This window comes from Rhinolophus ferrumequinum, chromosome 2 (assembly GCF_004115265.2).
Source record: "Rhinolophus ferrumequinum isolate MPI-CBG mRhiFer1 chromosome 2, mRhiFer1_v1.p, whole genome shotgun sequence".
NCBI classification, from domain to species: domain Eukaryota; kingdom Metazoa; phylum Chordata; class Mammalia; order Chiroptera; family Rhinolophidae; genus Rhinolophus; species Rhinolophus ferrumequinum.
In genome coordinates, this window is record NC_046285.1 from 40,179,983 (window position 1) to 40,240,844 (window position 60,862).

Below are 60,862 nucleotides of genomic sequence, written 5' to 3' on the forward strand. Positions count from 1 at the left end.
TTTGGGGTGCAATGATAATGGTGATAAATGTTTCTAAGTTTATCCAGAAGTAAGACAAAAAAAGCAGTGACTTGGTTTGAAACACTGACATTCTAACCAATTTTCTCCTATACTAAGCTGTCTCTTAGGCTTTAAAAAAAAAAAAAAAGTTTAATGTGAATTTGCACATTTGCCACTCAGCAGCATTTTAAAAAATGGGTTTTAACCTAATTGAATCATGAATTCCCAGAAAACTTCCCTGAGGCAGTAAATGCTTCACCGCAACAATTTGGTTTCAGCCTCTTCCCAAACCACAGATCTGAATGTGATTAAATCATGTAAGAAAACACCCAAACCCCACCTGCACAGCACAAACATAGTTAAAAGCTGGATTTTCCTATCTTCCCCAAAATTTGTAGCTTATTTGGTTCTGTGAAAAATTAAGTAGCACATTGACACAAGTTAACCAACCTACCTGACTTCTGAACTTATGTAGGCAGCAACTTAGCATTTATCCCCTTCATTTCTCACAGGAAGAAGAATGAGACAAGGGAGCCTGTTGGCCAACAAACTATATTCTAGCAGAGCATTTTAGTCTCATGTGTAGGGGAGATAGAAATGAGGAAGGTCATGGAAAAGAATTGTCACTTGACATTTAAATACTCCTTTGCAACGGTGTGAAAACACTTTCAAATATAAACCCCATTGGTCTTTCACAACAACCTTGTGAGGGAGACAGGAAAGATAATGTACCAACAAATAAACTAAGATGAAAGAAGTTATGCTACTTGCCCAAAGTCACACCGCCAGGTAATGGCAGCCTGATACAAAACAGCACCTTGGCTCTTTCTGTTTCCAAAGAACGACAGTAAAATAACTTTCAGTTTGGGCTGACTCAAAAATTTATCAAGAGAAAACCAACATCAGTTCAGACTTCCGTAGATAGTTTTTTCTTAACCTTTTTATTTAGGTATATTCAGTAATGTACAAAACATGCACTAATCTTAAGTTTCTATAATTGGTCAATTTTTATACATATACGTGTATGTGTGTCTACACAAACAGCCATATACTAACGTAACCACCAGCCACATTAAGATGCAACACGTTTCCAGCACCCTCAGGCCTGTTCCAAGGTAATCCTTGCCTCAGAGATAGCCACTATTCTGACTGTTCTCCTCATAGATGAAGTTTGCCTATTCTTGAACTTCATGTTAATGGACTTATGAAGTATGTACTCATTTTGTCTGGCATCTTTCACTCAATATAATGTCTGTGAGATTCATCTGTGTGTATCAGTAGCTTCATTCTGTGAATATATGGAGGTGTGACAATTAAGTTAGAGAACTTGTTGCAAAGATGTGGCTAACCTTTTTTTGACATGGGAGGGATTGTTCATTATGAATTTGTACCAACTGGACGAACAGTTAACCAAGTTTATTATTTGAAAGTGCTGAAAAGGCTGTGTGAAAAAGTGAGATGACCTGAATTTTTCGCCAACGATTCATGGCTCTTGCATCACGGCAATGCACCAGCTCACACGGCACTGTCTGTGAGGGAGTTTTTAGCCAGTAAACAAAAAACTGTATTGGAACACCCTCCCTACTCACCTGATCTGGCCCCCAATGACTTCTTTCTTTGCCCGAAGATAAAGGAAATGTTGAAAGGAAGACATTTTGATGGCATTCAGGACATCAAGGGAAATATGATGACAGCTCTGATGGCCATTCCAGAAAAAGAGTTCCAAAATTGCTTTGAAGGGTGGACTAGGTACTGGTGTCAGTGCATAGCTTCCCAAGGGGAGTACTTCGAAGGTGATCATAGTGATATTCAGCAATGACGTATGTAACACTTTTTCTAGGATGAGTTTGCGAACTTAATTGTCCGACCTCGTATGACATTTAATTTATCCATTCTCCTATTGATGGGTGTAAGGGTTGTTTCTAGTTTGGGGTTACGGTAAAGAAAGTGTCTATGAACATTCTTGTACATGTACTTTGGTGAACTTACACAAACATTTTTTCCAGGTACATACACAGTGCACTATGGAATTGCTCAGTTACAGGGCAGATAAGTCTTTAATTTTAAAGGAAACTGCCAACAATCTTCCAAAGTGGTTGAACCAATTTGTGCTCCCATATCACCAGTGAGAGTTCCTGTTATTCCACATCTTTGCCAACACTTGGCATTTATCAGTTCTTTCAGTTTTAGCCTTTTTGGGTGAGAGTGTAATGACTCTGATTGCATTTTATTCTGCATTTCTCTGACCACTACTGATGCTGAGCACCTTTGCATAGACTTCTTGGCCATTTATGTGAATAATTTATTCAAGTTTTTAAAACCAGCTTATGAGTATTTTTTAATTTTTGAGATGTATAATCTTTGCCAGTCTGTGACTTGGTGAAGAGAAATTCTTAATTTTAATAAAGTCTAATATAACAATTTTTTCTTTTCTGGTTGTGGTCAGATGACATTTCTTATGTGTTTTTTTTTTTTTTCCTAGAACACTAGTTCAATTTTTTTTGGTCTCAGGAACCATTTACACTCCTAAAAATTATTGAGACTCCCAAAGATTTTTTTGTCTATGTAAATTTTATCTATCAATATTTACCATGTTAGCAATAAAAATGGACAATTTAAATATATTTAATAATTCATTTAAAGATAGCAATAAGCTCATTACATAACACAAATAACATATTTTATAAAATTTAAATGAATTTTATTTTCCAAAACAAACAAAAATTGAGAGGAGTGGCAGTGTTTTACATTTTTGTAAATCTATGCAACATCGGGCTTAATAAGAAGATAGCCGGATTCTGATGTCGGTTTCTGCCTTCACTCTGCTGCCGTATGTATTTTACTTGAAGTACATGAAGAAAAATCTAGCCTTACAGAAATATATAGTTGGAAAGGGAGTAGCCTTTCCAAATAATGGTAACTATTCCTCTTTGATACTATACCAAAACTCAACACATGGTATTTTCCAAGCCAAGTTGCAATGTGAAATTTGAAACCCTATCAGTGAACATTTTATATTTTGTAAATTTAAAATCCACTGGTCTAGCTTATATTCGATGGATTTTAGTATCTTTTAAAATGATTATTCCAATTCAGCATTTTGTTCTCGTTGTTGCAGTGGGATTGATGACATGCCACTAGCTATTAATATATCCTACCTAAAAGTGAAAATTGCTTGGATAGCTTTTTAAAAAGAGATATAAGTTATTAAACTCAATTTCCCTGAAACATCTGATTAAACTGGAAACCCAACAAAACTTTAAAGTACATAGCTGTAATAATTTCCACATTCATTGTAGGGAAATCAAATTTATGCATAATGGTTATATTTTTTACAGGTTGTATACCCTTTATGGCACGTTAAGGCTCTCTGTGTCATCAAAATACATGTACAGCTATGACTTCTGTATGAGGAGCAGTGTACAATTGTGGAAAGAACACTCCACACTTGATAGAATATTGAGTTTTAACCTAACGCCCAAGAAGCTGAGACAAGGAAAATATTGTGAGCATTAATTTCCTACAGCACATGTGGGAGTAAATGATCCCTAAGGCCTTCATTTTACCAGTTTTAATATTAGGATATATTTTATACATTCGTAAGACAAAAACTTCAGGTGTAAATGAGGTAAACACTCGAGTCTCTGTCTGCTATCCAATTTGATAGAACATACCAGTGTTTTTGAAGAACACTCCTTGATACCATCACCCTCCTTCTTAAGAAGTGTCCATTTCTAGAGAACATTATGTTAAGTGAAATAAGTCAGAGAGACAAACACCATATGATCTCACTTACACGTGGAATCTAAAGAATAGAATAAATGAACAGGTTAATCAGAAACAGTCTCAGAGACATAAAGGAAAAACTGAGAGGTACTAGATGGGGGGGTGGGGATGAGGGAGAAGGTGAGGGGATTAGAAAGCACAAATTGATAACCACAAGACTGTCACGGGGATATGAAAGAGTCTGGGGAATGTAATCAATAATGTTAAGATTTGGTAGGGTATCCAACCGACATTTGTACTTACTAGGGAGACCACTTCATGGACGGTGTAGATGCCTGACCACCGCGGTGTGCACCTGAAGCTGAAGCTGAGTGATACTGAATGTCAGCTATAATTATATATATGGTCACGAGAAGTGGAGCACAGCATAAGGAATAGAGACAGTGGAAATGTTAATGGCTGTATGTGATGTCAGAGGGGTAGGAGATTGGGGGCGGGGGGTTATCACCGGGTGAGGGATATAAATGTCTATTACATTGTTTTGTACACTTAAAACTAATAATTTTTAAAAAAGTGTCCATTATCCTGAACTTCAGGGTAGGCTTTACCTTAATTTATAATTTTCACCACATCTGTAGGCTATCCCTAAACAATGAATTGTTTGATTTATAGGCATTTAAGCTTTATGTAGCTTTATCCTGTACAAGTTCTTCTGCAACATGTTTTCACCCCTCAAACTTCATGCTTGTGCGACGTGACCAACTTGATGCGGCTGTAATGAAAGATCTAACTCTTGTCCCAAAGTTCTGTGCTTCAGTTTATGCAAGGAGAGTGTAAACTAAATCATTTCTCAATATTCTTCCAGATCTGAAATTCTAATTTTACTTCTTACAATAAGCATAGAGGTGTAGAGTTTGTTCTAACAATATAGCACTGATCATAACTATGATTTGAGGTTGACACTTTGACAAAGAACACAATCGTCAGAGGAAATGTGTCATGGTATCATTTTCAGACACTTTGGCAAAATTTAAAGATAACTTGAATGTAAGACTTTAGTGTGCAAGAGAAGTTGTTTTAATACCAGGCTGCAAGTGGCACATGCAATGATCAGAAGACAGAATTCACAATGCAAAAATGCAAAGTTTATTTTCTTAAATAAAATACTATATTCATATCTATACAAATAATTATTACAACCATTAAAATGTTACATTTACCAATAAAAATTTTAAAACTTTAAACAAGAGCATGGTTCAGAATATTCACACCCTAATACAATGCATTTGTAAAAAGATGTCAAAATAAACAGGACCTATTCTTATTTACAACTGTCGGACAATCCTGATCATATTATACATATCTGCTCTGGATTCCATTACAAAACAAATTAGTTCCCATTAGAATTATAAACCAGGTGATTTACAGTAATAGGACACTGTGCACAGCAGACATCGCTGGCATACAAATAGATACAAATATTACACTGTTGAAAGCACTACAGTTAGGTTTTTTCTGGTGACTGCCCTACAGTAAGCTTCTCACCCAGTGTATCTATAAATAATTTGTGAAGGTAATTATGTTCTCAGATTTTTCCACCTATTTTTACCAAAATGAATATATATATGGCCTGCTGAAAGTGGAAGCAAATCGTTTTCTTCACAGTAACACAACTGCAGCATTTTAAGCAACACTGTCTGGTCCCTTTCTTCTTGGAAGATCAACAGTTCAACTCCCCTTGAAGGTTACCAATATAGTCAAGTCCAGTGCCTCAGTGACCTCACAGATGAAAAATGGTTTTAAGACTTAGGGCATGGGGGACAGAGATCCAGAAAAGTGAAGAGGGAATCTACATGGAGTAAACATTACGTTCCTATGACATAGCATGATGTATAACTACACACATAAGTGAGAAGGAAAAAAACATGATCGTCTTTTTATAAAAGGTTAGATTACAAATAGTTACCTTCTATGTCTCATTTCTATTGAAGATTACATAGCCATCCAAAATAATACCAATTTGGATATTATCCCCAACATTTTCAACCCAAGTTGGCTCATGTTTAGGTAGCATCTGAACACATACATGTACCAGAAGATTATGGTTGCTAGGGCTTGTGCAAATCTAGAAATAAGGATGTTGGATGGCTACCACATACAAGCTCTGAGTTTAAAAGTTTTGCTTCTACCTAGAAAGTTTTTTACAAGATCGGCACCAAAGATGGCTCAGAGAATAAGGCAACAGTGAGAAACATGAGCTGTACTTGTCTTCTAGGTGTTTGGTTACTTGACTTGTACCATCCCGGCTGGTCCTTTGCTATAACAGAGGAGTGGGTGAGTCTTATGTTCCAATGACTGGTCTTAGGACCAGAGGCACAGTTTCAGGTAAAGTGCAGTACCAGGGCAGAGGCCTGTGGACAGGACTAGAACTCTGTGTCCAAGAAGGTCCTCAACACTTCACGGCATGTCTAGACTGCCTGAATCGAAATTTGATGTCTCCCACAGACTCTAGTAGAAACACCCTCAGGCTCATACAGGAAGTATAAAATGTGGGCGAGTATGGTAGGTCCAAATAAGGACCCTTCTCTGTTGAACTCTGGGGAAGGAGAAATGGTAGCATTCAGCCAAAAGGGTATCATGAGAAGAAACTATTTTCTGGCCTTTAATTTGCATACAAGTATCATAAAATCATCACTCACAGATGAACTTCATACGAGTTTATCTGCCTATTACTATTGCCCTCTGGATGGACATAGCCATAGGCAATCTCCAGGCTAAGGGAGGATTTATATAGACAACAGAATTACAACAATGACTTCCAGGTTCCTAAGGATATCAACCCAAAGCCATCTTTTGGTACCACCTTTGCCCTTCCTTCACTCTTCCATGATGAAAAAAAAAAAGCTTATGAAAACAAGAAAGAGCTATATGGCACAGTAAATATTTTAAATCAATTTTTAACTACTTGGTTTCAAGAAATTCTCATTGCCCCTTAACAGAGTGGGAGACAGTGGTTCCCAAAGCCAGGAAATGGGAAACACTGATTTGGGGATATGACTTCCTGTCATACAATAGATGGCGTGCCCAATAAATGTTTCAAGGCAAAGGAGAAACCATCATGCTAAAGAAATGACCAGGTTTTCTGCCACCTGTTGGACATGGAGCACATGGAAGAAAGTACGAGCCTAGGTACCTATGTATCAAAGAAAGGATAAAGCTAAGAAGATGCATATCTGTAAGTCTTTACCCTTTCTCAAACGTTTAGAACTTTACTCCCATTAATGTGTTTCCACTTTTTTTTTTCTTTTTTTGGAGTATAAATTTTAGCCTCTCTATGAAATGGCTAATGCTAGAAGAGCAAGGCAAATCAATTATCTTGAAAATGTTTAAATAATTTTGTATTTAAAAAGGCTGATTTTAAAAATTGATCCTCATTGCAGTTCACCCTGCAAAAGAACATTCCCTCCTCATTCTTCTCTCACAGTTCTGATATGTAAAATTTTATAAAGCATGATCACTCTGGAATTCTTAGTCCTTACTTAGAAAAAGGGTGCCACCTCTGGTACCCCCAAAAGGTCTTAAAGTAAAAACAAAACTAAATTTCCTGCAGGGGTACAAAACATCCCAAAACAATCTGTATGCAACAACAACGAAAGAATATCAAACTTCACTTCTTTTATCCATGATTGACACATTACAAGTTTATACATGATGAGAAATCGGAAATTTTTCACTTCATTAGAAGCTACTGTGATGAATGTTCAGAGGAATCAACCACTTCAGTAACTGACTCCATATGATCAACACTAAGAGAGAAATGATTTAATCAGTGACTCTCACTTATAACTCAGACATAAGTTTGTACATTTCCAGAAATTACAAAATTATTTGTGGAAATGTTTTTCCATTCTATAGTCATGTATTAGCAAGCCAACATTAAATATACTATAAGCAAAACTGACTACATTCTCTGCCATTCCTGTCAAAAAATTATATCCAGAGATTGCTAGAGATTAAATAACAAATTTGCTCACCAAAATCATGCAGCTCTAATTACCAAATACTTAATACTGCTGGTAAATCAAATATGATTTCTATGCTCTGAACACTTTCAGAATTGAGTTCATGTATAAAATATATATACGCTCATTTCTGTAAGACAATTAGAGCTACATGTAAGCAGGAGCCAAATTATTTGCAGATGGTCACAGCTTTCCTTGGATGGTCAAATAAGCTTACTTAGGGGTAAAGACTTGTTTGGAATCAAACTGTTACAGGCTTGGAATGAAAGCTCTGAAAAATGTAAATGCTATCTCTGAACAGAGCTGAGCAGAAAAATAAAATCAATGCAACAGAGAAGCATCTGAAAGTTGCAGGCTTTGAGGCCTTTCCATTGCAATGTTCAAATTGGGCTTCTCCTTAGCCTGTTCACTTAGTTCAAACTATACCTAACAGTCCCCAGCTCTTCAGAACTCACTAGCCACTGTGCCGCGTGTGTGTGTGTGTGTGTGTGTGTGTGTGAGAGAGAGAGAGAGAGAGAGAGAGAGAGAGAGAGAGAGAGAGAACAGAGCAAGCAAGGGAGAATAAATAGTCCAAACATTGAAAACTCTTCTTCTTGAAATTGGCATATAGGACCTTTCAAGTACAAAGGAATATTTGAATGTTAAAGCTTAAAACTCAGTTAAGACAATTAAAAAACAAGTCATAAAACTCACATTTTTCTCAATTAAATTTTAACTTAATTTATGTGTTTATCTGTGGTCTTGTTGATAACTTATTCATGAAGCTCTCCTATTCCTCCCCATGACCATTTTGAAGGAAGAAAATACAGTTCTTCTTGTTGTGCGTGTGTGTGTGTGTATGTATGTATATATATATGTATATATATACATGTGTGTGTATATATATGTGTGTGTGTGTGTGTGTGTGTGTATATATATATATATATATATATATATATATATATATATAATTTTACCCTCCAGGAAGCTGCTTCAGTTGGCAGTAGGAGTAGATAGGAAAGTTTGGTAAGAACAGTTGAAGAGGCACAGATGACTCTTTTGCTGAGTCTTTAGAAGAGGTATTTGGTGGAGTTCACTGCTCTAACCAAGCCTTAGGAGGCTTTTTTAAGGAGGGGGAAGAAATGCTGGTCCTTAGGTTCACTTTGTTAACAGAGCAGACAGAATAATTTATATGCATCTCTCCCATCTCATTTTTGGCAGAATATAACAACAAAAAGTAGAGGGTTTGAGAATATGAGAATATACAGTTGTCTCGTTTTTTAAGTTTTCAAAATTCAGTATATGATCACATATATATGTTTATTATTAACTTCAGTGGGGATTTTTAAAACCCCTACATCAAGCTTTTCTATACTTCAGCAGGTCTCAGGTCTCAATTTCCCATTTTCAGAGGGCAGGCCTACTTTTAAATGACCAGTTTATACTTTAAAATCGATGTCTGTGTACATACACACACACATACACACAGACATACACAAAAACAATTTTTTTGAAGCACCATTTCACATCTACCATCAGGAAAAATAATGAACAAATTCATCTTCTCATTATAATTCTACTATGAAGGATAATAATGCAATATACAATGCCATATTTTAAATATAAATATCAGTAAATGAAAATAATGAGAGTTTAAGACTCTGCTCAGAAATATTTAAAAAGTAAGGCTCAAGTAATTGTGTAGATTCCAAACACACTACTAACTGATTAGTCCCTACTGATTAAACAAATGTAAGAGGATTTATTTCCAGATCAATAAATAGAAGGAAGAGAGAATACAAAAACAAAACTCAATTGATGAAACAACAATCTTTAACAGAACACATGCAAAACTCCACAATACAACTGCTCTTATCCTCATGGCCTGATGCAAAATGGAGAACAACTATGTACTTTTCTTTGAAGCTTTCTACTTTTAAGGCTGTTTAAGGAAGACCTTTGCTTTAAAGGATCTTGGCACATGAAAGGATAGCATGGCTCCCTAATCTGAAGAACAGGACATGAAATTCAGGTAATTTTGAATTGTTATAATTAAGACAGCAGCCTCTACCTAAGCCAAATCTTGGGGATGAAGGCTGATTAAACAACTCATTTATTTACTAACTGCTTGACTTTAACTATGGACATTCATTCGACATTAATTCAACACTCTCCATGGGTAAGAAACTGTTCTAGATGCTGACGTCAACCAGCATTTGGTTACAAGCCATCGTGTTATGTTAAACCATCTGTATTTTTGGAGAGCAACTCAACTATTTCAACTATTTTACAAATTATCGACAATCAAGTTTAAAATCTAGGTTCCTTCTTACTACCCAGCCCACAACAAAATGATCTCCCCCAACTGAATAATATTCAGGGAATATAAGATTACAAATCAAACTTGAAAATGTAAATCTCCTTGGAAAATTTAAAAAGCACACCATGCAGCTTAAAATGAATGATAATTTGTTTTTGACAATCCAGTATTCGTGTCATCTCTGACATGGCCTTCTTACATTCAGAAGATAACTGGAAATTGATTATACAGACACATACACACACACACACACACACACACACACACACACACACACACACACACACACCATCTCTCTCTTCATGTGCGCGTATGTGTGAATGCACACACAGATCACCCATTACATTTATGTTATATTAGGTCACCCTTTACATTTATGTTTAGTCCGGCGGTATTTAAACAGCTGAGCTGCAGTCATGACCTAAAATATGGCTTATGTTGTGGGCAGGTCTGTTTGAGGACTGCTTGGAAGAGTCAGAGGCAGAGGAGTTTGCTATTGTAAGCAAAGGTGACATTGCTGAGCCATCAGGAAGAGCTGTAGCTATTTCTGGAAACAAAGATGTCATATTAAAGTTGGATAAGTGAGAGTTGGTCATGTGCATTGGTGGCATATCAGGGAGAAGAGGAAAACTTGGTTGAGCAAAACCAACAGGTCTTGGAGGAGATAGAATTGATCCAAATCGGTTATTTAAACTTCCACTGTTTACCTTCTCTGTGCTAGGATTTGAGAACATTTGATTTGAAAAATAGGGGATCGAAATATCATTGGACAGTGTAGGATGAGCAGGAGAGTATGGGGGATAGAAGGAAGGTAGAGTATTTTGGGGATCTACAGGAATGAGGGCTGGAGTTCGAGTGGCGCTAGGCTGAGTGACCTGTGGAATGAAAGAAGTATTAGCATTTATTGGTGGATTCATGCCACCCTCGGGGATAAAAGGAAAACCAAAATTTTGTGACAGTGTGTGCTGGTCAGGTGCCGAATTCTCATTAGGTACTTGTGGGCTGTCAGGCATGAAGCGAACGATGCTTCCTCTCTTTTCTGTAGTGGGCTGTTGGCGTCCAAGGATCATACTGCCACTGGTAGACAGAGGGAGGTGGGGAAGACTTGGATCAAAGACATTAGTGTGCCTCTGGTTTCCAGAACGATTCCTTTCAGGCTGACGGATTTTGGAACCACTGCTGTCTTGCAAAGGATGTCTTGATCGCTGGGGAACTGAAGAATTAGTCTGACGTACAGGAGGCCCCTGATCAGCATTTCCATGAGACACGGGCGGATGTGGCAAGGCTGGCCTCGCAACCCCGTGCATGTTCGTTGTGACAGGAGGGTTCATGTGGCCCTTGGCCCCATGACTGTCAGTGATCCGCATGGGATTGGACTTCTGTACAGAAACATTGGGGCTTGTGTTCCGACCTTGAATATCTCCTGAGGAAGAAGAACTCGAGAAAGGGATATTCAAGGTACTGTTCCTGGTGTTAATTGCACCTAGGGACATGTCACAACTTTCCCTATTCTGATTCTCAGTCTCTCTTCTAATATGGACACCTTCGTGAGTTGGGGGACAATTATATTCAATTGCAGGGGATGGACCACACTGTGTATTCCTTTGATGTTCTGAAAGTGATCTCTGGCTCCCAATGACCTGATCACCAAGGTGAGGGGCAAGCAGACTCTGCATGAAACTTTGATGACATGTGTTTTCACTGTCCCTTGGTGGGACTGCATTTCCTGTTGGGATGCTCTGAACTGGTGGATAAGGTAATCTCTTTTGGCGGTCGATTGGTGGTGGACCAGGGTTTTGACTAATTCGAAAAGCCTGGGACTGCATACTCCTCAGTGAAGAGACAGGATTACCTATTTCATTATTTCTTGAAGACTGTACTTCAAAATTACTCGGGGGCTGCTGACTGGCTCCACTTGGTTTAAATGTCTGACAGTCGGAAAGGCGGATCTCTGAGGCAACAGTATGGTCCACACGACCCTGCATATTATGAATGGCCAAACTCTTATTTCTGGGAACATCAATATAACTTCTCATTTCAAGCTGATCTGAAACTCTAGAACCCTGAATCAATATACCCATTCTCTGCTCTGAATTAGAAGATGTCTTTCCAATGAGTGCCTCAGCCGAATAACTTGAAACTCTATTTCTCTCTGGCCTGTGCGGAGTACAGGTCATGTCTGAAGGTCTAGTCACAATACTTGGCTGGGACACCATTTGCTGCTCTATGCCTCTGGATGTCAAGAGCCTCTGCATTGGATTATGCCCAGATACATGTTCAGAAGATACGCCTGAACCTTGCTGCCTGTTCCCAATGTCCTGCTGCTGGTGCATAATGTCTTGACTGAGATGGTTCTGGGGATGGTTATGGTGGTTCCGGCTAGTTGAAGGGTTGTCACAGCTCTTCTCTGGCTGGGAGCTTCCAAAGTGTTGCTGCATCTGTGGCTGCATCTGCTGATGGTGGGGATGGGGCTGACCACTCTTGGGGCGGGACTGGTCAGTTCCATGGTGCTTCGATTGTAAGGAAAGCTGCGAGGCCTGAGTGGCCTGCACAAGATTCCTCTTTTTCTGCATCTGAACTTCCTGTTGCAGAGTTCTCTGTTGGTGGACATTATGGGGCTGAGAATGGACAGAGGTCTCTGCATGAGATATGTGATGCTGCAGCTGATATAAGTGATGCCTCTCTCGTAACTGCCCTGCTTGTTGCTGCTGCTGCTGCTGCTGCTGCTTTAAGTAGAGATGGTTGCTATGCAGGTGAGACACCCCCTGAGCTGGCACATGCTGTTGCAGGGCCTGTAGATGCTGACTGGCCTGGGTTTGCTGCTGCTCAGCAACTGAAGGCTGAGAACTGCACTGCACTTCAGTTTGCCTCAATGCAGGGGCCACAAAGTTGTTACCAGGTGGAAATAATCGTGTGAGGCCATCTCCGTGGGCTGGGGTGCTAATAGGCACAACAGAGTTTGAAGAGTTGGGAGGCATCTGACTTACCATCATTTGCGATTGATCAGAAATACTGTCTGGAGTTTGGCTCATCAGGGACATACCTTCAAGCCTAAGGGGGGCTGGCTGACACAGCTTTTGACGCTTAGCTGAAGACAGCAGAAGGTCATCTTGGACAGAACGCTTAGCAGAGTCTTTACGGCTTTCATGACTTGGCTTTAAGAGTGGCTCTTGAATCTGTGGATTCGGTATGGTACCACTCAGAGTGTTTAGTTGTTCTTGGGAATACTCAGTCATCAGAGATGGTCTAGGAGGCTGATTGCCATAGGAACTAGATGAAACAGTCAGATTAACCGTAGCAGGAACAGTTGTTTGCTCTGTAGTTTGGGGTAAACCAGCACAGCTGACGAGAGGATGGCTGACGCTGCTTTGATGGATCAGGTTATTCACACTTAAACTGGTGATGCTCGGTGGCTGAGAAGACGAAACCTGTAAAGAGGCATTTGATGTTTTAATTCCTACAGAACAACTTGGTTTTTCAAGGGGCCTATTCACAGTTGCTTCAACTGAATCCTGAGAATTAAATTCATTTGGTGTTGCTTCTGCCTGTCCTGGGCCACTGTCTTTAGAGATCTGTGTTTGGAAAGACTGGTCTCCTTCTAAAGATGATGCTTCAGAGGGCTTCGAAGTCACTTCCCTTACATCAGCCTGAGTGCCAGCTCTTCCCTTGTCAAGGTTCTCCTGGTCAAAAATAGCTCTTGCTGCAAGAGCGACTATGTCAGTTTGCTCTGTGAAGGTACAGTTGTCACAGGTATTAACTGTTGCATGGCTGGTGACATCCTCTCTAGCTGTTTCAGGAAGCATGGATGCAACTGAGAAACTACGACTACTGCCAGAGCTGGTTGACATGGGAGAGTCAGACTGCCTACTGGTAAGCAAAGAACCATGAATGACCTCCTGATCCGGGGTACAGGAAGGAGGCTGTCCTGAGTCTCTATCATCACTGTTCATCAGCAACAGCTCCTGTCTGGGATGTAAATCAACACTTGAATCAACCACTTTAGAATTTTCTGGAGAAAAGTCAGGATGGTCCACCTGGACTGACAGAGATTTCTGAGGGTCTTTTTCTTTAGCAAGACCAGACAGCAATGCCGTTAGACCCTGGCCCTTGAAGAGACCTGTGGTTTGCATTGTGTCTGATGAATCTTGCTCAACCCTGCAAGGTTCAGCAATGATTTCTACCTCAGAAACACAGTCAGTACTTGTAGTGCTCGTGGTAGATGATAAACCAGAAACCTGAGAAACCAAAATGTGGGGATCATTTGGAGATGGAATCAACACATTGGCTGAAGTACAGGATTTGGCAGCATCTGACAATGCCAAACTAGTTGGTGTCTTATCCTGAGATGTCTCTCGTTGCAAAATGGTGGTAGAATCTTTGGATTTTGTAGGGGCCACTGCAAAATGTTCATTTGTTACTGATTCTTGTGAGAGTGAGTTAGACTCTCCTGGTGCCTTAGATTTGGATACAGACTCAGGTATCACCGACTCAGAATGCAGAACATCCAGAGAATGGGAACCGGAACCAGAAACACTTACAGCACTCTTTGCCTGGGACATAGTGACAGATGGTAACACAACAGGAGGGTTTTCCAGCAGCCCATCATCACAGGGTGGCTCTGCTGAGCCTCCAGTGCTGGGGCCGTCTGCCTTGCCCACATCTCGGACTGGGTTCAGGGAGCAGGCCGACTTGCTAGAGGCTAAGTGTTTCTTGACCCCTGGCTTCTTAGTCAACCTTTTTGACTTCACGTTAGGCAAACAAGCTACAGTGTTTACTGAGGGGGCAGTCACAAGATTATAAATACTGGGTAATGTGGCTGAATTCTCTGTTGTCATGGGTGATGCTACACTTGCTGTTAATGAAACACAGTTAGCTGGGGTGGTTTGACTATTTGCAGCAGTTTGGGGATTGGCAGGCTGGCTAAGAGACAGTTGTACACAGCTTTGCCCAGCCATCTGTGATATGCTTTGATTGAGGCTGGCCAAAGCGCCAAATGTATTCAGGGCAACATTGGTATTTGGATCTTCGCTGGTGGTGGGTTGAATAATTTGCATAGGGGTTTGGTTTGTAGTTCCTGATGAAGACATCACAGGCTGCAAAGCAAAGAGCTGTCCATTTAAAGAAATGGTTTGAGGCTGTTGCTGGTTTGACATGGTAACAGAAAAAGTTTGTGTTGAATTAGATGTTGATAAAGATGAAGGTCTTGGTAATATGTGGACAAGATGCTTTCCTCCAAAAGTTTGTGGGGTCGAAACGTTTTGCACTGAATTCGACCCTATTATAGCATTGGCTCCATTGACAGGGAGTCGAACAGAACCAGGAGGCGGGGCTGAGAGGAGTGGCAAAGGATTCTGATTAGCTGCCTGTATGATTACTATCTGTTGACCTACGGTTTGGTTGGGAACCTCTGCCCTCATCACTGTTGGGCATGGGGTGGTGCTGGGTGGCTGAAGAATGATGACATTTTGATTAGCTGGAGCTGCATTCACAGTTGACCCGACTGGCTGAGCCATCTGAATCACTTGCATTGCTGAATTCAATGGAAGGATATTTTTTGGAGGCTGAGATTTACCTTGTGGATGGGCAATTAGTGGCTGCATAGGTAAAGATGGACAAGACGGCAAGGTTACAACTACTTGCTCAACTGGCTGCCCATCTGCTGGAAAGGAATTATTCAAGTTGATGCCTGTAGCCACGTGTCTACTGTGGTGGGTTGTGGTGGGGCTAGTACCAGACTCATTTACTACTGGAGTCACAGCAGAAGATGGTGTCTGGCTTAAGGGCTGAATAGTGTTTCCCGCCATTTGCAAAGTAGTCCACGTTGTCTGCGTGTTTCCAGCTGAGGAAATTCGGGTAAGGCTATTAATGTTTTTCAAATCTGAAGCACTAACAGCTGAAGAAGGCAAAGAACAAGAAAGAGTCCAACCATTATCCAAAGGGTTTGCAGAAAGACTGCTTACAGGAGTGGTAGTCTTCCCTCCTCCAGGGGCAGACGGGGCCACCACTGCGGTAATGCTTGTCAAGTCTGCACCCTTGCTAATGCTCACTGGACAAGAGTCACCTGCAGATCTGGGAGGCTGGGAGCAGACGGTGGTGGGAACTGAAACAACAACGGTGGTTTGAGAATCACTTCTGAAGTCCTGTGTGCTCAGGCAGGACTTGCCTCCATAAGTCACTTTAGTGGCAGGTGATGAGGAGCTGGAAGGGATGCTTGTGGCACAAGGGACCGTTTTCTTCAATAATTTCGGGCTCTCTTGCCCATTCTTCTTTTCAGAAGAATTTTGATCATTTAGACTTGTGTGCAAGGAACGATGTTGGTGAGGTTCAGGCCCAATGGGGACAGCAATCAGTGAGCCACTGGTGGCACCAAGCACACTTGATTCGCTTTCGGAGGTGGAAAGCTCGAGAATATTTTGAGCAGAAATGGTAGCAGGAAGACAAAGAGGAACAGGCTGGTTGGCAGCCAATGCAGAAACTGTGGTCTGATGCCACGGCTTGTTTTCAGCAGGGTAAACTCCAGAAATAGACACAGGAGTCACAAGATTGCAAGTCCTCTGTACTGGCACCACATTGGCAGTTTGCTTTTGTAAATTATGACCGACATTAAAGGTTATCCCCTGAACAGCTGTGCCCTGGCTGTTTCCGCCAGGCTGACTCCCATTGGAATAAACAATAATATTTTTCTGAACCTGGTCGCCGGGAATAACAACAGAGACCTTTGAGGTTTTGAGATTTCCTTTCCAGTGGATTGTGGGGTCATCATATAAGCATATGTCATTTGCTTTCAGTAATTCAATATATCGGCCATTTTCTTTTTGAATTTCTTCCAGTTGTTTACGTAGCTTTTTAATTTCTTCAGCTACAATATTAAAAATAAAAATGAAACAATTACCTATAAATGTCAGTATTAACAATAACTTAAGAAAGAACTGTGTACTAAAACTGCTAATTCTAATTCTAGCATTCTAAAAACCTCAGTTGAGAATCTTCAGCTCTTTTCTAATACAAGTTCTTTCTTCTTTTTAGAATGGCATCTCAAACCTCTATCTCATACTTTTAAAAGTATGTATCTTTGAAGATCAACAACTCAAAGGTAAAATTATTCATAATGTAGGAATCTCAAAATCCCAAATTCAAAAATTCCCAATAGGGCAGTTGCAAAAGTGAAGGTAGGGAAGACATACTGATATCATGGCAATATGCTAGGAAAATAACACTGAATATCAGTATAACAGCATTCAAATGCTACAACAGCTAGCATTACTTACAGTGCTAATAGATAGTCTCTTTTATAAATGGCTTTAAACTAGTTTCTATTTTACCCTTGGAAACAATAGAGACCAAGCAGAACATGTAAGAAGTAAAGTGGTAGAGCACGGAAAAAAGCATTAGCAAGGAATCTTGCGTTTTCCTTGGAAGAGCCAATGCTGTATGCTACTGAGTAATGAAGATGTTTTCACATCTCTACTCCTTTCTAAGGGAGACTGCCTCACCCATGGATCCTACTAATGGGGCAGCCTTGGCTGCTGGGATTTATGCTCTGTGACCCCATCCATCCCCACCTGCCCTGCCATAGTGGTAGGTCCTCTCCCCACTCCCTCTGCCAAAGGCAGCCAATCCTCAAGGCCAATGCTTTATGAGGTAGCCTGAAATGAGAAGTTCTATTCGGACAAGGAAGAGCTGAGACGAGCAGAGTATTTTTCTCAGATATTTAAACTAAGAGACACAGAAGAAAGATGCCAATGTGCCATGGACTTCAGAAATTAAAGAACAATTATTATGGACCAAATAATAATAATAATTCTCACTATTGCACACTTACTTTTATATATGCCTGGCACTTTTCTTTCATTGTGTCATATACTACTATTACTACTACTACCACTACTACTACTAATACTAATAGTAATAATAACAGTAACAACATAGCAGATAATATTTATCAAATACTTACTATGTGCCAGACTTAACTCTAAGTGCTTTACCAGCATAATCTCTCTTTCTTTTTTCCCCCCAAAATCACTGTTTTTATTTATAAAGGATTCTAACCACTTCGGTGGCAGGGGTGGGAGAGGTTTCTTATTCAATCCAGAGGCCACCATAATGTCGCTCTGCTGTTACCAAACACACAGGCAGTGACGTCATGGATTTGGTAAACCAACTGCAATGTTTGGTCTCTGCTAGAGCAACAAGCTGAGCATCAATCTCTGCTTCTGTAAGAATCCTGAATTTAGGATTTTCAGCTGTAACTTCTCCAACTTCTATTCCTGAAGGTTTGAAATCAATTGATAGAACAGTAGATAGGCATGTAATCTCAGTTTCCACTGTCTGTTGAAATGTCCAATCAAATTTCTTCTTCACTTTTTTTGCTAGAAAGCTGGTGTACTCAGTTTGTTTGACTCCTGCTGCAGTGGCTTGAAACCCACAGTAGTAACCTGCAGGATCACTTCTGTTTACCTGAGGGCCTTGTTCTGCATCTACACCAATTAAAATCATACAGCAAGCAAGAGGCCTCATTTCAGTATTCTGCGTGCAGACCTGAGAAATAGCAGCAATTCTCTGACACAGCAAGTCCACAGGAATCTCACAGCCATACTTGTATTTCCAATTTGCTGCCTCACAGCGTGCCTTCTGTACCTGGGACCTGCTGTCAGCTGTCATTCCTGTCATCACACACCAATGTTTTCCATTATCTTGAATAAGTGAGTCACTGTGCTGGAATCCAGTAATTTGTCAGGTACTTTCTTCTGTGTGACAATTACTGCACAGTCTTTCCCTCTGACAGCTACTGATGTAAGGCCACCCTGGTTAATAGCCTTAAAAGCATATTCTGCTTGGCAGAGCCGAACCTCGGGTGAGAAAATGGTAATGTGGTGGTCAAAACCAGCGCTAGGACCTTGGACATGTTGATGCACTGACTGCTTCAAACACAGTCCCAGCATTATGTCTTTCAATCCTTATAACAACCAGGAGAGGGGAAGCATCTACTGTCATAACCATTTCCCGATGTGAGATAAAGGCTCAGAGTAGTTATACAATTTGCCTAACGTCAACCAGATCGATGCTAAGATTATCCTCATTTTAAAATAGGGAAACTGAGACTTGGAAAGGTTAAGTAACTGTCAAAGGTTCTGAGTGAGTAAATGAAACTGAGACACAAACCCAGGTAGGCCTGAGTCCCAAGGCCATTGCTCTGACCATTGTTCTAGACTGTCAGGTGGATGGTGAGTATGTGGAGGAAGCTGTTAGGAGAGAGAGAGCAGACGCACAAAAAAGAATCAAAGGGGGGCGCTGAATGGCTCAGTTGGTTGGAGCGCGAGCTCCGAACAACAGGATTGCCAGTTCAATTCCCACATGGTCCAGTGAGCTGTGCCCCCCGCAACTAGATTGAAGGCAATGGGCTGCCGCTGAGCTTCTGGAGGGGCGGCTGGATGGCTCAGTTGGTTAGAGCGCGAACTCTTAACAACAAGGTTGCAGGTTCAATTCCCGCATGGGATGGTGGGTGGTGCCCCCTGCAACTAAGATTGAAAACGGTGACTGGACTTGGAGCTGAGCTACACCACAACTAGACTGAAGGACAACGATTGATGGGTCCTGGAGAAACACACTGTTCCCCAATATTTCCCAATAAAAAAACTAAAAAACAAAAAACGAAGAAAGGATGATGACAGAGGCGACACATAGCCATACTTAAGCTGCTTCACGTGCTACCCCAACCCCTGGTCTGGCTATTCAGCTTTTCCTGAGCCCCATGCCACCTGTATTTTTTCAATAGTTTCCCTTTTCCCTCAGATGACTTGATTGCCTCAGCCTCTGGACTGTGAAATCAAAGAAGTCCTCATTAGAAAAGTCTACACACCATTCTAGCCTTAACATCCCTTTGTGGGGTGCCTCAAAATGGTTACCAAACACAGATTATACACCTAACTACCTGACAGTCATAAAACAGAGTCTGGACCATAACAGACAGTTGACTTGGTGAGGATTGTCATCAAACCAAAAGGAAACAGAGAGAATTCTGAAGACTGACCTCCTGGACATGCTTCCCAATGTCCTTCCTGCTTCTTACAATAAACACAGCCCGGCATTGCCCTCACTTTCACAAATTCTGCCTTTGTTTCTCTCCTTTTAATGTGACTTTCTGAGCTGTCACAGGAAATTCTCTCTCTGCTCTTGTCAGTGCCATAAATAAAGGGCAATTCAAACTGGCCTTCCACTCTGAGCTTTATACTTGCCTGGGATCTTTTTTTTTTTCTAGCTGTCATAAGAAAACCTTTTCTCCGGTTCAAGTGGAAAAAGAAAACTCATTTGACAGCATAAAAAAAACTCACCTCTATCTAAAAATCAAATATCATTAAATGATCAGGCAGTCTGATATACACATTACATGCAATATAAACAAATACGAACTGAATGTTTTGGCCTTTTGAGTAAATTCACAGTTAAGTCTTGGCACAGGCATTTCTTTATCTTGTTTTTAAGTTACAATGAGCAGGATTCCCCTAGCTGGATGATCCAACTGGAATAAAGGAGATCCAATATTATTGGCATCATGAGTTAAACAAACAGGAAATCTACAGAAAAGCCCAACATCAAAATTATGTATGCCTCCATGATCACAGCTGCTCACAGATGGGGTAAAAGAGGTAAACTAAGATGAATTAATTTGCAACACTAGTCTTCCCTGAATGTATGGTCTTAATAATGGTTGGGGGCAAAAAAGCTTTCTGTATCCTAACTAAGTTGCACTGCAACAAAAAGGCCTGAACATGAAAAAAAATAACAAAAAGTAAGAATCTTAAAATCTTTACCTTGTTCATTGTTTCCTCCATTAAGCAGGAGTTCATCATTTTGTCTTTTCAACTCTGTTATATACTTAAAGGCTTGGTCCAAGATCATATTCTTGCTCTGCCAAAGAAAATTAACCATTTAAAAGTTTCACTGAAGGGTCAGAACTTGCCACAAGAAACTTAAAGTTTTGGTTTTATCACATATATGTGATAGGTATCTTTTACATTTTTAAAAAGGTATCATATTTAATAACTTCTACTGTTCATCTTTCATTTACTAAGTATTTATTGAACATCTACTATATGTCAGGCTCTATTCTAAGGACTAGGGATATAGTAAACAAAACAGAAAAAGTTCCTGACCTTGAGGAATTTTACATATATATTTATAATATATATATACACACACACATATATGTATGTGTGTGTGTGTATATATAACATATATAATATATATGTGTATATATATATTATATAATGTATATACATTATATAAATAATACACACACACACACACACACACACACACACACATTCATACAAGGGTGCCAAAAAATGTATATACATTTTAAGAAAGGAAAACTGTATTAAAACTGTAATATTCAATATATAACGACAACAAAAGATGAATACAAGTCACGTTTGACTTCTGTAATTACAAGAGGTGCTCAAAGTGGTTACCATCAGCATCCAGACACTTCCGATTACAGCGAACTACTGCTTGAGGAACCTTGACCAAAGTGTCCACTTGTATACATTTTTTTGGCACCCCCGGTATATATATGTGAAATGAAGTGGTGATAAGTGCTATGAAGAAAAATAAAGCAGAGTAAGGAGGGGTCAGATAGACGGCAGAGGTTACATTGTGCTATGTATGGACTGAATGTTTGTGTCCCCCTACAATTCATGTTGAAACACTGATCACTGATGTGACGGTATTTGGAGAGGGGGCCTTTGGAAGCTAATTAGGACACGAGTGTAGACCCCTCATAAATGCGATCAGTGCCTTTCGAAGACAAGACATGAGAAAGGTGATCACTCTCTCTCTGCCATGTGAGGACATAACCAGTTAGACAGTCCATACCAGGAACCGCCCCAGCTGACACCTTGCTCTTGGACTTCCCAGCCTCCGAACTGTGAGAAATACATTTCAGTTGTTTAAGTCCCCCAGTCTGTTATTTTCCTTATGACAGCCCCCAATGACTAAGACACTTTGCTATAATCTATTTTTACGGGGAGGTAGGGGAAGGCATCTCTGTAAGGTGACATTCGATCACAGACCTGAAGGAAGAAGTATCTGGAGGGTTCAGGGAGCAGAAGCAACAAGAGCAAAGGTGCTTAGGCAGGGTTGTGTGTGGCGTGTTGGAGGAACAGTGAGGAGGCGAGAGGCTGCAGCAAAGTATGTAGTGGAAGAGGAGGAGAAGAGACCAAGGAAGGCCTTCAAGGCCATGTAAACATTTTAGATTCTAATGTTATTCTTTAGTCTGTCAACCACAACTACAAGCTTTTCCAAATAATAGGATGAGAAAACAATGTCACTGGATTGTGTGTTGGTGTCATGCTCCCAGTATATTCCATTCCTAAGCTTTTCAAAAAGATTGCATTTTATGTCAGTGTCCCTTTATTCTTTATTCTTAATTAACAATTTTAAAAATTATCAACATAACCTGTGCATATGGCAAAAAAATGTAAATAATATGAAAGGATATATAATGAAAACTAACAATCCTTTTGGCTTTAACTTTCCAGATCTCCTTCCAGAGGCAACCACTGTAAAATTACTTGTGTCTCCTTCCAGAAATAGTCTGTGCCGATCTATATGTGTGTATGTTCTTTAAACCAGACAGAAGGATATTATAAACAGTATGTTATGTTATTTTTTTAATTTAAAAATATATCTTGGGCCGGCCCGGTGGCTCAGGCGGTTACAGTTCCGTGCTCCTAACTCCGAAGGCTGCCGGTTCGATTCCCACATGGGCCAGTGGGCTCTCAACCACAAGGTTGCCAGTTCAACTCCTAGAATCCTGCAAGGGATGGTGGGCTCCGCCCCCTGCAACTAAGATTGAACACGGCACCTTGAGCTGAGCTGCCGCTGAGCTCCCGGATGGCTCAGTTGGTTGGAGCGCGGGCTCTCAACCACAAGGTTGCCAGTTCAATTCCTTGACTCCCACAAGGGATGGTGGGCTGCGCCCCCTGCAACTATAAACAGCAACTGGACCTGGAGCTGAGCTGCGCCCTCCCCAACTAAGACTGAAAGAACAACAACTTGACTTGGAAAAAAGTCCTGGAAGTACACACTGTTCCCCAATAAAGTCCTGTTCCCCTTTCTCAATAAAATCTTTAAAAAAAAAAAAGTAATACATATATATACATGTATATGTATCTTGGAGACACTGCCATACAGCACTTAAGCTATCTGTATGTATGTTATACTTTCTAAAGGCTGTATTTGTTATTTCATTTCATTTATTTTATTAGCAGTGTATTACTCATAAATATTTAAGCTGTGTCAGAAGCATTTTGGTTTTTTATTCTTCAGTTATTAAAAACACTGCAGTGCATGTTTAACTTCTACTCCAGTATGTACATTATTAAATATCTCTAGTACTTTATCAAATAGCTCTTTTCCTGCAGGAATCAGTGATTTAGGACTTTGGTTTAGCAAGTTACTATTCTGGGGCCCTTAGAACGAGCCCCCAGAGAGACCCAATGTCACCCAGGAAACACTTTAGAGAGAGAAAACTGATCCTGTCCTGTTTTAAAGCAAGAGTGGAGACAAAGGCAGAACCTGACGATACCCACCTACTGCCTCCCTGCTGTAGGTGGGGGTGGGGACGTGGACCCACAGTGAAGAAAATCTACTTGGCCTCTCAGAGCCACACACTGACTTCCATTGCATACTCTAGGACACAAAGGAAGTAAAATGACTACAAGTTCCTTTCAGAAAAACTTGTAGGAATGAAAGCCAAGAGAGGAAAATCAGATTTTACTAGGCAAACACCAATATTTAGTGAGCAGCTACTTTACACTGAGATGTGGAAGAAGAAAAACAGTCAAAAGACATGGTGCCTGCCCTTAAATTTGCTATACTATTAAAGAAACAGAAAGTACATCTTTAAAAAGACTAAAACACATTTATGCAAGACTAAGTATCCCCCTGTAGGGCAGAATGAAAAGAAACTGAAGTGTAAGATGTTTCTGAGGGAGATAGTGTTGAGAAGCCAGCAAACTGATCTGGTCCTCCAAAAGCCTGACAAGTTCAGGGCTGGGAAGCTCCAGCTACCACGGAAGGTGGGCTGAGGTACAGGGTTAAAAATGAGGAGAATGGTAGAAAAGATTTTTTTTATGCAGTAATAAGAACCAACCCCCCCACACACATTCTATGCAGCTGGATGACTTCCCCTTTCTGCCCCAACCACAGGAGACAAGATTGTTTTCTGTGAAATGTGAACCATAAAATTTCAGTCTCAGGGAGACTTGGCACAGAAATGAACAAGATGAGGCTCCTGAGTGAAAACAGGGAGTAAAGTAACTCTGCCTCCTACAGCATGAGACTCTGCAGCACCCATTTCCTAGACCCAGCTCCCAGAATAATGACAACTAGCCTCAATCTCCTGTTGCCACTATTCCCACTCCTAGGTAGGGGGCTAAAGGATTCTGTTCTGGAAAATAAAAAAAAATTAATAGCTATCCCAAAACAAAAAAAGCTACAAATACTGACATTTTTGAGTTTTACAACAACAACACTAGTTCACCCACTAATCACTCAATAGTTAGGGCCACCTACAGACAAGCCTAGTCAATCAGCTGTTTAATGTCTCATTCTCAAATATGAAAAAACAACGAAGTATCACTAAACATTTAAGGAAAGTCTCCAAAAAGAAAGACAAAACATCAAGACAAAGGGGAAAAAAAGGAAATCAGAAGAAATAAAGACAACACAGAAAATAGAAGAAAACTTAAAAAAAACAAATCCTATAAAACATTCTCAGAGATGAGATGATATTGCATACATGAAACCAACACGTGGTATGTAAAGAAACAAAAAGAATAAGGAAAAAGACTCTTGGATATTAAAAATATGAAAGCTGAAATTAAAAACAGAACAGTTGGAAGAGACCAACCAATTGAGATAGAAAAAGAAGGGTAGAGGGTTCCAGAAATAAAGTCTCAAAGGAAAAAAAGGGAAAATGGAAATTATGTGGTACATTTGACCGTGTCAAAACTGTACTAAGAGACTGTTGGAAGTGTGGAAAAAATTAAAGATAGGTTTATAAAAAATTAAGCAAATGAAAAACAATGAGGTAATTATTAACTCCAAAAAAGCTAAAGTTACATATGTAATAAAATATAATTTGGTACACTCCTTGGCTTAACCATAAACAACATTTACAGTCTTAATAACAGAAAAACCGAATACCGATTTAATAAAAAGTTGTGGTACAATTATATTGGGAGGATTAGACAAAGGGAAACCAACGGAAAAGCATAACAGGAGGTCAATAGATAAAACATAAAGTAGAAAATAAGATATATTAATGTATGCATGCTATTTCAAAATCTGAAGGTAAATACCAGAAGAAACAGGTGACAATGATTGCTTCTACAGGGCTATATTAGAATTGGGAAGCAGTAAACAGGAGACTAATGTTTGTTGTTTTAAGCTTTTTAGTACTATTTGCTATGTGTATATATTAACTTAATTAAAAATTAATTTTAAAAGGCTAACACAAATTCTGATATCCCATTACAATGGAATACTATATCACCATTAAGAAGAAAGGAGGTCATATGAGGAAAGGTATGTACAACCAAAAGTCTACTATGTACCACTGAGTAAAAATGACAAAGCAGGTTATAAAACTATACAGCTATATTCGTAAAGCAATGTCTGGAGAGATGTGTAATAACATTTTTAATAGTGGTTATAACTTGGGAATGGGATGTCAATTTATTTTTTACACTTTTTTATGTCTTCCATATTGTTTCCATTTTTATTGTTTTGTTTTATTTTCAGTGAGCACACTTTATCCTCATTTATCAAAAGAAACAGAAAGCTATCTTCATTAGGGAAAACTGTCAGCTTTAAAACGCTGAGATTTAAGTACTAGTGGAGATGGATAGGGCATGGAGAGTAAAATAAAGAAGAGATCCACAGAAAATTCTAAGTAAGAATTTAAGATAGTAAAGGACATGATTGGCAGAAAATTTAAAACATGCCTGGTAAATACAGTGGCACATATGTAAACATAATCATGGGACTGAGTAATTTTTGATCTTAAAGATCTAGAAATTATACGGTCCATTTGATCATGTAGAAAACTATAGTGGAAGACTGTTGGAAGTGTGGGAAGAATTAAACATAGGTATATAGAAAATTAAGCAAATGAAAAACAAGGCAATTATTAACTCCAAAAAACTATTAATGACAGGGAAGAAATATAATCATCTGAGCGGAGAAACCACAGGGAATTATCTGTTCACAAGTTATGAATGAAAATATGAGTGGACTTCTTACCTGCTTCAGTGCAGGGGAACATGGGATCAGCTCTCCTATTCTGTTAATCCCAGCATTGATTTTTTTCTTCCTATGCCTCTCCACTAGAGGAAAAAAAAGTCCATTTATCAAACTTTATAGTACTATAGCTAAATTGCTTCATTCTCCCTGGGTAAAAAAATTTTAAGTTAAGAAAATCTAATCAAACAGTATCTACTAAAGACTAACTATAAAAAGATTTCTAAAAATGCCATATTTTAAGTCAGTGTTAGTGGAAATTAATATAAACAATACTTTTATTAGCACCTTAAAGAATGTGATCTACAATAACTAAATTCAAATTATAAACAGAAATGGTTAATATTACATTACTATTAGGCCATTATCATATTTCAAGTAATTACTAGAGATTTTAATAACTAAATTTCAAGAACCCACTAATAAGCTAAATTACTAGAAAGCTAACTCTTTTATAGCAGATAGGCAATTGAGACCTTTCCAGACAGATTAAAGAGCCTTAAAAGACCTTTTAGTGGCGGCCAGATGGCTCAGTTGGTTAGAGTGCAAGCTCTGAACAACAGGGTTGCCGGTTTGATTCCCACATGGGCCCGTGAGCTGCGCCCTCCACAACTAGATTGCAAACAATGGCTTGAGCTTGGAGCTGAGCCACGGGTGGGTGACCAGTTCACTCAGTGGTTAGAGCGCAGTGCTCATAACACCAAGGTCGCCGATTCGAGTCCCACATGGGCCAATGAGCTGCTCTCTCCACAACTAGATTGAAAAACGATGACTTGACATCCTGTTCCCCAATATTCCCCAATTAAAAAAAAAAATTTTAGTTCATATAGCCAAAAAAGATTAGATTTAACTCACAGGGCAAAAAGAGCAAAGCAATAAAGTACAGCTCACCCTTCTTCTGCATTCTCTAACAATGTTGTTATCTGAGAGTAGATTTTTTAATGTGTGAAGGTAAAAAAAAAAAAAGTCATTAAGACTCTTTACCCATAGTGATAAAGGGGAATTCAAAGGCAATATGAATTCCCTTTCTGGGGAACAGTAATATCCCACCAATGTTCAACACATCTCTCTATAGGTAAAATTTCCCCCAGGATCTTTTCCTTAAGGAAAGGATGATGTCGTTTATAGAGTAATAGAAATTAACTCCTAATTTTTATTTTTTAGATCGGATTGCAGACCCTGATGGAAAATAAAATGTTATAAAATGTACCAAATTGTAAATGTATGCATAATTAATTCTATTAATATAAATGTTTATCTGGCCTTGGACTATCATTTTGATGTTTGAGATAAAATCAGATATTTATTTTCTACATTTCTTCCTATAATTGAGGATTCCTCAACTTAATTTAAAACTGTTCCCATTTCAAGTACCTTTAAGATCTACAGCTTGTTGCTCATCTCTTCCCTATTCCTCTAGGCAGCCAGCCCCCTCCGGAATCTTGGCAAACACACATACTCTTCATTTTATTTAGGAGGAGTATATCTGGAATTCCTCAGCGGGTGAAATCACTTAAAACACTAGCTCCACAGGTACATTAATCCTTAAATTATCTAAATAGATGATGAATCAGAAGACGATAAGCAAGTCATCTTCATGAGACTCAGGGGTGTTTTGTCAATTAAAAACAATAAAAGAATACTTTGTTAAAATATGATGAATAATGGTTTGATGTTTGTAACATAAAAACTTATAATCAACTGCAGTATAATTTCATTTGAATGCAAAAAAAAATAACAAATAAAATTTAAATTGTTGTATCTACCTGCATTGTGGGTCTCCCGGTTTTTCTTTCTGAAACAAAAAGTATAGATAAAAGGAACATGAAAATAATGGGAAAACATTTTCACCACTTTATATTTTGAGAACCAAAAAAAAAAAATTTTACAAATCTGTATTTGTAGCATCAATGAGAAACCATCTGAAGAAAAATTTTCTCAATATATATTATGGGATGAAAACTTAACTGCAGATATATCAATATAAATTTAGAATCCACAATTTCTGAAAGTAACTGTAATTCTCTATTTTTCTAAACCCAGAAGTCATTAATTGGGAAGTAAACCAATCACTGAAAACTATTTGAAAAAGGTAATTAAGGAGCTAGTCAACTCTCAAAGTGATATCCCAAATAGTGCCTTCTGATGCTTGTCCTGGCACCTGGCCTATAGTGGGGGTGAGTGTGTAAAGGAGACAAGCAGCAGTAGAGAGGAAACTTGAAATCCCCAGGGAAGGAAATGTGGCAGCCACCAGCAACCATGCACTAACAACTGTCATCATTTAAACCATCTTTTGCATTTATGTACCTTACGTTGTCCAAACTCTTAAATTTTCTTAAAAGCTAGCCTACTATAAAAATATCGATATTCCCTTTCACGTACAATTAATCAATATATTAGCATTCTTTAATAGCTATTTGATAAGGAAAGAGAATAGCAATTTTAATATTAATGAAAGCACTGCCTGTGCAATTCTAATCAGAAACATTGACCAAAATGCTAGAAACCCAGAAGGGGTGTTATACATAGAACCAGAAATAATATTGTACGATGTGCATATTGGCAATAATGGTTTCTAATGGCACTAACACTGAATGTTTATTCAAATTGACTTCAGCCCAAGTGAATTTACGATCTACAAAGACCAATATTGTGTATAAGTAAAAATTTCAGGAGAAATTAAACATTTAAAATAGATTTGGTATTATACTATTTTAAATACCGATTGACGTTTTACTTGTTACGCTGCTGGTAGAATAAGAAGGACAGGTAAATTTTAACTATGTACCCCTTTCCATAAATTTATTCCTATTTATCCACACATATTTTTGAAGAGGAGTGGTTTTCTAGGCATCCAAATGAAAATTCTCTCAGGACCACCTATTTAACAAAGTAGGGACTCATTCTTCTTATTTTCTGAAACTATTTTATTTTTGGACTGTGGTTTCATACCTGTGCTGCTTTTTTGGAGGAGTCTCATTCTCTGTCATTTCTGGCATGGTTACAGTGATAGGAACCTACAAGGCATAGAAAGACATACCAGAAAGTTTAAATTCATTACAGTATCTTGGAGAAGTTGATTAATAGCAATTTGGTTTGAATACCAAAGTGCTAAAAAATAGAAGTGATATCATGAAAGCATTAGGTATTCTATTCTATTTTATTTAGGTATTCTATACCTATTCTATTAGGTATTCTATTTTTTTGCATTAGGTATTGTGGATAGAAAAAGGTGTAAAACAACAGAACAAAAAATATTTCAACTAGATGGAGAACACGGTGAATGTCAAATGTGAGGTGTAGCCAGAAAGTGCTTGAGAAAACTGGAGTAGAGAAAAATCGTTATTGGGCTTGGAAATGAATAAAAGCTTAATTAAAGAGGATATGGATTTAAGCAACACCTAAAAAGACAAGTGAAACATACTTGAGTTGGGAGAGTTTGTTCTTTGTTCATGATACTGTTTGTTCATGACACAAAATTTAAACTAGAACAATGGTCCCCCTCTGTGAACACAGAACAAACAAAAGTGACAAGCAGACAAACATGCAATATTCCAAATATGGGAGCAAGTATTCAGTCATTCACTCATTTGCTAGGCTTCTTTCATTTCAAACCGCTAGAAGTCTTACATTATCATTTGAGTCATTAAAATCTGAATATGAGTAGGAAAATTCTATTTATATTTAAAATATCATGGTACTGAAGAATATATGTACTATAAGGAAATATACACATTTGCCCAAAAATCCTGACAGCAAACACATTAAAATATTAATCATAGTTATATAAGGCCGGCAATATGAGAGGTGATGTCCTTTCTCTTCTCTGATTTTCAAATATTTTGTGATGAAAACTTTATTGCTTTTGAATCCCAGGGATGACAGCCTTTCAAAATAGGTGAAATTGGGCTACCTCTTCTGGTACACCTGAGAACATGCAAGTGTGGTTTCCCATTTTCTCTCTGAGAGAGAAAGAAGGCAGCAAGGATGGAATTGGAAGTCTGCACGACTTTAAAATCTGGTTCTGCCATTTCCTAGCTGTGAGGTCCTGAGCAAGTTATGTATCCTCTTGGAACTTCAGATGTTTCATCTACAAAATGGATCACAATTACAATGTCTAGATCATTGGGTTGTTTCTCGAAAGGAATGAAATAATGCAGGGAGAGCACATCAGCACGGTGCCTACAGTAAGAAGAATTCAATAAATGTTAGCTATGAATATTAATGAGGTATTTCAGGCTCAGGCTTTAGCCCTGGGAAGGATGGGGAGGGCCCTGGGAAATAAGTAGAAGTGAATGCAGACAAAGTGATGACAGAAAGTACTGACCACGCATCCTGAGGAGAAATGTGCTCTCAAGACTAATTTCCAGCAGCTTATTCCACCTTCTCCCTAACATTTGTGAAGGTACATACCTGCCTAAAAGCAACACGCTCACATCAGGTAAGCATATAATGATAAACAGGGGACAGGTGAGTAAATAAATCCCTGTCACCTTTCTCATCCAAAGGTTTGCAGAATTTCTTCACTTTTGATTCCTGGCTTCCAGTGCCTCCCGTTTCTGATCCAAATCTATCATCTTCTGCCAGAAGATGGTCTATAAGTTATGTTTTCTTCTTACTACACAAGAGAAAAATCAATGAATGTTTATAGCAGCATGTAAAACAAGGACTGGCAACCTAGGACGTGCAGGCAGATTTTCAGTGGCATATAGGATGATCCTGAATTCCCACCACCACTCGCAAAATAATGGATGTAGTTGCTTTCAAAAGTCACTTTCCAAAGGCTTCCCCATGCTTCACCCTCACAAAGATAGTAGTACTGCAGCCACTGGAGGGTCAGTCCCCAGGAGGTGATTCTCTCCTTTCTCTTACACATGCTCACTATCCCTCAGGTTCTCAGCTTCCACCTAGCTCTTCCACTAAGATCTGTCCTTAATTTCAAAATTATCTTTCCTTCGATCTCCTACTCCCTCTTCTCTCTTGTGTGATTGCAAACCAAAATAAATTTTAGACTGTAATAAAGAAAAGCATCTAGTATTTGAGCAAAAGGAGCTGCAGCCACAGAGACAGATTCAGGTAGCAATTTAAATTGTATTCCACTAAGACGAAGGGGAGGCCACCGTTTATAGTGAAAGTTCCCGCCCAAGTTTCCAATTAGGTCCATTTTATGTAAATGAGGCATCCAAATTATGCAGTTCTGATTGGAAGAGAAAACCAGGGTTTCCCTGCAGTGTTTGACTCAGACAGCCTGAACAATCAAGGCATGATGCAGGAAGCCCGGAAGTCAGTCTGAGGTTCCTCCTTCTACACAGAGTACTTGAGGAGACCCTGTCAGCAAATGGCCAGTAGGCTGTTATTATTCATACAACTTGGGCCCTCAGTCAACCATGGGGAGTCCATCTCAGAAGATAAATCCCGTCTCGGGATTCACATCAAATGAGTCTTTCTTCTTGGGGTCCAGAGCTCTAAAAAAAAATGTAGATTTGGGGACTTCAACCCACATGAATGAGAAGCCCTGGGTGGGGCCCAGGAATCTGTATTTTCAACAAGATCTCTGGGTGATTTTTCTTTTTATTTTCTTTTTCTTCTCCTCCTATTTCTTCACCTCTTTTTTTTGAAAATATGCTTGAGAAATTTAGCTCTACTTTAGGGTAATGATTCCTAAACATTCCTGAAAAGAATTATCAGAAGGTACTAGTTAAAAATACAAATATGTTCCCAGCCTATCCCAGACCCACTGAACCAGTCTGTAAGGATCTCCAATTCCCAAGGGAAGGGTTTGAAATTTAATGAGTGCCCCAGGTGATGCTTCAGGAAAATTCGGAAACACAAGCAAAAATCTTCAATTGGTGAAATTTCAGGCATCTGATTTCAGGCATCTGACTAATAATACTCTATTGTAGAAGCGATTACTTGGGATGTGGCAGGACCAGTTGACCACGTAATTTTATCTATAAACCAGTAAGGTCAGATTTGCCTCATACCCATGAGTCAACATTTGGTCATTAGTATCAAGTTCTAGTTGTTCTCCGGTAGCACTTTTGAAAGTTTGCAGACTCATGTCACAACGAAGATACACAAAGTAAAAATTCTAATTTTCTGAACATCTAGAATCTTTAAGTAAATGACACTAGAGGCCTAACAGGTAAGTGAACACATTCATTGCACTGTGGTGAAAGCCAGGAGTTCAACTGAAAAAGGAATACAACTGCAAATCAAAAACATCCAGTTTACTAAATGTCACTATAAATACCCATCTCAAACCATATTTTAACCAATTCAATTACATCTACTTCAGTGCAAAATTATTTCCATGCTCAATTCCTTCTGATATTAAATTTGCCTTCTTCACATTAAAAAAAAACTATTGGAATGAACTGTATTTTGTCATAAATCTTTGTCTACTTATTAATCTTCTAATAAGGAAATGGTACTTTTAATACAATATTTATATAACTATTTACAAATATACCCTTTAAAATATTTAAAGTGCTGTGGATGCAAAAGGGGCTCTGTAATAAATCTAATCAAAAGTAATCTGATCACAAATTCCTAACAGGGCAGGTTAGGGTGGGTACTTATGCCCAGGCCTATAAAAGGTTTTCCTTTGCCCTAAACCCTGTCCATTGTTCTTGTGAATCTAGGTTAACACACCTTTGAAATGCCAGAGGTAATCCTCTTTTCCAGATACCTGGAAGAGTAACCAGTCTCTCAAGGTAGCACATAATCTTGTTAGTAGATTATAATCCAATCACAGATTTCTCTATCTTGTTTTCTCCCACCTTCATGTAATCTTCCTACTTCCTCCTTAATTCCATTTATAAAAGAAACTGCAAACTGTCATTCTCTAGAATTTTTGAGATCTTGCTTACTGGCATCGCACCGTTTTGCTCAAATAATCCCATAAAATTTCTCTACAGGTTTGGACATTCTTACGTTGACAGTCCCATTAATTTTAAAGAAAAACTTCAAAAAGTTACATTAGTAATCTTTGAATTATTATTTTTCATGGTAAGAAATGATTATTTCTGAAATTAGTCAAACTTCGTGGTTCTCAAAGTGTGGTTTTCAGATCACTTACATTAAAATCACATCTTTTAAAACTTTTTTTCCCCTTGAAGTAAGCTTACACATAATAAAATGCACAAATCTAAAATGCAACATTCAATGAGTTTTGACAAATACACACACCTGTGTGATCCAACTACCAAGGTATACCACCAGAGAAGGTTCTCGCATGACTCTTCCTAATGAATTCCTTCCCTTCCTCTCACAGAGGCAACCAGTGTTCTCATTTTTTTACCATGAAATTTTATAACATATTAATTGAAAATCCTACTGTCAAGCTTTCACTCAGCATACATTTTTAAAATTCATCCAGTAGTTTGCTCCTTTTTATTAACGAGTGTGAGTAAATTTAAAGCAGTTTGTTTATGCAATTTTCTGTTGTTGGACACCTGAATTGTTTCCATGTTATGGATATTATGAATGAAGCTGCTCTCTATGAACATTCCTGCATAAGCCTTGTTGTGGATATAGTCTTTCATTTCTCTTGGGCAAATATCTAGGAGTAGAGATGCTTATCATACACCCTGCATCTTTGCTCTCTGTAAATTGCCACAGGAGTTACTGTTTGCGTCTATCTTCTCCAGCATTTTAAGTTAATAATCCTCTACCTGGAAGGTCCTATTACCTGGTCCACCTGGTTCAACTCATTAAATCTTGACATATCTGCACTATAGTGCAAGGATAGATAGCACAGGGATGCTTTTAACACCCAAAGGAATCCTTCCTCTTTGTATGTAGTTTCAGCAACAGCTTTCCATCTCGGTGGGAACTTGAGGAGCTGTTCATGCGACTGTTGTGTTGTCTTCTGTTTTGTTTAACTTCTGTCGGAAGTTCTCATCTCTTTTGCCATCAAAGGAATCTTTCATCCTTTACCAGTGTGTGTTGCCTCCTTCCTGTCAGTACATCACCGCATGCTTGGCACAATCAGTCCTGGAGGGTCATAATGCCAACCATGGGATACTCTGACACATAGAAGAACAGGAAATAATGAAATCCTGCTACTAGAACTTTCATGATGAAGTTGAATCTAACTCTAGCTCAAGAAAAATAAGCCAAAAGCACAATTTTCTGAATACCGTTTTCAATTTTTATTTTTAAACTACACAAGTAAGCTGCTTGTATAAAAAATTATTTTTGAGATACAACTGACCTACAACATTAGTTTCAGGTGTACAACATAATTGAGTCGATATTTGTACCTACTGTGAAATGATCAACACGGTAAGTCTAGTTAACACCCGTCACCACACAGTTATAAATTCTTTTCTTGTGATGAGAACTTTTAATATCTACTCTCTTAGCAACTTTCCAATATACAGTACAGTATTATTTTAAAATATAATTTTTAAGAATACAGAAATGCATAAAGTTAAATGGAAAAGTTACTTAAGCTCCAACCACACCCTGGCCACCATAAACAAGTTGGCATTTTTCAGACCTTTTCCTTGCTCTGGTCCATGCAAACTATAAATACTTCTGGCTCAGAAATTATATCATTAAGTAAATTCAAAGAGAACTCCATGCTTTAAAGCTTTTTAAAAATCATTCAATTGCAAAAAAAATTCAATTGCAAAAAGAATTTGTTTTTGTCAAAATTTTAAATGGCACAGGTGTATATGAAGTCCTCATGCCCCTCTGCTTGTACCCATCTTGTGATATCAATTCCAGACATTTCCCCCATGTATGTCCAAGCAATTACTTATATTCATTAGCAACTGCTACACTGAAAGAGCAGGGCATATGAAACGCGAATAGTATAAAATACCTTCCACGGCCAGTTCAAATCTCTGTAGGGTGATCCTGTTCCTTGGATAAAATTTAGGGCCCATCCCATGACCTTATTAGTCACAATTCTATAATAAAAATCCACTAGTCATTTCTAGTCACAAAACAGTCCGTTGGAAATAAATCTCTCAATACATTGGCTTCTCCCAACCCCCACCCCCCAACTTCTGCCTCCGTCCTCACAGCTCCAGTCTCTTTCTGCTGAGCTAGGCTTCCTCTGTCCGTCAGGAAGGCCTGAGGCAGAATGCCCAGATCAGCTCCCTCCTGACGTACTGTGGACCCACATCTGGTCCACAGAAATACACACCTCTTTACTGCAGCAACTCCTAGAAATTTACCCTACAATGATATTCATGTATGTGCAAAAAGACATTTATTCAAGGATAGTAAAAAACAAGGAAAAGCTCATCGCAAGGAGACTGATGAAATACATCACTCACTATATTATGTTGAATCATCTGAAATTGCCCATGTTTGATCTTTTCTGCCTCTAGAAACTGCAATTTCAGATGCTCCAATCTAATAGCTCTTCCTATACAATATAGTTATATGTACTGATCGTCAAATATATATACATACATACGTGTGTGTTATGAGCTGTACGGTGTCTCCCCAAAATTCCTAGTTGAAGTCCTAACTCCCAGTACTTTGGAATGTGGCTGTATTTGAAGACAGGGCCTGTAAAAAGGTAATTAATTTAAACTGGGGTCATTAGAGTGGACCCTAATCCAATGACTGGTGTCCTCATAAGAAAAGGAGATTTGAATACAGACCACACAGACATAGTGATGACCACGGGTGGGCACAGTGAACAGGCAGCCACCTACAGGCCAAGGACAGGCCTCAAAAGACACCAAACCTGCCGAGACCCTGATCTTGGACTTCTAACCTCCAGAATTGTGAGAAAGGAAATTTTTGTTTGTTTGTTTTAAACCACCCTGTGGTATTTTGTTGTGGTAGCTTATAGTTTGCTAGGGAGAAATATATATATATATAAAACTATATATTTTTTTAATTTAAAAAGTTACAAACTTGTACATAATACCTATCCTTTGGAATGGGAGAATTTCTCTGGAAGGACTGCCTTTGAGGAGGGGACACAGGGGACGGGGACAGGAAGACTAACTGTACCTCCTTGTATACAATTTTAATTTTTTGCCACATGCATGCCTTTTCTCTTTCAAAATATGCATTGATTTATCTGTCTAATAAATGCATTTAAGAGGACAATATTTCCTCAAGGTACAACTTTGTCCACAGCCCATAGATTTTGATATGTAATATTTTCAAGTCATTAATTTCTAAATAATACATAGTCTCAGTTAAACTTTAAATTATTTTAAGAACACTAAACTGAAAAACAAAAAAGTAAATATTACCCCTAACCACATTTCTTTTATTTAAGGAGGAAAATTAAAGTCCCCACTACCACTTACTCAATTCTACCCTATGCATATTGGGAATCAATGTGATATTAATTTTCTTGATCTTTCTACAGAGTTATCTATCTATCGATCTATTATCTATTATTACAAGCGCATAAATTTTTTATGAAATGATATTATGCTATATGTCACTGAAACATGCTTTATTTTTACTTAATATATATTATGATTATCTTTTCAGGTAAGTACATATCAACTTACCTTATTCTTTTTAATACCTGCATCACATTACATAGCAATGGATGAGCCATAATTTATTTAGCTGTTCCCCATTGATGAATACTCCTTTTTCCTCTTTTCCTTTTTTGTATTATTATTATTATTATTATTATTATTATTATTATTATTATTTATTTGGCTATTAAAAACAGTGCTGGGGAGAAAAAGGCTACAATCAACATCTTTTCAATTTTTATCAGTCAATAAAAGACAATAAAAGATTTCTTATTATCAACTTGCATATACTTGATGGCTAGTGAGGCTGAATACACTTTCACATGCTATGAATCATTTATATTTCTTTTTTTTGACTTGCTTGTTTTTATTATCTTCACTTTTTCTTCCTTGTAATTTCAACATTTGTGTCCTCTTCAACCTGAGTTGAAGTAAAAAACTTTCCAAGTAGTTATATTTCTTTTTGTTTCCCATTTTGTTAATTTTTTGTGTGAACTATTTCCTTGCAATACAACTGGCAATAAATAATATTTATTTTTTAGAATTTGAGATTTTTCTTTGAAGCCCTCTTACATGATATATTTTAAATGTTATATAAGTATTTGAGAAGAGTATATATTATTAGTAGCTCCTTAGGTATAAGGTTTTAATAAGTATTTTTAAAAATGTTTGTTGTCTAGAATTAAACTTTGTCTGATAACAAATTAATATGCATTTTCTTTCATTCAACATTTACCTAAAGTGTGTATATGTGTATTTTGTTTTAACCTTTCTGCATTATTTTGTTTTTACATTTGTCTGCAATAACAGAAACCTGAAGATTTATTTCTATTCAGTTTAAGAGCCTTTATTTAAAAAATAAGAACGTAGCCCATCAGATTTATTGTAACTATTGTTACATTTGGTCATATTCCCCTTCTCTCTCTCCCTCCTCCCTGAATAAGTTTTTACTTTACCTTGGTTTATTTTTTGTTTCTCTTAATTTTCCTAAATATCTTTTTTCCCCTTATATCTATTCTATTCATGAATGTGCTTAATTTTAAGAAACATACATAGTAGACATTTGATATTTTCTCCTCTCCATTTCATGAAGTTGCTCAGTTTTCACTTAGGCATGTACACCTCCCAATCCAAACCTTATGCTTCAGTGGCAGCCTTAGAAGGTCTTGGCAAATGATTTATTTTTTTGAACACAATGATTGGCCTCAGGTTGGTCCAATTATAGCAAAGCTCAGAACTTTTCTTTGATGGTGTGGTGGCTATGCTCTTTCTCTTCCCAATTTTAAAAAGAGAAAGCCTGTAATTCCAAATACTGAACTTGCAGCATCTTGCAAAAGAAGGAAGACAGTCTAAAAATGAAATTGACATACAAGGAAAAGCAAAGCTGAGAGGACAGAGCTGAGAGAAAAGGAATTGCTTATCGATAACCTAAAATATACTAATATTAAAATTTAAATACATTTTCTTCCTATTAAAAACAGTATCTATGGTCTCCTCTTCCACCACTACAAACATTCTAACACGCTCTAGTTCTTACCCATCAACTGCCCACCACCCACCTCTGCCAAAGACTTACTGAAATTGTGTAGAATTTTAGTTCTAAAGTGTTAGTTCTCCTAGATCCATATTCCATGTTCAACAGCTCATAATCTCCTTCTTTGTCCTTTTGTACCATATTTTGGAAGAACTCCGTTGTCCGATGTTCTAATTCATTTAGTCATTTATTACAACCACGCTGCTTTTCAGCCTGTTACTGAGGCTTTTATTTCAGAAAATGTTTTTAATTCCAAAAACTTTGTTGTTCTTATTTCTTTTTCATAGCACCCCATTGCTATTTTATGGAAATTATGTTCTCTCAAATCTTTAAGGATATTTGGAACAAAAAATATTATATTTTGTCTATTACATTCTATTTGTTTTCTCAAAGATCAATTCCTCTGTGTGTTCAGCTTGGTGTCTGTCCCTCTTTCATCCTGTGGATTTTCCATAAATATTTAGTGAGTCTTGGTTAACCAATTGGTGGCTAAAGTTGATTTCCCCAGCACAGTGGTTCTCAACTCTGGATGCAATGCAGAAATCACTTTTTAAAAAAAGCTTCCTGGGTGATTTTCATGTGTGTCCACCGTCCTCTCCCTGCCATGAATGCTCGCGCTGCCTATGAGTTCGGGCTCTGAAAAGCATCACACATGGATGGAGGTGAGCAGCCAGCTGGGTACCTGCAGGAAGGAGCTCCATATTCACAGGGGCAATTAGAAGTTCTCTGAGGTATAACCCTGATTCTCTCTCTGGCTCTAAAGCCCGTGATGGAGATACCCCCAACTTATATAAATAAGTTCTAGCCACTTACTCTGTGAGTAAATACTGTAATCAAACTATTCAAAATGGTCTTGGAACAGCTGTTCTGTAGTCTAGTAATTAATTAGCTTTTGACCACTGCTATGGTCCAAATGTTTGTGTCCCCGAAAATTCGTATGTTGAAATCTTAATCCCCAAGGTGATGGTATGAGGAGGGGAGGCCTTTGGGTGATGATTACATCATGAGGGAAGAGCCTCCATGAATGGGATTAGTGCCCTTAGAAACGAGGGCCCAGAGAGCTTGCTTGCCCCTTCCATCATCTGAGGATACAGCAAGAAGTTGGCAATCTGCAAACCCAAAAGGAGGCCTTCACCAGAATCCAACCATGCTTGGCACCTTAATTTGGATTTCCAGCCTCCAGAACTGTGAGAAATAAATTTCTGTTGTTTATAAGCCAATAAGTCTATGGTATTTTGTTATAGCAGCCCAAATGGACTAAGACTTTTCAAAGTCTCTGAGCTTTGGGGTTTTCCAGAATTGTGTTAAACTCACTTTTCTAGTGTTTCCCCTTTAAGCCTGTGTTGTGTTGAAGACTTCTCCACACTCTAAGTTTTTGTCATCAATCTGACCTCATATGCCTTGCATTTTCATAAATTCCTAATGTTTCTGATCTTTAGATGACACTTTTCCCAGCTCTTCAACACTAATAAAAATACATCCTTACTTTCCTATTTTCTTATTCTTTTTGTTACTTAACTAGATTTTTCCTCATTATACAAATAAAACATACTTATATTAACAGCTCAGATTATATTGAAGGTTTTAAGTTGTAAAAAAGGTAGTCTTCCCACCAATTTTCTTCTTCAAATTTTCTGTTAACACTAAAGTAATTACTACTATGTCACTATTTTTCCCTTTTCATACTCTGTTCTTTGGGAGTGAGTACTAAGTCTAGCGCACACTCACGGAGAGGAATTAATCTCCACCTCTTGGAAAAGGGAATACTTAAATATAGTATTTATTTAAAATTCTGAAAGGAAATTTGTCTCTTCTATCCTATTTATTTATTCAATCACTTATAGCAGTATGGACTCATGAATATTCGTTTTATTTTGGGGTCAAAATTTAATGCTTTGGTGATTTCACTGTTTGAATTGTTCCAGCTTTGGCCATTGGGCACTCTTTTGGGTTGGCTCCTTTGTCCTTTACACGTCTCCCCACCTCCCTCCCACCTCTGTTTTTAGTACTTTCTTACTTTTTGGCCCTATAAGCTGCTCCAGGCTCATCTTGTGATATATACCCTATTGGTTCTGTTTCTCTGGAGAACCCAGATTAATAGAGTGGGTAATAAATAAGGATGTTGATGAAAGAATGAATGGCTGGGGTAGGGTGCAGAAATTTTTTAAAGCTCCTAAAGTGAATCTGAGGCACAGCCGCTGTAATCAGTCACACAGGTCCTCTCAAGCCCCCACATAGCCTTCATCTCATATTAATGAATGAATGGTACAGCGGAATGGGAATAGCCTTTGATATCAGACCTAGGATCAAATCTCACAGCTGACATTTACTATTTGGTTTTCACATAAGTATTCCTTGAAGTTCGGGCATCCTCACATTTAAAAGTGGGAGATTATCAGCAACCCCTCAGAGGACTGTTATGAGTTTACGTGCTAATATATTTAACGGATCAAGCAGTGTCTAGAACACAGCTAGAGCTCCATACAGCTATTTGCCTTTCTTCCATTTACCCCCTAATTGACTGGGAAGATGGAGGTTACCTGGTACGACTTTCATAACTGGGTCCTACATTGATCGTAACAGACCTGTCTCCACAGCGATCCTTGCAGCCCATACAGCCCAACCAGAACGTACAGCTAACGTCACCATCTATGGAGAGGGACTCTATCCTTGATGCTTTCTTCTTTAGCACTTTATTTCTTCTATAACCATTTTTCTTTTGCTTCCAAAACATAAAGTTTCCTCATAGTAAACAAGAATTTACTACCTTTTCTACCATTCCGTTTCTCTCCTGCTATCCCTGTGAAACGTCTCACCTTCCTGTCATTGGCCAGTCCCTGCTAAATCCACAGCAGGCTGCCTCCTGGCTGTTCCTACCAAACTAAGGGGCTTTCTTAGAAGTCAGGACTATTTTTCACCGAATCCAAAATCTCCTCTGTCTTCCTTCTCTTCTCTTTAGGATTTGAGGCTGCCGATCTCTGATCTCTCCCTTTTCTTAAAAAACTCCCCCTGCTGTCTTCCTCTTCTCCAATTATGCACAAACTTTCCATCCTTCGCTAACATGAATCCTTGTCTTTGCCTTTCAGAGCTCAATGTTTTCTTCTACTTGCTTTCTACTTACAAAGTTGCAAATTGTTTCTGTGTGAAAGTCATTGTTTTATAATAAAGCTACCTTTCAATACAGATCTTGCTCCAAATCTTTGGTTAGGAAAGGCTCTCTTCAGAACATTTCATTTCAAACCAATTAACAAGTATGTTTGCAACATATTAATCTGCCTTGCCTCTTAAAAGACCTACTTCCAATCTCTCCATTTTATCAATGACACCAAACCTTTAACCTGGCTCTAAACCCAGAAACAATCTTCCAGTCTTCTCACCAAATTCTATCAATTCTTTTCACAATCTTTTTCTCCTACTGTTTGTTACTACCGATCTTAGATTAGGCCCTGTTTTATACATGTCTGGCTCTTAATACTCTTTTTTTGCTCCCACTCTGTTCTCTATTCTTCAGTGGTTATACACTCCAATGTCTCAGTAATTTTTCCAGTTCACTGTATTCCAACGTCCAGTTCACTATACCTCCTGCTCCAGAATCTACAGTAGTTTTCCAGTATCTACTACATCAAATTCAACTCTTGGGTCCTAGCTTTCATGCCACTACCTACCACTACCTTCTTCACTGGCCAGTCTCACTCATTCACTTCCACCTAGTACAATATACAGAAGAGCAGGGTTACATAGCTAATCACGTGGTCTACTCTTCCCTCTTCCTCAATTCAGATAGGTCCTTCCCCTTGCCCCTTATCAGCTACTGCATTTTTTGCTAAAGCTATGCTATTCTCTCACTGAAATGACCTTTCCACTTCACCTTACCTAAATCCCATTAACTCTTTAAAGCCCAGTGCAAGTCTGTCTTCCTCTAAAACCTTCCCTAATATTTCTAGCTAACCCTATACCCTCTACCTTTGGTCTGAACTCTTCCCACAGATTCTTAGTATCTTGTTATAAAACATATCTTTTATATATTATTAATCCCTCCTTCCCTATTAGTGATTTTCAATTAAAATATATCCTTATATTTTTTTCCCATTTAAAAAGCAAAAAGCACTTTTCTTTCTCACCTTGCCATAGCTTCTAGGTGTTCCCATTGTTCCTTCCTCCCAGCCATCAGGCTCCTTGAAATAGTAGTTTATACTTACTGTTCTTTCTACCTCACTTCCCATTCACTCTACACCTCACTGTTACCTGGCTTTTATTCCTAAAACTGCTTATGTCAAACTCACCCAAAGATCTCCACACTTCCAAATCCAATGAACTCCGTAGGAATTATCTTGTTTTTGGCCTTCAGGCAACACCTCATTTTTCCTTTGGAGAACATCTCTGCCTCATTCCTGAGGTCTGATAAGAGCATAAAACATAGGCTCACGTCTTGGGTGGGCACAAGGCTGACCAATAAGACTGTGCATAAGACTGAAAACTGGCTGAGGCTGAGTCAGCCTCATGGACCCATGTGATCCTAGAAGCTGCTGTGCACTGGCCGTTCCAAGGCTTCATTATTCTATCTTCCTTCACTTCTGGTGAGCTGACCCAGGATCTATCCATAAATCCCCCTTTAAGGCTTAAGTTAGCCAAAAGCAATTTCTGTTGCTTACAACAAGAGAAATTGGTCCTGCAAGTGAAGAAGAGATAGAACTGGTACCTCTCATCCTTACACTACAAATTTCTTCTCCCTGTCCCCTTCACCGTGACTTCTGCTGCATGAGAAATTATAGCAGCTAAGGGGAGAATGCTTTTGCCAGGGGACCTAATAATGGCTTCATTAACTGGAAGATAAGACTATCTGCGGCTCCTCATGCAACAGGCAATAGACAAAAGGGAAGTTACAAGAAGCAAAGAGGGGAATTGGGAGGATCCTGGGACACCTCTTTGTACTAGCAGTGAAGACGCCAACAGACGACTGCCACCCTACCTACAGAGGCAAGCTCTGCAAAAGCTCGGGCTTCTCAGGAATAAAAGTTTGGAAACCACATGTATCTGATTCCAGAGTTCATGCTCTTTAACTTACCACTTTCTACTTTGGTACCAATCTACTTGCAGCTCCTTGACCAAGAAATTCCCTCTCTCATTTCCATGGCTTTGTATCTGTTACTTTGTCTGAAATGCTCCTGAAATGCTCCTACCAACTTTCTAACTGGGAACTCCTAATTATCTTCTTTGAAACTTTCTCTGATCCCTAGAGGTTAGCCCCAAATATCCTGACATAATATTCTACAATGTCTTAATATAAAATATACTCTATATGCTTATTGGTTTTCCCCACTAGACTGTAAGCTTCTAAATGGTAGAAACCACATCTTTCATACTTGTTTCCTCAACACTTAGTACTAAATATGAGAATAATAAATGTCTACTGAAAGAATGCCTGGTCTTTCTTAATTTTCCACGGTATTAACCATTGCATCATAGACTTTGGGTACTTATGTTTAAGTTAGCATCTGAGAAATATTGTGTTCAGTTCCTTAATTATTTGATATGGTGTTCCACAATCCTCCCAACAAGTCTAAAAATTTCTTAAGAGCTCAGTTCACATCATTAGTCCTCATACTAGGCCTGTATTCTCTTTAGCACCTAAGAATGTTGGGTACATGGTAAGCAGTCAACAAATACTTGATGAACTGAATTAAAAACACAGTATTTGCACATTAATAGGAGCAACTTATCATGTCTTACTGATCTAATTAAAAGGTCTGGCCTTTTCTGCAGTAGTACAATTGTACCCATATGGAAAATTTAGTGAGAGAAGAAAAATTATTGAATTGGGCAGTTAACAGCTTTTCTCTTAGCGTGAGTTCCACAAATATTTTATGGATAACAAGAGTCAATCTCTAGAGCTCAGAGTAAAAGACTCAAGATATAGTATATCCCGTGCATATTGCAAAGACTACATGTTTAAGGGGTCTGTCACAACCACATTTACTTAAATTCCACTAACCTTAACAAATCCATAATAGGAGTACCGGACATAAGAATATTTAATAGCAAAGTCAATTAATGCCAAATCAATCTATCTTAAGATGTATATGGTTATCTTTGCATTATATATAACACAACAGTCGTTTATTCATGCAACATTTAAGTGCCTACTAATGACAAGTACTATGTTAGGTCCCAGGAATCAAAGATGAAGAGAACACAGTTCCTATGTTGGTGGGGTTCTAGCTCTGCCATGCTGCAATGGTATTTAAGAATAGGACGTGAATCGTTCCTCCTGGAGTTAGTTGCTCCACATGGAGGCTCTGTGGGTAGCAGTATGGTGGAGAAGGTGGATAAACACGTACTTATTTATGGCAATGTGATTAGTGTCAACACAGAAATAAGTACAAGCTGTTATGGGACCACAGAAAATAGTCAACCTACTGAAGAAATCAGGAAAATATATGGAAGGAACTGACATCCATATATAAATTCAACGTGAGTTAAGGTGTGAGGAAGCTACCAAGCCGGAAACATCTGAGATGGAATCAAATCTGAAACTACGGTTGCAAGTAGAGTCAGCGGGGTTCCAAAGCAAACCAATTCAACTCAAAGCAAACCACTATAGAAGGACCCAAAATAAAATACTCTTTTTCATTAAATTTGAGAATGAAACAGATACACAAAAGAAGTTCAACCACACGGCAGAAGCAGAAAGGGAGTCTTTTAAACAATAGGTAGCCTCGGTGTTCAAAGGAAGCCAATCACTGACAGCTAGAGAGCTGTCAGGAAAACCGTCATAAAAGTAGAGAGAACTCTTGGTGGGGAGACGGGGCACAGGGACTGGCATGGGTATGCTGAGGAAGACCAATGCCATTACCAAAAACAGCGATCTGAACTGCATCTGTGGGACCATGGGAGGTCGGAAGATTCATGTTGGGAAACAGTGGGGAAAAGTGGGACACCTGAGTGAAAGCCTAATTTAGGAGAGCCTGGAACACAAGTAGCAAATTGGACATTGTTCTAGACTCATAATAGTTCTCAGCCCTGACTGCTGAGTTGAAACACCTGGGGAGCTCTAAAAATATGCATCTATGGCTGAACTCCATATTCAAAATAGACACTCTGGGGGGCACTAAAATGTAAAAGCACACAGGTGATTCCAATGTATAGTCTGGATTGAGAACCACTGGGCTGGAGAATAGGAAGGTAAGGCACGACAGACGTGGGTAAGACCCACGCTGGATTTCAATCCCAGTTTATAAGCAACAATTTTGAGATGATTACCCAGTGAGGCTTATCTTCTAACCTGAGTTAAACATTCTCAGTTTCAGTGTTTCTTTTCCCTTGTTGACGATGCTAAACTCTGAAAATAGGAAAATAACCTATCGATTTCTCTTACAGGACTGACTGTTTCACTGACCGCACAGTCTGCAATTTCTGAATTTTATTTCCACGATGTCCCGCAGACAAGTAACTTAGAAGATAATTATTTCAGTCCTATGCTGGCCCTTAGATCCCTGCAATGAAGTGCTTTTATATTAAGGAATGTTCTAGGGTATATCCATGTCTGGATATTATAAAATTCCTCTTTTAAATATAGAGAGAATATAATACCTATGAATACAAAAGTCACATTGCTTAGACTAGAGCAAAATGTGAGATTAAGTATTCATTCTTGTAGTACCTGGAGACATTATATTATACTGTTCTTGGTTTCAGAAGTGCAATGATTATGAAGTATTTTGCAACAAATACTTTCAGAGTACTTCATAAATAAAGAAAAACAACAAATACATCCCATAGAGCAACTCTTTACTGTATTAAACAAGTGTTCTGTGTAGGAGGAAAAAAATCATCGAGGTGACTGGAGAGTATGACAGCCTGTTGATTCCTCAAAACACAGGATTTCTTTTCTTTCCTTTTTTTTTTTTTAAGAAAAAGCATAGTTATGAATATGCTTTAAGTTTCATGTTACTCATGAAGGGTTTATTCAAGAAATCTGTACTTTGCTTATTTATAGGTAAACAACTGTCTTCTTTACAGCAAACTTAAGTTAGCCACAACTGTCTTGTTCTGTTATTGTGTCAGGTCGCAGTATCTACCTAATGGTAAAAAATATATTAGAACATAAGTTGGAAGCCTATAGCTAGGATTCCACACATAGGTTTACGGAATCTCTTATTTCCAGATGAAGTTAATAATTTCAAAGGACCATACCCAGTGCTACGGTAGAGGGTAACTGGGGAAGGAGGCAACGAGTATGGGAGAACCCCGCCATCAAAATGTTAAACATGAACAAGTCCAGAAATATTCCCTCTGAAATACGGAACTAGATTCCAAGAGTTGGCCATTGGCTTCTACAGCTCCTATACAGAAAGGAAAAGGAAGAGGCTTCTGAACAAAACGCAAGCCTAACTCTCCGACAGAGAGGTGAGAGTTTAAAAGCAAGTCACGTGAGTCTGACCAGTGGGTCCGAAACAAATTCAGTGGACAAGAAAGGGAGAGAGAATGAAGAAGACAGGAAAAGGTGAAGGAGGCGGGCAAAGGCCAGTAGGTGTGAACCTGGATGCCCAGCTCTTCCTGCACCCGGGGCAGCGTGGAGCCTCTCTCGCCCCGCGAGAATCGGGGCGTAATGAGGCCCCCAAGGGCCTGGCACCAGGAGGAGCGGGACGGCCGAGGTCAGGGAGAAGAGGGGTGCACGACCCGCCTGCGCTCGTACCCCAGTAGGCTCCGCATGCATGGGTCCCCACGAAGGAGGCACACTTTGCGCAACCCTCGCCTCCAGGAGCAAGGAGGGGGTGGGTGGAGCAGAGCCCGGAGCCGCCCCCCGGAGCCGCCCCCGCAGCCCCGGCCCCCGCCCCCCGCTCCGGCTGTCAGCGGCCCCCTCCCGCAGTCACTCACCCGCGGGCTGCGCGGTCTCGGCCGCGGCGGCGGCGGCGGCGGCAGCGGCGACCCCCGCCTGGGTCATGATCCCAGGCGGGTACGGCAGGGGTGTCCGACCGCCCAGGCGAATCTCTCCCTCCGCGGCCGCCGCCTGCTCCTCTGGGGCTGGGGGAGCGCGGGCCCAGGCCCTCCTCTCCCCCCGCCCCTGCCGCCTCTTCCTGCGGCCACCGCCGCTGCTGCGAGCCCGAGCCCTCAAGGCCGGAGACCCGGCGGCAGCGCGGCCTCAACTTTCCCAGCCCCCCTCCCCCCGCCCCTCCCCGCCCCTCCCGCGGCAGCCGCTCGGCACACGAACAGCCTACCCTGGGTGCTCCTCGCTCCCGCCCCTGCCACTCAGCTCACCAATCCAGCCCCGGGGAGGCTGCCATGCTAGCCAATCAGAAATAGGGACGCCTTTGCGCTAGGCTAGGGGGCGGGAGGAGGTGTTGAGAAAACGGAAGACTGAACGGACCTCGGGCGGTCCAATGAAGAGGGCCGGGGGGCGGAGGTGTGCAAGTTGGGTTGAAGGAACAGGAAATATTCTTAAAGGTAGAGTGATGGGCAGGAAGGAAAGCCAGTAGGTGAATGAGAAAGAGGTGGGCCTGGTTCCTTAAAGGGGACGCCTTGAGAACATAGAAAAGGAGGTGTTAAAAAACTTCTTTGTATCCTGTTCTCTGTTATGCTTTCCACGTTTTTGAGTAGGAGTTTGTAAGTGGAAAAACTAAAAAGCAAGAGGGCACGGAAGGCTTTCAAGAGCTCCTTTTAGCCTAAAGGGCAGAAAGGCGGGACCCCGATGCCTCTGTAACAAGGGGTGGAGAAGAAAGAAGAGAATCCAGAGGTCTCCGACTGCCCTTCGTTGGAATATCGTTGCCGACCTGACGCTACTCGAATGTGTAGGCTGTGGTTATCTGTCATCCTTCGTATGCAACAAAGCACAGATTTCTGCGAACAGAGACAAATGTGTTCCGAAATGTCCTGGGGGCCTCGCAGCTGGGAGAAGAGAGTATGTGGCATTGGGGGGTGGACGTTGGAACCTCAGGTTGAGGTTCCTGGAGACCTATATCTAGGAGGCGCAGAACCGTGGCTGATGGAATGGAGACCAGAGGCTCTCCTAACTCCATGATGGGTTTGCAGCCCTGGAACCGTGGTCAGAACTCCCGTTTCCTGGTTTCGCTTCATATTTCATAACTCCTCCCTTCCTGAAACAGGTGTCCTCCACCCACTGGTAGTCAAAGATTCTCAAGTGCTTCCATAACCAGGTTTGGAAATGTCCCAAATCTTAGGGCTAGACCAGGTAACTTCCAGAAGGTGCACACAGGGCATGGCATATCAGAAATTAGGTACAGAGAACGCTGACCTTGTATTGAGAAAAAGTGTCAAGTTAAACAGGAACCGCATCTTATGTTTGTAGAGCAGTTTAAAAGCTATGATGAAACGGGCCTTTAACGTTGCTTATAAATTATGGCACTAGAAACAGTCTGGAAATTTTCTTTAACTCTTGCATTTCGGCATATGAGCTGTAGATGAGTAAGACCCTAGAAGTCAGAGCCTAATAGTAATGCTAATGGCACTTCCATGAAATTGCATAGTATGAGTATGTCCAGCATTAATTTAATCCTTATTCCTTACCGAGGCCCAAATCCCAGTCATGGATTTTTCATCGGCTTTGCCCACTCGACATTCGTTTACTAACTATACTAAGAAGAGGACATCAAATAATCGCACCAGTCCAATTTTCGGGCTAGCTGGCGCGAGCTGGCAGTGCCTATACTGATGATAAAATATGGTGGCCAAGTGAAACTGCTCTCCTTTCCTCCAGGCCAACCCCATTCTTCACAAGGCGCGAGTGAATCTGATTTTTACCCACCTGCTTAAGACCCTTCGGTAGCTCTGAAAGACTATTTGCATGACTTAGAAGTCCTTGCTTGCATCCCCAGTTTCATTTCCTGACATCTCTCGTTTCCTACTTCTGGCGATGAAGGACCAGGTGAGGGGGTTACTGGGGCCAGGGCTGCGGGGGCGGCTCCGGGCTCTGCTCCACTCACCCCCCTCCCTGCCGCTGGCGGCGGGGGCTGCGCAAAGCGTGCGCCCCTCGTGGGGACCCCTGCTTGCGGAGCCTGGTGGGGTACGAGCGCAGGAGGAGCGTGCACCCCTCTTCTCCCCGACCTCTCGGCGGCCGGCGCTCCCTGGTGCCAGGCGGGTGGAGGGGTCGCACTGCGCCCCGGCCCCCAAGAGGCGCGCGGGGCGAAAGAGGCTCCACGCTGGCGTTTTCTTTTTAGAAGCTTTCAAAAATGAATAGCAGCGATACAAGTGAATGGTCAACTTGTGAAATCTGCTTCCGCATATCCGGAAAGAGCTCCTTAGTTGTTTTCCAAAGTGGTTGTAATATTTCGCATTTTCATCAGCAATATATGCGGTTTCCAGATACTCCACCTCATCGCCAAACCTTGATATTGTCAGTCTTTTGAATTCTAGCCCTGATAGTAAGTGTAGATTCCCGTGATTTTAATTTTCATTTTTCTAATTATTACTGGTGTTGAGCATATTTTCCTATGTTTTTTGGCTGGTTGCATAGCTTCTTTGGTAGTGTTCTAATGTTTACCTTATTTTTAAGTCAGGATTTGTCTTATTGAGTCGTAAAAGTTCTTTGTATGTTCTGAATAAAAAGGAAAGGTCTTTCTCAGATATATGTTGTGCAAATATTTTCACCCAGTCTATATCTTTAAAAAACAAAAACAAAATAGCTTTATTGAGGTGTGGTAAACTGAAGATACTTAAAATGTACAACGTGGTAAATTTTGGCATATGTATTAAACTGGAACCATACTCTACAATAAAATAATGAACAAATACTCATATTTCCTCACACTCCTTATTAATTCCTTCCTCTTGCCCTCATCCTGTTCTCCAGGCAACCACTAATCTGCTGTGACTACACATTCGTTTTCAGTTTCTAGAATTTTATATAAATGGAATCATATAGTATATATACAGTCCTTTTTTTTTTCTTTTTGGTTTCTCTTCTTTCATCCAGCATACTTTTTTCTTTTTTAAAGATTCTCCGTTTTTTTGTGTCAATAATTAGCTTTTTGTTGCTAAGTAGTATTCCATTTATATGAATGTATCATATGTATTCACACTAATGGACAGTTGGGATTGTTTGCAGTTTTGGACTATTACAAATAAAGATGCTAGAACATCTGTGTCCAAATCTTTGTATGGACATTTGTTTTCATTTTCCTCGGTAATACTTGGGTAATAAAATTTCAGTGGAACGGCTGATTCATATGGTACCTGTACCTTTTCTAAGATTGCTAAACTGTTTTCTAAAGGTGTATCATTTTATATTCCCACCAGTAAAGAATGAGAATTTGAATTGTACCATATCCTTGCTAACAATGTGTTGTCTTAAAATTTTAGTCATTCTAATGGGTGTATAGTAGTATTTCGTTGTGACTTTAATTTGCGTTTCCTTAATGACTAATAGTACTGACGGTCTTTTCTTGTACTTATTACTCATTTTTTATTGGGTTGTTTGCTATTTACTGAGCCTTGAGGGTTCTTTATGTTTTCTGGATATGTGTCCTTTGTCAGCAACATGATAGGCAATATATTCTCTCAGTTGTCTTTTCATTTTCTTTCTTTCTTTCTTTATTTTTATTTATTGGGGTGACAATTGTTAGTAAAATTACATAGATTTCAGGTTACAGTTCTGTATTACATCATCTATAAATCCCATTGTGTGTTCACCACCCAGAGCCAGTTCTCTTTTCATCACCATATATTTGATCCCCTTAGTCTTTTCATTTTCTTGATAGTGTTTTTCAAATAGCAGTTCTTAATGTTAAGTCCAACTTATCAGTTATTTCTTTTGGATTGTGCTTATGGTGTCATAGCTAAGAAATCTTTGACTAACACAAGGTCGCATGGATTTTTCTCCTTTTTTTTTTGTAGTTTTTATAGTTTCATATTTTATACTTAGATCCATAGTGCATTTTAAATTAATTGTTGTATATTGTGGAAGCATGGATCAAAATGTATATTTTTGCATTGGGAAATTCATTTTTCCCAGCATCAATTATAAAGACCATCCTTCCTCCACTGAGTTGCCTTCATACCTTGAACAAAAATCAATTGACCATATATATTTGTGGTTGTATTTTTGGAGTATATTCGATTCCATCAATCTATTTGTTAATCACACAGTTTTGAACACTGAAGCTTAGTAAGCCTTGAATTGTAAGACTTATAGTGTAAATCCTCCAATTTTCCTGTTCTTCAAAAAATTCTTTTAAGTATTCTAGGTTCTTTGCATTTCCATATAGACTTAAGTTTGTTGTGTTAAAAAAAAAAAGACTGGTAAAATTTTTACTGAGATCTATAATTCAATTTGGAGAAAAGTTATGACTTAATATTGAGTCCTTGGATTCACGAATATGTTCTCTCTCTCCATTTAGTATTTTGGTCTTTTAAAATTTCTCTCAGGAGAGTTTTATAGCTTTCTGCATACAGGTCTTGCACATATTTTGTTAAATTTATTCCTAGATAGCTCATATTTTTTTGTTAGTGTAAATGTTATTTTTTAAATTTCAATTTTTAACTTATGTTGTTGGAAATAGAATTGATAGTTGTATCCTGTGGCCTTGTTACACTCATTTATTAGTTCTAATATCATTTTTAAAAATTATCTTAGCATTTTCTACATCATTTCATCTGCAAATAAAGACAAGTTTCTTTATTTCTCTCCAATGTGCACGTTTGTTATTTCTTTTTCTTCTTACTGGACTGGGAAGGGCTCCCAGTGCAATAAGCTACAGAAATGGTGAGAGGAGTCATCCCCATCTTAGACATAAAGCATCGTTTTTCACTATTAAGTATGATGATGGTAGCTGTAGGCTTTTTATAGAAGCCTTTTTTAAAGTTAAGCTCCTTTTTATTTCTTTGTCGTTCAAAATTTTTATCATACTATATGTTGAATTTTGTCACTTTTTTCTGCATCTATTGTGATAATCACATTTTTTCCTTTAAATTTGTTTATATAGTGATTTTTTTTTCGTTTCCCCCTTTTTCTGCTTCCCCTACACCCCTCCGGTTCAAGCCATTGTTTCTCAGACTAGTTGTGTAGGACATAGCTCCCTGGCCCATGCTGGTATTATGAGCCTTGAACTCCCCCAGGCTGAGGCAGTCGGTCGCTGGTCGGCAGTCGGCCGCTCACGGCAGCTCTCGCTGGCTGCCGGCCACTCACACAGGCCACCGGCCGCTCATGGCAGCACACGGCAGCACATAGCAGCACACGGCAGCACACCAGCCTGGGGCAGCTCATGGCAACTCACCGCAATCTCCGGCTGCTCAAGGCACCACAGCTCCAGGAAGACCCGTTGTTCACAATCTTAGCTGTAGAGGGCGCAGCTCACTGGCCCATATGGGAATTGAACCGGCTATCTCAGCATTAGGCGCTCCAACCACCTGAGCCACCCGGCCAGTCCCACAAACTGATTTTTAATTGTTAAATTAACCTTTTAATCCTAGGACTAATCCTATTTGATCACGGTATACCCTTTTAATAAATTGCTGGCTTTGATCTGCTAATATTTTCTTAAGGATTTTCCTGTCTTTATGAGAGAGATTGGTCTATAATTTTCTTGTAACGTTTTTGTCTTATTTTTCTATCAGTATAATGCTATTTTCATAAAATGAGTCAACAATATTCTTTTCTATACTATTTTCTTGAAGGTGTAGAATTGGTATTATTTCTTTCTTAAATATTTGATAGAATTCATAAGAGAAGCCATTTAGGCCTGAAATTTTCTTTATGGGTAGGATTTTAACTACAAATTCAGTATCTTTCACATGTATAAGGCTGTGTTCAAGCTACTTATTCTTTTTTCTACTTCAGTGTTTGATTTTTGGGGGTAACAGTTTTATTGAGATATAATTCACATGCCATTGTGAAAAGTTGACATAGCGGAGCCATTTTTAAATGGAGATAGAGCAGACATTCCAGAGGAACTGCCTTGTATATCTTGCTCCTTGAACATTTGGAATGTTTGAACTGGACAAAATAACCTTTGGACTCGGCAAAACCAACATTGCCTTACAAACAACTGTTTGCAAAGCTAATAGGAAAGCAGACATCCTGATCACAAAGACTGATAATTATGGACTCTCTTTCTGAAGATAGAATCACTAACCAGCAGTATATAGCTAAAGAGTAACTCAGCTTGTTAGCACCAATAGAATCTTTCTTCTATTCATGTAGTTATTCCCTTCCTTTTCCAAAAATAAGAAAAACAAAAAAAACCCAACACCTTGCCCTCACCCTATAATGGCGACACTATTTGGGTTTTTGCTTAAATCTGTTCTCTGAATTGCAATTCTTGATTCCCGCCCCCCGCCCACCCCCACCCCCAAAACGCTTGTTGCCTCTCACTTTGGTTTTTGATTTTGAGGTTGACAGCGTACAATTCACCCATTATGGCTGAATAAAATTGCATTTTATGGATGTGAAATATTTTGTTTACCCATTCATCAGTTAATGGACATTTGGGTTGCAGCTGCTCTTTGGCTACTCTGATAATACTGTTGTGAACATTCATATACAAATTTTTTGTGTACGTTTTCATTTCTATTGACTGTATACCTAGGAGTAGACTCGCTGAGTCTATGACTCTATGTTGTAACCTTTTACAGAACTGCCAGACTGTTTCTTCTTGAGTGATCTCAGTGATTTGTCTTTCAAAAAATTTGTTGATGTCATCTAAGTTGTTGAATTATTGAATAAAGCTTTTTGCAGTATTCCTGTATTATCCTTTTATTGTCAGTTAAGTTCTGTAGTGATGTCCTTTTTCATTAGTGATAGTGGTGATTTGTGTCGTGTGTGTGTTTTCTTGTTTTTGGTTTTTGATCTGGCTAGAGGAAATGTTTATCAATTATATTCTTTCAAAGAAGTAGCTTTTGGTTTCATTTATTTTTTCTATTGTTTTCAATTTTATGGGTTGTGCTTTTTATTATTTCCTTCCTCCAGCTTACTTTAACCGGCATTTCTTCCTCTAGTTTCTTAAGGTGGAAGCTTAGATCCTTGATTTAAGACCTTTTCTCATATACACTTTAATTTCTATAAATTATCTTTTGAGCACTTGAGTTTAATGCCACAGCTTTGGTATGTTGCTTTCATTTTCCTTCTGTTCATGTTTTCCCCTAATTTTTCTTGTGATTTTTTCTTACATACATGAATTATTTGGAAGCATGTTGTTTACTTTCCAAATATTTGAGGAATTTTCCAGATAGTTCACTTATTTCTTGTTTAGTTCTGGTGTGGTTCAAGAACATGGTTTGCATGAAATCAATCCTCTTAAATGTTATTTTTGACTTATTTTATGGCCCAAGATATGGTTCACTTTGGTGAATAATTGTGCACTTAAAAGAATGTGTATCCTTACGTTGTTGGGTGAAATACATGTTAGGTCAAGTTGGTTGAAAATGTTATTCGTATCTTCTATAACCTTACTTTCTATATACCTGTCTATTTATCAAGAATTTGAAATCTCCAAGTGTGGATTTGTCTATTTGTCCTGTCAGTTTTTGCTTCACATATTTTGAAGCTGTTATTAGGTTCCTATCAATTTAAGATATATTCTTTTGGTGAGTGGACTCTTGTATCATTAATATCCTTTTATCCCTGGTAGTTTGTTTCAAAATCTTTGGTATTAATTTAGCCACTTCAGTTTTCCTTTGATTAGTGTTTACATGATGTATCTTTTTCACCCTTTTTCTTTGAACCTACTGATTCACCTATATTTAAAGGGGTCCCTTATAGGTAGCATTTTTACTATCCAGTATGAAAAATCTTTTGTTTAGACTATTCATATTTAATATCAATATGGTTGGATTTAAAATTTCCATACTGCTATTTTTCTATTTGTCCCCCCCCTTTTTTTTATTGGGGAAGGGAAACAGGACTTTATTGGGGAAAGTGTGTACTTCCAGAACTTTTTTCCAAGTTTTTGTCCTTTCAATCTTAGTTGTGGAGGGCGCAGCTCAGCTCCAGGTCTAGTTGCCGTTAGTAGCAGGGGGTAGAGCCCACCATCCCTTGCAGGAGTCGAACCGGCAACCTTGTGGTTGAGCCCACTGGCGCATGTGGGAATCGAACCAGCAGCCTTCGGTGTTAGGAGCGCAGAGATCCAACCGCCTGAGCCACCGGGCCAGCCCGTCCCATTCTTTAAAATTTTGTATCTTGCCTTGTTCCATTTTAATCATCTTATTTATTTTTAAAAGCTGGGTAATATTGATATCGCATTTTAAACTTCCCCTTGTTATCCATCATTTTGGTTGCTTCATGTTAATTTACGGTGAACATCATTATACAGGTGGCTTCACTCAACTTGGATTGTATCAGTAAGATTTGTTTCTCCAAAACAAAGTAGTGAGTGGTCATGGCTTAGGTGTTAGAGTCGCCCAACACGTACACCAATCCCAGCTCAGCCCTTTAACTAGCCGTGACCTTGAGAAAGTTTTCTTTAGGCCTGTTTCTGAAACTGTAAATTATGGAGCTAAAGTTTCTATCACAAAAAATTGTGCGAGTTAAATGATAATTTGTGTAGAACATGTACCACAGTGCCTGATACATAAATTTTCACTAAGTGTTGTAACAAATGAATCTAGCACAAGGAAGCAGGGTTAGGCCAGGCAGAATGCAAATATTTTGAAATTCTCTTTAGGCAAAAATAAAGCCATAATTTTGTAAATTGCCTAGTTATTATAATTCCTTTATCCATTATTATTTCCTTTGTGAATTCTATCCTTTCATTATGAAAAGATGTTTTAGATGAGCTCTTTAAAACAGTAACTTTAAGTTGTCTTAATGCAAAATTTTGCAGCCCCCTTTTTAATACATGTATTTGTAATTTTGAATCTCACCATTTAAAAAAACTTTTTGATTTTTATTAAAACTTTCCTGGAGGATATGCCTGTTAGAATTTTGTTAAACTTCACTGGTTTGCAAAAATTTTTTAATAGGTATTTTATATTCTTTACATCCATGAATGTTTTGTTACTTTGTCTTTCATTAATTCACTTGGTAAATTCTAAAAACTTCATATATTGTATAAACTCATAATTTTTACTAAATTACTCTCTCACCCCCTTGTGCTCAGTGTGAATGGGTTAGTTTTCCACTTTCTAGCTGGTGAGTGCTGATAGACACTCCTGAGAATTTGTGCTTAGCTTTTATTAAATTTGGTTCTGGAGTGAAATGTTGCTGAGACATCTTGTAGTAGTTCCAGTTACAGGAGTTCTCAGTGTTTAACCACAACCAAGTACGTAAGACAAGGTATGAGGAAACCTGCACAGATTAAGTGTAAACAAAGGTCACATAGATTTATGTGTAAAATAAATGAATTGAATCAAGTACCTAATAGGTGGTGATTAATACCATCAGCCATCTGGGGAACAAGTTTGTTAGAGATCAGAAACCAAAATGAAGACAAGACCTAGGGAAGTAGAAGAGTTTACTCTTTGAATTCTGATACAAAATATCAAATTGTATTGAAGGTCACTCCAAATGTGGCTGATAGTATGATCTCCAGCTAAAATGCTGGCTGAGCCAGTGTGCATTTTCTAAGTCCAAGGGGACAAGTAGAACCGCTACAATGTACATTAGATGGTTTCTGTTGCATAAATTCTGAATTTTATACTTTTAGTTTCAGCTCTTCTATAGTATGAGGCCTTTTGATTACACTCAAACCAGTGTTAAGGGAAAGCAAGTCGCTGTAGAGAATATTCCTCTCCACCAAATTTCTTCCGAAGTTAAGGTCACGATTCTTGGAGGCTCTCATTGTCATTTTAGTAAAGAGACAGGCCTTCAGATATGAATTCTTCATAAGTTAATTAGAATTTTACTTCCCTTCAAAGAGGCCAATTCTTATCTGCCTAGCTCACTGACATAACCCTAATAGGTGCTCAATAAATTTGTAGAAACAATTTACAACTTTTACATCGGCAAAAGGCAGACAACTTTCTCACATAGGAAGATGGTTAAGAACAGTCATGAAACTGCTTTGAGGGTGCTACCATAAAGCCTTCCTCTTAACTGATTTTACTTTTACATATATTATTTCAAATTGTGTATTCATATTTTACCTGCATTAGCAGTTATGTATGTGGTAGCTGACAGTTTTATTTGTACTACTTAGGTCCTTTATAAATGCAGATGTCTTGAGTTTTTGAGGACAGTAAATATGAGTAAAACCGGGATGAAATTCAGCTATGTGGCAAATCAGCTTTAGTAAATCAGAAATATCTAATTCAAAGTTCACAAATTCCGAAATATTCCCTCCCAATATATCTTCCCAAATGTTTTATTTAAGCTTTCATCAAAATGATAAAACCATAATTCTTCAAGATTTAAATTCTAGACTAAGTAATTAATGATTGCTTCATATTAACTTTATGCCCCCAACTATTTCTGGAGCAGACTGATTCTAGATAATTTTTACCTAAGAAACCAGATGTTTTACATTTAGAGAATTGTAAAGGTTGAGAATTTCTGCCCCAGATTATTCTGACTTCACATTCCTCAATGTTCTATCAAGATAACTACACCTAAATTTAAATATCTGACTCAAGCCCTTTTTCCCATATGGCTGTTACTTGGCTGTATCATAAACTAGGACTAAATTCCTGTGGTACAACCTTATAAGGATAGTCCAGTTCAGGACCCTCTGCCATGATTTATTCCCTGAAAAATTCTCACAGGCTCACCACTTCTACTCACTGCAGTGCCCAATTTCCCAGGAATGTTCAAATCACCCAGTTAGAAAAGCACCAATCTGGGAGACAGATTAGTGTTTACCCTCACCCAGCCAAAAACCGAAAGATAAGAGAACTTTTAGGCCCATTCCCTATTTCTTTTACATTCTGAATAAAGTAGTGTTTCCTAACCTTCATTTAGGAAACTAAGCCCTTTAGAGCATAAGGTAACAAACTTTCCAACTATATCCTATCTTGGTTTGTCAATAAAGCCCAAAATTTTCTCCAAGCATATGGAGCCAGGTGCATTGATCCCCATTCCCCAGTATTAATACCCTTGTGTATTCTCCTCCCACATTGTACCAACCTGATCCAGCAGTTGGTCTGTGTGACCAATGCAATACAGTGGAAGTAACTGGTATGTCACTTCTAAAGACAGGTCAGTCATACAAGAGTATGGCTTCTGCTCACTTTCTTGGATCACTCACTGTGGGGAAGGCTGTCACTCAGGCAGGCCTGTGGAGACACCCACAGGTGGAGAAACTGAGTCCCTCCAACAGCCAAGTTAGTGAGCGAGCCATCTTAGACATGGCTCCTCCAGCCCTAGTCACACTTTTCAATAGGACGCAGCCCTGGCTAAGTTTCATGGCTACCTCAAGCCAGAATCACCCAGCTAAGCTGCTCCTGGATTCGACTCACAAACTGTGGGTGATAACACAGGTTTGTTGTTTTAAGCTGCTAAATTTGGGGATGATGTGCTACACAGTGATAACTAAGACACACCGGGCAAAGAACACCCACTGTTTCTTGAATGGAATAAGCAAAATTCTAATCAACACTTTTGATTAAGATATTAAGCATTGAGTTAATTTTAAATCTGTTTGATATTCAGAAAAACTCAAAAAGCAATTCCCAACTCACTCAACTACTTAAGTCCTTTCTCGCTGCTAACAAAAAAGTTTTGAATATATATTACCTGTAGTCAATGCACACCACTAATGATATCACTGCCTGAAGTGTCAGGTATTTTTCACAATTACACTCAAAATATTGCATCAATAAGACAGCTACTTGGATTTATTTTCTTTCTCTCATTGGAAGTGAACTGCAGATATTGGAAATTGTTTCTAGCAAGTTCCAAAAAGTTTGAATTAGAAGGCCTTGATTACACTTGGCCTATTTTAATTGGTTTTAAGTTAGATCTAAAGCACTGTAAAAGTATTCTGAAAACAAAACCGGGCAACAGTAAACAATGACTACATATAGCTACTGATCTCAGAATTCAATACAATGTAGGGTTTTCTTGGACATTTACCACACTTCACAGATTACTACCAGAACATCACATAAGTTTATTTCAGATGTAACAGTAATGTTAAAATCAACAAGTTTAATTCTTAACTGCACCAAGTAAACTTAGCCATTTAAGTATTTTTAAAGTTATTCCCTCCAAAAAACTGAGGGAGCTTCTCTTTTCCACCCCACATATCACGGTTTCCCAATAGTTCTGTTTTTGGAGGACTTTCAATTGATGAGCAAACTGCTTTGGGGATATTTCAGAACTTCTTTCCCCAAATAAAAATTAATCTGGACAAATTACATATTGCATAGATTTCTCCGCAGATTCTTTTCTTTAGAACCTAAATGCAATTACCAAAAAGTATAACTTTTACCTATTTGCTCCACAGTAAAAACTATCTGTCCTGAAAAATATGATGGATATATCTGTGATCTTCCAGTTAATAGAACTATTTTACCTCAATAATTTTTTTTATCATATTTCAAAATAACGAACTTGACATGGGACATTATTTCTGTCTTTACTGACTCATAGGCAGATGAACTAGTGCCCAGCTTCCACAGTTTCTAAATCCTCCTCAGGTGGATGGAATTATTTAACACAAGTTTAATGTAGGACAATTAAACCTTTACGAACATTTACAATTTAGGTTAGTCATTGACTAGCGTGGGAAAAGAAACACTATAATGATAGGGAGCCTACACACTCAATTCAAATTTTAATATTTTTTCCTCCTTAAATAACATGTACTTAATTGTCATGAGGCAGCTATTCGGTTTTCAATAACCACATTTAGGGATACATTCATAGGACTGATCAGATAGTCCAGGTGAAATGGTTATAGAAATAGAGGCAGTGTCATCTCAGAAAACACATTTATATATCAAAATCTATTTTGATATCTGGAAGTTTACAAAAAGGCTGAATTCTTCAAACTAATTATGCCTTCTGTAACTCAAGCACTCCTCTCTTGGCAAGAGCAAGCTGAAGCTTATCCATGAAGGTACAGGTGCTTAATACTAAACTTTTCTTCTAAGCTTACATTTAGGCTGAAGAAACCGATACCCAAGAAACCAGCATGGTCTTTCTGAATTTTTAGTATCTTAAGAATTGAACCCTATAAACTCATTCATCAATTGTCTTCCTTTTTTGTATTATTCTTGGCACTCAAATAAGACTGTTGAAGTCTATTGTACTTTGTACTTTCACATTCTCAAATAAGAACTTAAGATTATAAAATGTGCATAAACGTTGTATAAAATAATTTTGTTATTTAACATACTAGGAGAGATGAGACTTTTATATCAGAATTTACATAAGAGGATAAATGTTATGAACCAACCTTCCTCTTTGTTATTTAACATACTATGAGAGATGAGACTTTTATATCAGAATTTACATAAGAGGATAAATGTTATGAACCAACCTCCCTCTTAAAGTCAAATGACAGAATCTTCAAGTTCTGTGCATTGTTTTAAAGTCTAATGAGAACATGTGCTGGGCCACCAATATTAGCAAACTAGAAAAATTTTCAATATTGGAGATGGGAATATGGAGGAAAAT

The 60,862-nt window shown here is 38.7% G+C and overlaps 2 protein-coding genes across 7 annotated transcripts; both read right to left on the reverse strand.

The window, feature by feature from the left end:
• Positions 1 to 8,639: 8,639 nt before the first annotated feature.
• On the reverse strand, positions 8,640 to 47,505 carry USF3 (upstream transcription factor family member 3). Of its 6 annotated transcripts, none has more exons than XM_033126499.1 (8): positions 47,236 to 47,505; positions 30,846 to 30,970; positions 29,305 to 29,369; positions 28,119 to 28,147; positions 26,356 to 26,438; positions 20,859 to 20,955; positions 14,586 to 16,906; positions 8,640 to 13,475 (listed from the first exon to the last, which is right to left on the reverse strand). In XM_033126499.1, exons 2-8 carry the CDS (start codon positions 30,852 to 30,854, stop codon positions 10,443 to 10,445), a joined length of 5,637 nt encoding a protein of 1,878 aa, XP_032982390.1. In that variant the 5' UTR covers positions 30,855 to 30,970; positions 47,236 to 47,505; the 3' UTR covers positions 8,640 to 10,442. The 6 variants fall into 6 exon arrangements, with proteins under 6 accessions (XP_032982390.1, XP_032982369.1, XP_032982355.1 ...); XM_033126478.1 differs by lacking the exon at positions 47,236 to 47,505 and adding exons at positions 34,046 to 34,382; positions 35,789 to 35,817 and having other exon boundaries at positions 8,640 to 16,906; XM_033126464.1 differs by having other exon boundaries at positions 8,640 to 16,906.
• Positions 18,127 to 18,989, reverse strand: LOC117037527 (proteasome subunit alpha type-6-like). Its single transcript, XM_033133615.1, is given in 2 exon segments — positions 18,127 to 18,725; positions 18,728 to 18,989. Coding segments are annotated over 2 exon segments (861 nt in total).
• Positions 47,506 to 60,862: the final 13,357 nt, after the last annotated feature.

Bases quoted from the DNA above. Each gene is read 5' to 3' on its own strand.
- USF3 (XM_033126464.1), bottom strand. The intron at 28,148-29,304 runs GTATGAAACCAC...TTTTTGTTTCAG, and splicing joins CCTCCAAAAAAGCAGCACAG to AAAGAAAAACCGGGAGACCC. The intron at 26,439-28,118 runs GTAGATACAACA...TTTTTCCTCTAG, and splicing joins CCGGGAGACCCACAATGCAG to TGGAGAGGCATAGGAAGAAA.